General features: G+C 37.7%; 1 protein-coding gene across 1 annotated transcript; it reads right to left on the bottom strand.

Moving 5' to 3' along the window:
• Positions 1-26,970: 26,970 nt before the first annotated feature.
• Positions 26,971-60,141, bottom strand: LOC128857524 (uncharacterized). Its single transcript, XM_054093275.1, has 6 exons — positions 60,090-60,141; positions 45,262-46,397; positions 44,953-45,186; positions 34,846-35,683; positions 31,592-32,205; positions 26,971-31,524 (listed from the first exon to the last, which is right to left on the bottom strand). Exons 1-6 carry the CDS (start codon positions 60,139-60,141, stop codon positions 29,299-29,301), a joined length of 5,100 nt encoding a protein of 1,699 aa, XP_053949250.1. The 3' UTR covers positions 26,971-29,298.
• Positions 60,142-72,089: the final 11,948 nt, after the last annotated feature.

The raw sequence follows: 72,089 nt of genomic DNA, 5'->3' as shown, positions 1-72,089 counted from the left end.
GAGGCCCAATTTTCGACCACTTTTTGCAGCAATTGGGGCCGTATGTAAGCAATAACGCGCCGAATATTCTCTTCCAAGACGTCAATCGTCTCGGGCTTATCTGCGTAGACAAGCGACTTCACATAGCCCCACAAGAAATAGTCCAGCGGTGTTATATCGCACGATCTTGGAGGCCACGCCACAGGTCCACGGCGCGAGATAATGTGCTCACCAAAAGTTTCCTTCAATAAATCGATTGTTGCGTTGGCTGTATGGCATGTAGCGCCGTCTTGTTGGAACCAAAGGTCGTCCACATCAACATCGTCCAATTCAGACACGAAAAAGTCATTAATCATGGCTCTATAGCGCTCTCCATTGACTGTAACATTATGGCCGGCTTCATTTTTAAAGAAATATGGACCAATGATTCCCTCTGCCCATAGAGCACACCAAACAGTGACTTTTTGAGGATGTAACGGCGTCTCAGCAATAGCTTGTGGATTATGTTCACTCCAAATGCGACAATTTTGCTTATTGACATACCCATTCAACCAAAAGTGAGCTTCATCGCTGAACAAAATTTTCTTGTGAAAATCGGGATCGGTGGCCATCTCGTTTGGGTAATAAATTTGCACGATTTGCAAACGTTGTTCAGGTGTAAGTCTATTCATTATGAAATGGCAAACCAAACTGAGCATAAATCAAGTGACAGCTGTCAAAAAGACCATCTACGAAAAAAGAGGTGCCAACTTGAAAACATGACCTCTAAAAAAACACCCTAGTTACACTTCGAGTGCGGACCCTGTAAATAATTCAGTGTCCACTATATCAGCCGCTCACTATTTCCAGACACGACTGCACCTCTAAAAATCTCATTATTTTGATTCTGTTGATGAATTGTTTTACAATTTTTATGCAGGCCTTTTAAGCAGCTTAAACTCGTTTACCACCTGAGCTGATTTTTTGAAAAAAAAAAATACAATATTTCAAAACATTAATTTTATTAAAATAAAATTTTATTAAAATGAAATAAATTTTTAGAAGTATTTTCAAATCGGTTTAGCTCAAGTAAGTCTTAAGAGTTTTTCGAAATATTTTGACGCAAGTCTTAAAATATAATACATTTTGGAACTCCCTGCGAAATCTTTTAGTTAGGCACCCTAATGGACGCAAGTAAATATTTATATGTATGATCTCGTTGAAATAACCGTAAGCAAAACAAGAGAAAAGAACGAAAAACGGCCAGAGTACGAGAAAAAGCCTTGACTTGGTTCGTTTTTATAGCGGTAATTTTTGCAAGCAATTTTCCACTTGATATTTCATTAATAGCTGCTGCTGTATTAAATCTCGCATACATTGTATGTAGGAAAACCTTAAATCTTAATGAAAATAGGGTAGAGCATATGTACATATATATGTATGTATGTATTTGGTAGACCACCGAATTAGCTTCCGAAACCACCTGGAGTACACTAGCAAGAATAAGTAGCCTTGGCCAGTATAATGGCGAATATCGGAGGGCCATGACAGCAGGCAAGACATGTCCTGGCTGCTCTGCCTTCAGAACTGTCTCAGAAAGTGCGACGCTCGTCATAGCTGGGCTATGCTCACTCAACCTGATAGCAGAGAGGTATGAAGTAAGAACGATTAAGTATAATCGCGCCCAAAGTGATCAGTTGGCACTCAGGCAGTGGACCCACCGCCTCATCTCCAAAGTTAAAACTTGGCTCCAGAGAAAACATGGAGAAGTAGACTAATTTTACCTTACACAAATCTTAAGTGGATATGGCTGTGGGCATGTAGAGACTCCATGCTGTGTGCAGTGCACACCAGCAGTTGACGAAGGTGCGGAAATTGGGTTTTTTGTGTGTATCTGCTTCAGAAGTACATTGCTAAATTGGAAGATAGCCTCGGTTGCAGCGTTACACCCGAACTTCTAGTGCCACTTATGCTGATGAGTCACATGGAACAAAGTACAGCTCATGGCTGGTATGATACAGGCAAGGCGGCAGTGAGATAGGCAAGGAGACGCGAACGGAACGCCAAAAAAGTGAATAAACCAGGACACCTACTCAGAGGTGAAAAGGCAGGTAAACTGACAAAGGCATAGTGGGTGGGGCCGTACAGATCCGTACAGATTGGGTGGTAGATGCAACCTCCGACGTATTGCTTCACGAAAGTAACTGACATTGAGTGTAACACCCAAACCACCTCCCGTCAAAATACTTGACGGTAATATCGGAAGGCGGCCGCCGTAGCCGAATGGGTTGTTGCGTGACTACCATTCGGAATTCACACAGAGAACGTGGGTTCGATTCTCGGTGAAACACCAAAATTAAGAAAACCATTTTTCTAATAGCGGTCGCCCCTCGGCAGGCAATGGCAAACCTCCGAGTGTATTTTGGCCATGAAAAACCTCCTCACAAAAATATCTGCCGTTCGGAGTCGGCTTAAAACTGTAGGTCCCTCCATTTGTGGAACGACATCAAGACGCACGCCACAAATATGAGGAGGATCTCGGTCAAACAGCCAAAAAGGGTGTACGCGCCAATTATATATAATACATATATATATAATATCGGAAGGGGGTCGGTACTGTGACGGTATCAAGTTTATTTCGGGTTAAAGACCCATACCAAAAAAAATCATATTTACATGCATACATACATACATACAACTTACCTAAAGCCTAGCTTTCTTTCTTCCTTAATTTCCTAAAATTTTGATATTACTTTTCCGTAGTAAGCATTGAACTCAGAATCTTCGAATAGGATCTGCGCGCATCTAGCTTTTTTAGTATTGCTTAATCGCTCCGAATTTGCTTTGAGTTTGTAGTGAAAACCGAATTCAGGATCTACTGCCACACTCTTTCGGGCGCAGTGACCTTCTTCGCATAAATGACCTTTGATAGTGAGGGGATTTGTATTTTAACTGAAATTTTTTTCTACATCTCATTGTGCAACATTTTACCACTTAAACTTACTTAAATATGTAGATATTAGAAAAACGTTTGATTTTCCTACATGCCACCAGCACCAGCACCAGCAGCGCTAGCGATTACTTGCCAAGTCACCTCATAATTCGGACAAACGCTGCTATCATTGCCCGTAATTGCATTTGGTTACGTTGTAATTTTCTGTAATTTACCAAATATAGCATTGCAAGTTGGCGTTGTTGTTGTTGTTGTTGAACGATTGCCTCAGTATGTTGAGATTGCAGTGGCAGGTTTGCCAAATTACTGCTGTTGCCGAGCGCTTAATTTTGCAATATTTTCTACCTTCAATGGTTGATTGATTTCTAGAAAGATCAGTTGGATGAAAACTTGTTATTACGAGTATGTGCATGATTGTTGTTGTTGTTGCTGTGAATACGGTTCTGATACATCGTATTAAGAAAAGTCGAATGCGAGCCTGAGTGTGCCGTGAGAAAACTGTAATTAAATACTCGTACCATAAAAAATACGAATTGATTTGCATTTATTTTAATTATTATTCGAAATTTCTTAATTCTTTTGCTCAACATATGAACATACATATTATACATGCCCAATAATAGTAGCGCGACGAACTAAAAACCACGGAATACTGGAATGGCATAGATGGCCTCAATCATTTCAAAAAGTTCCTGATACCAACAGAGCTAAATCTGCTCGAACCTTAGACAAGAAGGACTTGAGATAACTTTGTGAAGCACTTACAGGTCACTTTGACTGCCATAAACATTTCAATACAGTAGGAATATCTAGCACTAGCTTATGCACGTTCTGTTCTGATGAAAAGGAGTCGATGGAGAACTTTATCACCAAGCATCAGGTCCCTGGACTCGTACCTACTAGAGGATAAAGACTTAAAAATGTTTCCTCCTAAGGAGCTGGTTCGATTCGATCTCGCAATACTAAATAATTAAAATTAAGCACTTAGTGAGGCACAATAGATCAATCTGGTTGCAGTGTTTAAAGGCCTTAGGAGGACCCGTGCAACCATTACCAACATCATTAGAAGCTTGAAAAAGACTTTCTGTCACTCATCTGTAGATTTTCTGCTTTGCTCATAAGTTTTTACTCATTGATCGGATATGTCAACTCCCCCATGCTCTGATTATACAAAGCTAAGGCTTCAGTATATAACTGAATTCATAATTAAAAAGCGACAATAATTAATTTTTATTCAGTTAATTTTGCATTTAAAATATGTCCGTAGGCACAGCAGATAATTTAAAGTTGATTTCTTCTACTTTTGACCTGAACTCTGTGCGCGCAAAGCCTGCTCATAAAAAACATCTCAATGCTTGTCCGTTGAACTGCCGAAGGATAGTTATAAGCCATTTGAAGATAATGGTCCTATCTCCACCATTAAAAATATTTTAACTTCTTTTATCAGCGCGGCGGATGAATCTTCGCTTTATCGATTTAAAGTAGTTTAGGTACAATCATTTAATAAATTATGCAACTTTTTCTTAGAAAGGAATATTTTTTTTTAAAGACTCAGGCTGTAATTTTAGAAGTACAGTTTCAAGCTCTTTCTTAATTACAGCTAACGTTGGTATTTTATTGTACAAAAATCATACTTTAGCTCATACGACAATACAGTATTGACCAAAACTACAGGGTGGGCCATATACCGTTTGCTTTTTGAACCACCTATTTTTTTGAGAATGGTAACATAAATGACATGTCAAATGTGTTCATAATTTACTTAAAGGTTTGACATTTACGAAATGGGACGCTATACGCTTGAACAAAATTGGGAAATATTGAAAACCTATTTCCAAAGTGGTGAGTCTTCTTCTTCTTCCGCGGTTACAGTAAATGGCGAGCGTTACCGTGACATGCTCAGCGAGTTTTTGTTTTCAAAATTGAAGGGGATGACATGGACGACATTTGGTTTCAACAGGACGGTGCAACTTGTCACACTGCCAAAGTTACACTCGAACTTTTGGCTACCGTTTTTGAATTCCGATATCAATTGGCCGCCTCGGAGCCCGTTGGACTATTTTTTGTGGGGAGCCGTTAAGGACAAATGCTATGCGAACCATCCAGAGGCGATTGAATGTTTAAAACACGAAATCGAAGTTGCCATTCATGAAATTGGAGCCCATACAATCGAAAATGTGCTTAAAAATTGGGTTGACCGAATGGCCTAATGTAAAGCCAGTCGTGGCAGTCATTTGAACGATATTATTTTTCATTCATAAATGATAATGTTCAGTCTTCAAAATAAAAAAGAATATTTTGAAAAAATATTTATTAGTTTTTTTTTATAGCCGATTCAAAAAGCAAATTTTACAAGGCCCACCCTATATCAGACGCCCTAGCGTATTTTTTGCGATTGCTGATTTTCTCAATGCAATGAAATCAAAAATAAAATTTTTTTGGATTTTATTTTTATTTGTATACTCACTTCTAATAGAATGCAGAACTATGACATTCATCAATTTTTTTATTTCTAAAGTTTAACATAAAATAGTTCGCAGTTCAAAACTAAGGCACCCCGTTTATTGGTGTAAACAAATACGTTCTTGTTCTAATATTTTGTAGAAGATCCCTTATTTCGGATGACTGCAGCGCATCTTTTGGGCATTGCAGAAATTAAGTTATAAATAACATTTTGTGATATGCCTTTCCGCACTCTTTTTATAGCTTCGAAAAGGATCCCATAGTTTTCCCTATTGATTTTCATATTAACAATCTTCCATAAGTTCTCAATGGCATTGAGTGGGCCACTTTAAAACGTCAATGCCATTACGTCGAAACCAAGTTTTACAATGGTTAGATGTGTGCTTAGGACTGTTATCCTGGCATTTCCATTATTGGATCCAGTGAGGGAGAGCGTTGCCTAGGAGCCAACAGTGTCGCATCGTCGTCGCGCTCAGCATTTTGGTGTCAGTGAAGCCACAATGCGGCGCATTTTAAATGATGATTTAAATTTGTTTCCGCATAAAGTGCAATTGACACAAAGAATATTGCCAACAGATCATTCACGTCGCTTGGAATACAGCCAAACATTCGCTCGAATGGTTCCGTCTCACCCAATTTTCGGAAGCAAATTTTAATGACTGACGAGGCACATTTTAACTTCTCTGGCAGCGTGAGTAAACAAAATTGCCGCATTTGGGGAACTGAGAATCCCCACGAGACCCAAGAAACGCCATTGCATGACCGGAAAAAACTTTTTGGGCCGGCATTTGCGCCAAACCCATCATTGGGCTATATTATTACCGAGAAAACGAAACGGTCGATGGAAACGGATATCGATGGATGTTGGCTCATTATGTCTGCCCGCAAATGCGTGAGAAAGGTGCGCCATGCCACACTGCGAATGCAACAATTGAATTTCTGCAACGGAAATTCCCGGAGCGTTTAGTGTCAAAAAGAGGCGCCATCGACTGGCCCCCTAATCACCTGACTTAACCCCCCCGGAATTATTTTTGTGTGGTTATCTGAAAACTAAGTTTTACGCCAACAAGCCGCAGACTATTAACCAGCTTAAGGCAAACATTCGTGCCGAAATCGACGCTATAAAACCCAAAATGCTTGACAAGGTGATGATAAACGCAGAAAAAAGATCGCAGTTTGTGATTGCTAATAAAGGTGGCCACTTGATTGATATTGTATTCAAAAAATAGTTTTAATAAATTGTAAATAATCAAACCAAATAAAAATACCTCACTTATACAAATTAGTTGTTCTTTTTTTCAAAATTATTCAATGTATATATATGCATATGTGTCTAAGAACTAAGAATATATATATATATATGTATACAGGGTTTAATTGAAAAGTAATGAGCCTTCCCGCGCGGAGCGTTTGCCAAGCGATCAACCGAATCGGCTGGTGGGGCAAAATGATCGTTGGACCTTCCCCTTCCACTTGAAACCGGTCCCAGTTCGCTGGCAACACCGGTGCAGTCAACATCGCTCCGCGCGTGAAAGCTGTTTTAAAAGTGTGTTAGGATTTTGCAGTGGCGAAAATGCAGCTGATCATCTTTTTCGACCCTCGAGGCATCGTCCACAAGGAGTTTGTACCTCCAGGAAGCACTATAATCGCGGCATTTTACAAAGAAATGCTTCTTCGGCTCAAAAACCAGTCGCCCGGGTTCGGCCCGACCTCGACAACAATTGGACCCTTCATCACAACAATGTGCCGGCGCACACCGCCTTCCTCTGCACCTCTGCATTGGCCAAGATGGGGGTTCCGGTGCTTCTCCACCCTCCCTGCAGCTCAGACCCTTCCCCTCCGGACTTCTTCTTGCTCCCGCGCCTGAAAAGAAAGCTGAATGGGAGGCGTTTTGACTCCATCGAGGCGATCCAAAAAACTGTGACAGTCGAATTGAATGCGATTCCGGCGGATGAGTTTAAAAAATGTTTCCTGCAGTGGAAGGTCCGCTACCAGCGGTGTATTGACGTTCAAGGGTCCTATTTTGAAGAATATTAGTTGTATAAGCCAAAAGGTTTAATAAAACTGCTTAAAAAAAAGGCCCTGTATAATCGGCGCGTACATCCAAGATGATGATCTTGATGTCGTTCCACAAATGGAGGGACCTACAGTTTCAAGCCGATTCCGAACGGCAGATATTTTTTATGAGGAGCTTTAATCTAGTACGGGTCATAGCTATAGTCATACTGATTAATAATGTTTTTGGTTTTTGTTTTTCAGATAAATAGAAGAGCCAAAATAGACAACACCGTCCAGGTTCAGCGGCATTTTAAAAATTATTAAATGTAAAAAAAAATTGTTTCAGTTTTGTATGTAAAAGGAGTTAAAAAAAAGCCTAAAAAATGTAAATATCGTTTTTTATTTTTTTATTGCAAAAAAGATTCCTGAAGACACCCTAAATTTTCGAGCTTTAGACCACCGGGACCGCTTAACGAGTCAGGAGTGCATTGATCAATTTACTTTGAATTTTTGCGTTGAAGCACTACAGTTACCCACTTAGCTACTAGGTAGCGCTAGAGCAACGAGCTCCAACTTGTCCGTCGATGCTTGCACAATGAATTTCGGGAAGGCCGCTCTAAAGCGGTTGTTGTGGCAGAAACAACCGATGCTCAGCGTCAACTGATAATGCAAGATCGTCATTTGACATACGAATATCATGAGATAGGGAAATCCGTGGGCATTAGTGTGACCAGCATTCTTTCAATATTTACGAACAAAGAAAGAAGATTAGTATTCGTTGGATACCGCATGATTTTACAATTGCTCAAAAAAGTCAAAAAAGACTCGAATTGGTATAAACAAAAGCTGAGAAATTTTAGGCGCGGTGGCTCAAAGTACGTCTATGATATTGTAACAGACGATTTATCTTGGATCTATGTATATGGGGTAGAAACAAAGCAGCAATCGACAGTAAGGATGTTCCAATATGAGCTTAATCCAACAAAATTTGCACGTGCGAGCAACACCTCAAAGCAAAAGGTTACCTGTTTTTTCGGGAAATCTATTCAATTCGCAACTGCTCCACTAGAGAAACTTAAAACAGTAAATTATGAGTGGCGCACAATCATTTGTTTGGCAGAAGTTTTCTTAGAATAAATGAAAATCAACTGCTGAAACCAACAAACGAGTCATCCTTCACCAACACCATGCGAGCTTTTACATATCGGCTCATTCAAGAGAGTTTTTGAGCACTCAGAAGATCGAATTAATAGGACATCCTTACAGCCCATATTTGCTACCTAACGATTCTTGTTCCCAAACAGAAAAAATAAAATGCGAGGTCAACGTTTTTCAACGCGTGGAGAAGCTGTTGAAGCCTTTAAACAGCTCGCTTTGGAGGCATCCACTTCTGAATGGCAAAAGTGCTTTGAAAATTGGTTCAAGCGAATGCGAAAGTATATTCACTTCCAAGGAGTATATTTTGAAAACCATTAAAACCATTCTCATTATTATTTTGCTGTGTTTTCCTCATTGATCGCAAAATATAAAAGGCAATCCTCGTACGTAGATAAAAACCGAAAAAATGGGCGGCGAACACATTCAGCAAATTAAGTCCACAATACATGTGTGATGACTGTGCAATACTCGTATTTGTCTTCATTTAAGCAGTTGTGTAAACATAAGAAAATATTTGGTGTAGATACTAAAAATCGTACGAGCCCACTTTGGCGCAAATAAAATGGTAAAAACAAGTTATTGTCATACATACATAAATGCCTATATGCAGTAGTATATGTGCGAATAGGCCCCTCGTGAAATACCCTACACCCATGGGCTAATAAATATGAGTTTAACATGAGAAAGGTAATATATTTTAAAAGGATTTTTAGTTAACCAAGCCTGCGATATCTATGTATTTCAGATAAGTTTTGGATATATGTACTAGGATTTGCATAAGAAAGGGTTCATAGTTTTATCAGTTTCGCAATATTGAATATCAGATTTTTGCCAGAAATATCCGTGTAGAATATCCTCAAAAAACAGCGAAACAAATATGTAAAGGGGTTTTCAATTGGCGCGGGTCGATTTTGGCGCCCTGTGGCAGCCATTTTGTTTTGGTGATATCTGTCAAATCTTTTGTTTATTATTCAGTTGTTTATGCTAAATCATCATGGCAAGTTACATGATTGAACAGCACGTTGAAATGATAAAACTTTATTATCAAAATTAGTGTTCATTAACGCAAACGTTGCGCGCATTGCGCCCATTTTTTAGTAGACGTGGTTGCCCTTCAAAGTCGACTCTTCAACGTTTGGTGGCCAAATTTGAGGCGACCGGGTCAGTAAACAATCCGTCTATTCCTCGCCATGCACATGAACGTGGCCTTTTGCAGACTTCAACTTGGCGAATTTTGCGTCGGGACTTGGGCCTTCACCCGTACAAGATCCAACTGACCCAGGAGCTCAAAGTTGATGACCGTAGACAACGCCGTTTGTTCGCTGACTGGGCTTCAAATCGTTTGGAAGAGAACCCCAGTTTTGGGCGAAAAATCATCTTTAGTGATGAGGCGCATTTTTGCATGAATGGCTGTGTTAACAAACAAAATTGTCGTATATGGGACGACACCAATCCTCACGAGGTTCACCAGGTGATAATGCATCTTCAAAAAGTTACCGTTTGGTGTGGATTTAGGGCCGACGGCGTCATTGGTCCGCACTTTTTTGAAAACGTCGTTGGTGAGGCGGTCACCGTCAACAGCGAGCGCTACACAACGATGATCACCAATTTCTTATGGCCCATATTGAACCATATGGACCTAGACGACATGTGATTCCAGCAGGATGGCGCTACGTGCCACACAGCAAACGCCACGATTGACATTCTGCATGAACGATTTGAGGGGAAGGTTATCTCTCGCAGGGGTGATGTGAATTGGCCACCAAGGTCATGCGATTTGACCCCGCTAGACTTTTTCCTGTGGGGTTTCTTGAAGTCTGAGGTCTATGCAAATAAACCACAATCGACCGATGCTCTAAAGGTGAACATAACACAGGCCATCGCTCAAATTCAGCCGGATCTATGCGGAAGAGTCATTGAAAATTGGACCACTCGGATCCGTTCCACCGTAAGAAGCCGAGGCGGCCATTTGAATGATGTCATATTCCACACTTAATGGCATATATGCGCCTTTCAAATAAAAAAATAATTTTGTCAATAACTCACACACAGTTTGTTTTATTCCATTTCAACATCTACCCGCCCTAATTGAAAAACATTTTATAAGTACATATCGTCACATAAAATCAAAAAAGCCCTAAGTTACATTTTAAAAATTTTACAGGAGAAGCAAAAAACCTTTTAAAATGAAAATGTTTTATTCCCCGCCACCGTCACCGGCTTTTCGAATTTTGTTTATACCAACGTCATTATTGGTTGTTGGATTATAAAATTTTAAAGGAACATGTATAATGATACGGTGCATAATAATCAACTAAAAAGTCGATTTTGAATTTTTTGTAACTTAGGGCTTTTTTGAATTCATATGACGATATGTAAATGTCTATCAGATCACACAAGCCTTGTAGTTAGCCACCTTTTTGTCTCCGAAGTTGGAAGAGTTTGTGTGCAGCATAAGTGAGCGATACCATGCTAACTAGTCTTGTTAGAACATGCGTCACTACCATTCGGAAAGGCATAGGCTTGAAACTCTGGGCATGAAACGTTAAAATGATAGAAAAAGTTTTTCTAATAGCGGTCGCCCCTCGGCAGGCAATGGCAAACCTCCGAGAGTATTTGTGCCATGAAAAAGTTCCTCATAAAAAATATCTGCCGTTCGGAGTGGGCTTGAAACTGTAGGTCCCTCCATTTGTGGAACAACATCAAGATGCAGACCACAAATAGGAGGAGAAGCTCAGCCAAACACCCAAAACGTATATACAGATATATATACAAATATATATAAATCATTGAATGACCTAGGGTGATGCTTTTCGCTCATATTAACCTTCGAAAAGCAATCTTATTTTTTGGCGTGGGAAACAGAGATGATTTTGTTTTTGAAAGTGTAAATGAATTCAAATAGTTAGGATTCGTTCTATCAGCGAGTAAAGACACATCACTTGCAATAGATGAAAGAATTAAATCTGCTCCCCCAGCGAATTCCCCTTGAAGGCCTCTATCGACTCAAAGCGGCGTCCGCGGAGTAGCAATTTAAGTTTTGGGAAAAGAAAAACCTCACGGGGGGCTAAATCCGGTGGTTATTCGATGATATTTGCCGAGTTTTTGGTCAAAAAAGTGTTCACAATATGAGCCTTGTGAGACGGTGCGTTGGATCATGAGTTTTCTTTCAACAAATTGGGCCGTTTGCTACGCTCATTCTTGCTCAAACGTTGTATAACTTTCAAATAATATTCTTTGTTTACCGCAGAACCATTTGGAATGAATTTCGAGTGCACAACACCATGATATAATCAAGGAAAACGGGTAGCATGACTTTCACTTTTGACCGACTTTGACGTGGTTTTTTGGGTTTCGGCTCAAGTGGATAGCGCCATTCAGCCTCCTGTTGACTGGTTTACATGTCAAACTCATATACCCACTTCTTATCACCTGTTATGATGCGCTGGATAAACGTTGGGTCCGAATTCACTGACTAAAGCATGTCTTCAGCCACCTTCTTCCGATGAATTTTATGAAAGAAACTCAACTCTCTTGGAACGAGCGAGCATGGTGTAATGGTGTAAAATTTTGCGACTTTATGCGCGAGACCCGCCAAGGTCACGAGGTACCTTCCTCAAACTTAAGTGTTGGTTTTCCAGTACCATTTCCTTGACTTTGTCGACGTTTTCCGTTGAAGACATTGACGATGAAGACGTTGATGTTGAAGACGTTGATAGGCGACCAGATCGGGGCAAATCTTCCTCGAATTCTCGGCCCTTTGCAAAAGCCTTATACCACTCGTAGATCCGTGTTTTTGATAACGCACACTCGCCAAAGGCTTTCTGCAACATTTTCAATGATTCGGCACACGAAATCCCGTTCAAATCACAAAATGTAAGACAAGTTCTTGGTTCGATATTTTTATCCATAGAGAAGATCGCAGAGCACACCAGCGGTTGACTGATATAATTAAATGCCAAAAACGAGCTAATTGACAGATCACGCTCAAACTCGGCGACACTATAGAGGACAGTTGCACCAACATTTCAGCACACAAAAAAAATGTAGACTTATGTGTAACGCGCGCTTTTTAAATGAATTATTCCCGATATTTTTTTGACAGAATGTACAAACAGACAAACAATGTAGCGCATAAAGGTCAGAATACAGATTTTCACCATTCAAAATAATCTTTTTTTTATTTAGTAAAAAAGTTATTCAAAAACAAAATTGGATGATTAATTTTGCGCCATATGAATATATCTAATATATATTCAAATCATTTCGGGCATGCGCAAGAGTATCGTACTTGCCGTATTGCTAGAGTAGTAAACTTAAAATTTATTCAAGGCATTCGCAAGGGTACCGCGTAGGTGATATTATGAATTTTCACATAGTCAAAAAATAGTTGGTTATGATTTCAAGTCCTCTAAACATTTATTTAACCGTTCAAAACCTTTACGCGCGAAGACAATGCGAGACTTGCGACACTTTGTGAGTCGTCCCCACGATAGTCAGTTCTACAAGGTGGCGCAAAAGTAACCTTGCGATGTTTTTTGGCTGTAATTAAAAAAAAAAAAAGAAAAACTTTGATTCTTCTTGTGGATTATTTTTATTTGGTCTTTTAATTTTTTTTACATCAAGTCGAGAATATGATGTCATGTAAATGGCCGCCGCCACAGTTGATTGCCATTTGAGCCCTTTTTATGGCATTTTCCATCACTTTGGCCAAAACTTCCGGCGATAGGTTCTCACATTCTTGGCGGATGTTGTCTTTAAGAGCTGCAAGAGTCTGAGGCTTGTTGACATAAACCCGCGACTTCACAAAGCCCCACAAAAAGAAGTCTGGAGCGGTCAAATCAGGCGATCTTGCTGGCCAGTGCAAATCGCCAAAACGCGAAATTAGGCGCCCGGGAAATGCATCCTTCAGCATATCGGTTGTGGCACGTGCAGTGTGTGCCGTTGCACCGTCCTGTTGGAACCACATGTTTTACAATCCCAATTCATCAAGTTGGGGCAAAAAGAACTCGTTGATCATTGCGCTCTTGCGCTCACCATTCACAGTAACCATTTGGCCCGCGATGTCTTCGAAGAAAAAAGGTCCGATGACTCCTCCAGCGAAAACAGCACACCATACAGTGACTTTGAGCGGGTGTAATGGCTCTTCGTGGGTTACACGCGGATTTTCAATGCCCCAGAAGCGTAAATTTTGCTTATTTACGTACCCGCTAAGATGGAAATGGGCGTCATCACTCATGATTATTTTTAATGAAAAATCATCTTCCTCTTGGTGGTGATTAAGGATAGCTCGAGCGTATGTTAGACGCGATTGGCGGTCAGCAGCTAACAGCTGATGCACCGTCTGGACTTTGGACGGAAACATCTTCAAATCTTGTACCAAAATTCGCTGTAAAGACCGTCGACTGATACCCATTTGCGTGGCACGTCGTCTGGTCGATGTCGACGGCGCTGCCATGACATCCTCGGCTACAGTAGCAATATTCTCTGCAGAACGGCTACTCCAGGGTCTGCCACGCCTGGCAGCATCTCGTGTTGTGCCAGTCTCTTCGAGGCGAGCGGCTAAACGTCGCAGTGTTTCACCAGTAGGCGTTGGACGGCGAGGAAATCTGCGACGAAATTCACGTTGTGCCAAAGTCCGATTATTGGTCAAATAAATAGTCAGCAGTATTCCGCGTTCTGGAGCAGTGTAGCGTAACATTGTTTATTAACGTGTATTTCGCATGTGTTTACTACACAAATGTCAAAACAGAACTGACATTAGGGGTCAATCGCAAAATTTATAGCATTTTCTGATAGGAGGATTACTTTAGCGCCACCTGTTATGTTACCATAACGACCTGGATTTATAATCGGTCAAGGATTGTCACTCCCGCAGCAGTAACTTTATGAGCATGGGGAATGTTTATGCTGTTCCAACAGCAACACCTTGTAAACTACCTATTTAATAGTGTGTAGGGTATACATACATAACTATGAGAGTAAACAAGCCTCCAAGAAAGCAAAACAACATGACGAATATTTTGTATCTTTTTTGATGAGTGCGCGACTGTGAAGCGCTTTATTGAATATAACTACAGGCATACATACATATGTATGGATGTAAGTATTACTTCTGTTTTTTTATCACTGCAAACTGTGTCAGCTGATACATAACATATACATACATACCTGTATATGTATATAAATTCATATTTTTTAACTTGACAACTTGACAACTGGAAGAAACTTGTAGATTCAATGTTTTTTTCAGTCGGAGGCTCGCTTCACATTTTGTATTTTATGTATCTATATATGTATATATGTATGTATGTATATATGTATGTATGTATATATGTATATATGTATGTGTGTATATATGTATGTATGTATATCTATGTATGTGCCTTGTTATTTAAAAACTTGAAGAAACTCGTAGTTTCGATTGCCTTTTTTTTTCTCAGTTGGAGGCTCGCCAGCAGTATTTATGTTAAGCACATATTCAATGCGTCGCAGTTTTGGGGGCCTGGCAGCGGTGAAAAGAAAATTACGTATAATAACTTAAAAGCAAATAACAAATGTACATCTATGTACGTATATATATGTACATATATACCATAATCCCCTACATCTATGAGTGTAGGAAAAACGCATTTGTTTTGGTATGTTTTTCCAATTCAGCTTCTGCGTTCGTACGAGTAGGTAGAAATATGTACATATGTATGTATTATTCATATACTCGTTTGATGTATTCATGCGAAGTATAGAAATTTGTTTATTTGTTTAGGAAAAAATCTGTAAACAAGTTGTAAGTATCGAATGCACATCAAAATAAAAGTTCAATGTTCCGGCAAGAGTTCACCGACGTCATTAATGAATTTGTTCTTAATTGTTGGTTCATTCTTGAACTCTATATAATATTTTTACATTTCATATATGTACATATGTAAGTAAAGGGTCTTTTAAAAAACGCGATTAGATGTTGTTTTAAAATAAAACTTGTAAAAATTTAGATTCATTCAGGTTTCACTATTTTCTATTCATAAAACTGTTCTTACTGATCTTATGGTATGGTGGTAATGACATCAGGATTGTGTCTTAATGCGATCAGTGGGATCATTCAAAGTTTGAACCCACGTAAAACAGAACTCATGCCTTTTACCACTACAGGGTCCGGCACTCGAAGTGTAACCAACTTTAGACCGCTCGCGCAGCTGATGCATTGAGTTAGCTAATTGACAGTCCAGAGTATTGTTTAAAAGTGCGCGGAAGCATTTTCCGAGAGTAAACGCGAAAAAAGAAATTCAGTAATGGATTTCAAACGTAAAAGTGTGATTGCATATATTTGGCTAGAAAATCACAAACAGCGATTGTTCGTGAGCCCGAGCACCTTAAAGTAAATAAAGCTTTTATTTATCGCACTATTACTCGTTACAATGATATTAGTAGCAACGCGAAACGTCTTGGAGGTGGTCATCAAAAGACTGCAACGTCACGTGAAATGGTTCAAAAAGTAAAGAAGCGATTTGAGAGAAATCCCTGACGAAGTGCCAATCAAACGGCGAAAGAACTGAAAATATCTGACCGTAGCATCCGCCACATACTGAAAAATGATTTCAAAGTGAAGCCTTACAAGATCCAAAAGGCGCGTGATCTCACACCAAAGCTGCAACAAGCCAGACTTGAGAGAGCGAAGGTGTTGCTTCGCTTGACCGAAAGCGGTAAATTTCCGAACATTGTATTTTCTGACGAGTGAATTTTTCAAATTAAGCAATTCATACGAGAATTTGAGTCATCGATTGGTCACCAGAAGGCAGCACCCGCCACAGGTAATGGGTTGGGGCCGCTGTAACCGCAGATGAGAGCTCTCCAATCGTTTTAATCGAGTCTGGCGTCAAGGTAAAGGCGCTGAAAAAAGCTATTGTGCGGCAAAAGGTGGTCACATAGAGCTAAAGTAAATTGATTCTTAATTTTGTATTGTTTTCACACATTTTTTACTTTGAAGTAAATAAAAGTAATTTTCCAAACTAAATTTATGGCCTGTATAATTGGTTACACTTCGAGTGCCGGACCCGTAGATACAAGGTACCCAATTTTAGCCTATCACTAATTAATGGACAAACTCTCCCAATTTCATCCAGCGCAAAGTAAAGAGTTTTCCAATAACAGGTGTTATTTTTTATGCCCGAAAGTGGATGGTACTGATCTGGGCAACGTTTATTTCCAATAAGACGGCGCTACGTGCCACACAAGCAACGAAACCATTGATCTTTTACGGGAAAAGTTTCCGGACCGTGTTATCTCTCGAAGAGGTGATCACAATTGGCCACCGAGATCTTGTGATTTAACACCAAGAGCTCAGAGATGGAATTCGTGAGGACATAGGGCAACCACTTTGCGATTCGCTTATGGAAAACTTCATAAAAGGATATTGTCCTGTACGCGTGGTCGTGGTGGTCATTTTCCTGATGTTATTTTCCTCTAGTAACGGCATACCGCCCTCTTTATAATGAATTAAACATCCGATCATTTATATTAAAAAATAGCATTTTTCTTTGAATATCAAAATAACACTTCTTATTGCAACACCCTTTATTTAGGAGGTATTTTGGACTCCAAACTTAGTTGGAAACTGAATATTGAAGAACGGATAAGGAAAGCAGAAATTGTTCTGTATACCTGCAAACGTATGCTTGGAAAACGATGGGGTCTTCAATCTAACTATACCTTCTGGGTGTATAAGGCGTTTATACGACCAATTTTAACATACGGATCAATATGTTAGGTTGAAAGCTTTTGGATGAGATGACAATATTAAGCAGAGTACAAAGTTCAGCCTTTGCATTTACGGTCGGTATATCTAGATCATGTCGTAGGGAGGCTCTTAATGCAGTAACACACGTAATTCCGGTAGATCTTCATATCAAGAAGATGGTTACCAGGAGATTATTTAGGTTAAATGGTTAAATGAAGTGGGTCGCTGGGGGGAAACAACTTATGGACATGCCAGTCTAACTTACATATTACATCATCCTAACTGTGATATTCAACTAGAATTTTGCCATCTACTTTCCATCTCGGGAGGAATGGAGTAGGGGAGTTTTACTAAACAACTTCGACACTACAGTCTACACAGATGGCCCATAGGCTTGGCTTAGAATTTAAAAACCTGTACGTCTTCCCAATACATTCAGTGTCTTCTAGGCTCAAGTACTGGCAATAGGGGAAGCTTATGGGTTACTAATTGCAGATTCCTCTTTTAATAGCAATATTGCTATTCTTTGGGAGAGCTAAGCTGCAATCCGAGCACTGGGTTCGGCTACAAGAACTTCTCAACTGTTGGAACAAAAGAGAGAATAGCCTTACCACTTCGGGTGAAAACTACAACGTTACCTTAACCTGGGTCCCGACACATCGTAATATTGAAGGAAACGAAAAAGTGAACAACCTGACAAGAGGGGGCTCTGCCATAAATAACTTTTTGCAGAATCGGCATTCACACCACTGGGTGCAATCAAAAATGCAATTTCCTTAAAATATCTACAAATCGCGGGATGCAGATGGAGAGATCGGACAACATGCAAAGTTAGCAGAACGTTATGGCCTATCCACAACCACAAACAAACGTCAATACTGACAAATATGAGACGAAGGAATGCCTGCAGACTCACGATGGTGTTAACAGGATTCTGGTCTATCGGGAAAAAAGCAGTCAAAATGGGTATCCCTCACAACACACACTGTCACAGTGGTAAACGACCAAAGAAAAAGGAAACGATTTTCCATTTTCTCTATGAATGCCTTGCCTTATGGAAGGAGTGAATGCCAACCATGGGCAAAGCAGTGTTCAAGAGTCGCAAACAGCTGTCAGGCTTAGACGTCCACAACCAAGTAAGGTTCTTAAATCGCACAGATTGGATATAGTCATGCGGTAAATAATCGCTGAACCAGTTGGTAGCGAGGATGTGGCAAACAAAAAGGCGCGGAAGCGCTCGTTGGATTCTGGATGAATCTCCACTTTAACCTACCAACTAACTGCTCTTAACAATTATGTATGTATGTGAAAGATGGCATCATTTAAATTTCCATCATTAGTACGTCTACAGGTAAAATCCACCAAACCGTCGTTTAGTTAATGATTAGTTAAATAATGATAAAAATTGTCCAACCTCCAAACTGGCAGTGCACAAATTAAGCAAGTAAAATTATGAATATGTATTTACTCCGCTAGTTTGATGAGTTCCAAAATTTTAAAGGGGTCGAACTTCATAGTTATGAATAAATGATCCTCTCCATATTACGAAATATATACAGTTTCGCTCCGTTTAACCGATTGGGTTGGTGCGTGACGACCAACGTAGAATCTGATAAGGCTTGACTTTGAGTATACGGCGGCTACGGCCAGATATTTTCAGCTCTTTCGCGATGTGATTGACGTTGCAGTCTTTGGATGACCCCTTCCAAGACGTTGCGCGATGCTACCAGTATCATCGGTAACGAGTAATGGCACGATAAACAAAAACTTTGTTTACTCTAAGGTGTTCAAGCTAACGAACATTCCCTGGTTGTGATTTTCCAGCCAAATATAATGAAATCACACTATTACATTTTAAATCCATTACTGATTTTCCTTTTCCGCGTTTACTCTCAGCAAAATGCTTCCGCGCGCTTGCACACAATACTCTAGAGCGGTTTGAAGTTGATTACACTTCGAGTGCCGGATCCAGTAATAAAAAAATTGGTTGCTATTCAACTTATAGAAGCTGTGGACTAGCTGTAGTTCGAATTTCCGTGAAAGACCAAAATGATAGAAAAAGTTTTTTCTAATAGCGGTCGTCCATCGGCAGACAATGGCAACCCTCCGCCTGTATTACTGCCATGAAATACCTCCACATAAAAAACCATTTGCCGTTCGGAATCGACTTAAAACTGCAGGTCCCTCCCTTCGTGGAACAACATCAAGGCGAGCACCCCAAATAGCAAGAAGAGCTCGTCCAAACACCCAGTAAAGGGAGTAAGCGCCAGTTATATATTGATATATATCCCATTAAATTTCGTCCTATCAAGGTTTCACTGTATTTCTCTTGTGCAACGTAATAAAAATCATACTCCAGAAGGATATGGATGTGTGCAATATTTAGCAGTAGAGTTTTGTATTAATTCTAGAACACGCGGCAGTCCTATTGAATGTTGTCAGATATTCAAGCCTAAAAATATGCTACTATTTATTTTGGTTTGCAATGCACTTCAGCCGTGGCATGGATTGGCAGTGTTGCATTTTTGTGTACATTTCTGAAAGGTTTCCATTCTTGTTTAGAGCAGCTAAAGAAGTTGTGTGTGTGTGAAATATTTCAACTAATGATAGTCCAGTTGTGAAATGAAATGATCACAAAAATATCTAATAACATACAAAAAGCTTTTATTTGCAATAAGTTCTTTGGCGTCATTTTCAGCAGCACATACACATACACATGCACATGCACAACGTATTTTAGTTCATGTTCACATATCTAAACTCGGCTGTGTCTGTGTGTGATGGATATGATGGCAGTGTATAGATATGTATTTACCCCCCGTTGGTCACTTTTTTTAAAACCTTCGGTTAGTCATCCGGCTCAGGCCTTTTTAGACCTGTTCGAAGATCCTTTTTAAATGGTTAGCTTAAGTCGTTAGCTATAATAGAAATAAGTATGCTACTGTGCAAAACGAGACACAGAATTCATACAAATTAGACGAATATATTCGATAAACCTGAAAACCGTTAAAATCGATCTGAAGAAGACAACGAAAATATTGTTTCATTACAATCGTGTAAAATTAGTTAAGGAATAATTCAATTTATTTTTGAAAATTAAAACGAAAACATTAATTAACAATATTCCTTTCAAACAAAAACAATAAAAAATATATAAAGAAAAAATGGCACTTTGGTCTGAATCTGTGCAATTATTCCTTGTATAGCCTTAAAAAATTGAAGGCACTGCTATTTCAATGTTGCACTGAAGAATGTAATGTAATGTAACGCTAATAAAAACCGTTTTTTAAGTATTTGCTAGATTTATTGAGATAAACTCTACCAAACTGAAATCCGTTAAGGGGTTAAGGGTAGTCAGAGGCCCTAAAAAGTGATGATTTTCAATATATAGTATATATATTTTTTTTTGCTCGTCAATTACTTTATTTTACAAAAATAAAAACATAGCATCATTGTATTATGTTTCGACTTGACTGTAGGAAAATTAAAAAAAAAAACAAAGATTTATAATTATAAAAGTTATCGCTGTTTCTGTGAAGCCCGTTTCTCCAGAATCCCGTGCGGTGATCATCACAAGTCCTTGGACACTCATCTAAAATCAATCGGACAAGAGAAATTAGTTTTATTAATAGATAATCTTGTGCCTGATCGAAGCTTTTTTTCAAATTTAACAATATGGCGGCCTCAGGAAATATTTTCCAGATTTTCGAGAAAAAAACTGACAATTAATTGTTTAAAAAAAATCGAAATTGAAAAAAAAAATCTTCCTTTCAAAAGCAGTATAAATTTTATTGCTATATCTACCAAGCGGTTTTTAAGTTACAGTGATCACCAGTTCAAAAAACATTTAAAGTTTTGCTATCGATTTATGAGCGCCAGAGCGCCTTTGGTTAATTATTGAATAACACAAAAAGTATTTAGCGGATTCACTTCAAATTTGCACACAATATTTTTAAGATATTATACTTTAAGCAAATGCAAAAAATTCCGTTTTTTTTTTGAAAATTCTGACTATCCCTAACCACTTAACTCTTTTGTAGATGTTTGGTGTTGAAATTTTCTTTTATATTATTTATAGAAAAAAAATACTTCAAAATAATTGTTTAAGGTTACTTCTATTTTCAATTTCAAAGTTGTATACTTATACAAAGGGTGTTCAATTTAGAGGTATCAGATATTAAATTGAAATAAAATAACAAAATTCACATCGATTGGGAAATCTTTATTATTTTTGTGTAGAATCATACATGGCATTTTTTTTTAAGATATTCCCTTTAAAATCTTGGCTGCGACTGCGCCGTAATTCGGCCATCCGCAAGCACCAATTTTGAATGACTCGCTGGAGGACTTTACGTGAATAACTTTAGTAATGTTGTCTTCCAATACCTGAATCGAAGCTGGTTCACTCACGAAGCATTTAGATTTTACACTCCCCCACAAATAAAAGTCCAAAGGTGTGATGTCACAAGATCTCGGTGGTCAATCCACTGGTACGAGGCGAAAGATAAATGGGTCATCGAAACGACGACGCAATAAATCCATTATTTCTATGGAAAGTAGTGCCGTTTTCTTGGAACCAAATGTTGTGGAGATCGCGCGCTTTAATTTTCAGCATTAAAAATTTGTTTATCATGGCGCGATAGGGTTCGCCGTTCACTATTACTTTGGCGCCAGCCGCGTCTTTGCAGAAATATAGGCCGATGATTCTTCCTCAATGAATGTAATGTCTGTTCTTGGATGGCTTCGGGTTGCTCTTCAGCTTAAATACGGCCATTTTGCGTATTGACATAATCATTAAGTAAAAAATGGGTCTCATCGCTGTACACCATAAGTTGGGCTGAGTATATAGTATAATAAAAGGTGGTAAAATTTCAAGGGCCGATGTTGAATGTGAACCACACCTAAACGTCAAGTTTTTTTCTGCATTCCATTTGACACTTTCCTATTTCAGACCTGCTCAATTTGAACTATGGAAAGATATACAATCAAGCAACGCGTCAAAGTTATTCAGGCTTATTATGAAAACGGGCGTTCAAATCAAAATGCATATCAAAGAAAATCATCTTCAGTGATGAGGCACATTTTCACCTCAGTGGGTTCGTCAATAAGCAGAATTGCCGCATTTGGGTGAATGATAATCCAAGAGTGATTGTCGAAAAACCAATGCACCCACAAAGAGGGACTGATTGGTGCGGCTTATGGGCCGGCGGCATCATTGGGCCGTATTTTTTCCAAAATGAGGACGGTCTGGCAGTTACTGTGAATAGTGTACGCTATCGTGAGATGATAACGAACTTTTTATGGCCCGAATTGGAAGATATGGATGTGGACGATATGTGGTTTCAACAGGACGGTGCCACTTGTCACACAGCTAACGAAACAATGGCTCTTTTGCGCGAACAATTTGATGGCCGAATAATCTCACGTCACGGCGATGTCAATTTGCGGACAAGATCATGTGATTTGACACCGTTGGACTTCTTTCTTTGGGGTTATTTGAAAGAAAAGGTGTACGTCGATAATCCAAAAACAATTTAAGAGCTAAAGGATGAGATAATTCGGCACATTAGCGGCACTGAGATTCTATCTCAATTATGCCTTAGCGTCATCGAAAATTTGGACCATCGGATGGAGGTATGCCGCCGAGTTCGCGGCTGCCATTTGACCGATATTTTGTTCCATACGTAATTGAACAATACCAATATTATCATAGTAAAGAGTAATGACAATAATTTCCTGAAAAAATAGTATTTTATTCAAAATCCACACCGGTCCTTAAAACTTAATCACCCTTTAGAATGGCTGCGATGAGTTAGGGGTTGACCGTTGTAAAGTTCATACACAAAATTTTGCATTCTTCATTTGCTTGTATTTTATTGCCGAATTCGCGAAACGTAATTGCCCCACCTCGCACGTATAGTACAATAAAACAACAACAGTATTTATTTGTTTTTTATACACATATGAATTTTTTTATTTGATAATAATTTTCTCAATAATGCATCAATATACTCATATATAATACATAATATATAATTTATAATATATATGTATGTATGTATGTATGTATATTTTTTTAAATTTAAGTGGATACCTACTGTCCATATACACTCACAAATGGTAATGCATATGTGTGTGTAATGCGTTATTTGATTCATTTTATTTATTTTGTTCTATTTGTTGTTGTGTTATTTCGTTTGCTTTTGTTTCTTAGTGTGATTGATTTGTATTGTTGTTGCTGTTACGAGTGTAAACTCCTTTAAGTGTATTATATTTATATTTGGATATTCTGAATTGTTGTAATCCACATAATTTTCATGTGTTTTTTACTGGCCTGTTTAAAAATTCATAAATTTTTCGTTTTGCTGCTTTTAACTCTATTTCTAACTTGCTTTGCACATTTAATTCACTTTTCAACTTGCCAATACTTCCATCAGCTTAGTTCACTTCTCAACTTAACACATATTCGTACTATAAACATATTCGATTTATTTCCACTAATTTTGTTTTGTTGTATTTTATATATATTTTTAATTGGATTATAGACATTCATGTTTATTTGTTTGTATGTATGTATGTATGTGGCATATTAACTAAATTTGCTTGCAATTAATATTTTCTTTCTATCTCTTTATAGTATATGTGTGTATGTGTGTGCATATTGATTGTTTTTCTTATTGCATATTAAACTATTACTCCTTTGTTGTTGTTATTTTCTGTGTATAAATGCACTGCCAAATGTTTCGCTCTGCAGTTCACACTTCGTTTTTATACTTCGGCTATTTGAATTTTCGTTCACTAAAAATCGTTTCTAAATTCTATTTGTATTTGCTGAGCTTAACAGCGCGTGAGAGTGAGAGCAGGGGATTAGCACACAAAAGTAAGTTGATTGCATATACGAATAAAACTAAAATTATATGTAAGTATGTATGTATGTGTGTTATATTATATTAGCAACTAGCAGTATCACTGTATCATATGCCTATATAATATATATATATATATATATGTGTGTGTATGTATGCAACATACATATAATATACATATATGTGTTGTATGACAGACATGCAGTTAAGTAATTATTACAAAAATGTAAATTAATATAGAAATAAAAATATTTATATTATAATATTTTTTAGTTTAATTTAAATATACCTAATACATGGTAAGAATTTTGTAAGCTAGCAAATGCAATAGAGCTTGTGCTTCGTTATTTCTTAGTTTTTTGTGTTGTTTGTGGTTTTTCATTATATTCATACTCGTATAATGTTTGATTTGATTTGATTCAGAACTCAGTTTTCGCTGGCAACACAAAATGGTCACTGCAGCGTGGCAGAGCAGCATTGAAACCATGAAACCATAGCAATTGAGCAGTACGTATGTACATTTATGTATGTACGTATGTACAGTATGTACATATTTCACACAAGTTTTCAACACCCTTAAAACATACTACAATTAAAGATGATTAAAGGCTTTTAGATTTGAATGAGAGTGGGTGAGAGTGAGTGAAAGAAAGCGAGAGAGCAAAAGATAATGCAGTTGCGCTTTTTAAAATAAAGTGCTAATATGAAAACTGGAGAAATAAGTACTCTCAAAAACAAAAAAACAAAAAAATACTAATATAAATAAATAATTAAGAGAACTACGTATTATTAATTCAAAATATGAAATATAGCATTCAAAAATTTCGTTTTACTTTAAATTTACAAAAATATATTACATCAAAATATTTTTTTTTTAGCTAATACCTGCTTAAGCTTAGCTTATCTGTACGCGCCTAAATTCATTAACAATTAACTTTTTAATATAGATTTTGCATTCTTAATATAACAAATGAATTATGCTCATATTTTTTCTTACCTATAATAATTACTTATTTGCGCATTTTTTTATGCCTTTTCGTATTAAATCGATTAATTGCTCAATATAAAAATACAAAAAGCCTGGAAAAGTGTGCCTCCACTACCAAATGTATAGTTTTATACATAGATTGTAAATATATATATTTATATGTAAATATTTGTATACACTGTATTGTATATTATGTACACACGCACATATGCGCATATGTAAGCACGAAAACAGATATGACATAATTAAACATTTGATTTTCGCTAATCTCCATTTTCAATTAAATATTTAATGCGTAATGTTCATATGATATACTACGTATGTACGCACATATATATTTGCATTTAATTCTAAACATTATATTTAATATTTTGTTCTCTAATTTAAGGCGTTAATGCAAGCATATTTAACATGCGCAACAAAGTATGTATACAAAAATAGTGCAAAAACTACAATAACAATATAAATAATTTGAGAAATTTCACTCTCATTTTCCGCCAAGCAGCAAAAAAACAAAAATTAACTTGTCATATATTCAAATATAAGTTAAAGTTTCGTTTGAACAAATACATGCTTAACATTGATAAATATTTACACAACATTTTTCTCATGGACACATCGGCAACTGGTAAACTGGCCTCGTTAAGAGCCCGAAAACATAATCGAAATCGCAGCTCAGCGATTTGAGAGACCAGCACACTACGTAGCGGTGGCACAACGTTAATCGCTAATCGTTAGTCGTTAATCGTGAATCGGGTAACTGTGTTCGTGTTCGTTCGCATTCGTTAAGTTGTCGTTAAATTATTGATAGTGGCAAGAAGCGTTTTCGCGGCTTGAGTGGCGCTTGAATTGTTTGAAAAAGCAATTCTTAGAAAAAAAAAAATATAAAAAAAATTAAAAAAAAAAAAAAAAATCAGAAAAAAAATAAAAAGAAAAAAGAAAAGAAAAAAAGAAAATAAATATAAAAAAACAAAAAAAAAAAATAAATATAAAAAAAATAAAATAAAAAATTACAAATTCAGAAAATAAATAAAAAAAAAAAATCAATTCCCCGCAAATAATGCAATAAAGCCTCATTTTCCTGGAAAAAGATTAAAAAAAAAAAATAACGCATTGGCGATTGTCCCAAATTCGTTATCAAAGAGTAATCCTAAGGTGGTACGCCATTGAAACGTACCGGTTTCAGCAGCGTACAAGCGCCGTCACTGCGCAAATAACTGCTTCAACAAAGCCAACTTTGTTGAAAAAGTCAATGCCGCCGCTATTATTGCAAGGTCAGCCAGCAATTTTTGTTTGCTGCTAAAAAATCAAAATTTCCAACGTAAATCTACTCTCTACCGATTGTCTTTGTATCTTGAGGGAGCAGTGGAAACTAAAAAAAATCAAAATTTGTTTAGTCAATACTTTTTTTTATAGATTTCCTATAACGATTTTTTGTATGAGTTTTTACCCATTTTAAAGTTGGCGAATGCTTCTTTTCTTGCTTTTTAATTTGCGCGCTTGTTTGGGAGACTTCTCAGTGCTCCAATAAGCGCTTCACTGGTTTCAAAGAAAAAAACAAATGAAGCAAGAAATTCGCATCAAAGCAACTTCGAACGCCTGTTTGTGACATTTTTTTGTGATAGTTTTTTTTTTAATTTAAAAAATTTTTAATTTTTTTTTAATTTTCAGTTGCCTGAAAAGTGTGTGTTTGTATCAAATTTAAATGCTTGTTTGGCACTAAGTGCCTGTTTTCAAATTATAAAATCCATTTTAAATATTTCAAAAAATATAAAGTGCATTTTGTTTTTTTTTTATAAAATGTTATCAGTTTACAAACATTTCTGTACAAAATCTAATTTATAATCGAATATTTTCAAAATAATCAAAAAGTTTATTTTAAATCTCATGTTTTTAATCAAATACATTTTTTTCATACAAATTAGCAAACATTTTATTTTTGGTGTGTGCGTTTTTGCGAAACAAATGAAATAAGTTGCCTGAGAAAAAACTAAAAAAACGAAAGCAAAAAAAAAAAATTAAATTGAAATGTGAAAGCTGTTTGACAGCGAAAGAGCTAAATTAATTAAATTACAATAATAAAGAATGATAGAAGCAAAATTTTAATAAAAGAAAAAAAACAGAAAAAAATTTAAAAATATATATAAGTATGTACATATATTTATATTGATTGTACATTCCATCATTTCATATAAAATAAAATATAGCTTCATGCAACATTCTAACTATTTGATAAAAAAATATTGGTATTCGAACAAAGTGCAAAAAACAGAGCTGCCTCGCTTTTATAAAGATTTGAAACAAACATTTGAAAATTACAGCTTTACTTTTAATTCAAAGAAACTCAAAAAAGTTGCTAATACATGACTTGTAAACACTGAAACAAATTTATAGACAGATTCAATAAGATTTAGACAATTTGGCGGCTTCAACTTTTCTTGTTTCTCTGTTTTAGTGAAATTTCTATACAAAAAAAAGTAATAAATAATTGGCGCGTACACTTCTTTTAGGTGTTTGGTCAAGCTCCCCCTAAGGGCTGAAGAAATTTTTAATTGAATTTATTTAAAATATCTGGATTTTTGTTTGAAGTCTAATTGACAGCAATTTTCGTGTATATTTCGCAGCGTCACGCAGCGCAATTAAATGAAATGTAAATTAGAAGTGAGAGCAATGAAAACCGAAAAGACGTATAAGAGAGCACACTAACAGGGATAAAAATATTTTAAGAAAATTTGAAGCCCATTTGATGGTATTCAGAGGACTTAAGATTTAATAAAAAAAATTAAATTTGAAAGCAAAAAACTATTTTCTACCGAGAAAAAGGTGATTAGCCAAATTTAATTTCAAAAGATTTTAATATATTATTATTTTTCAGCTGAAAGTGCCCAAAAGTGTTTAATAAAATTAAATTTCAGAAAACTTAAAAATTTTTTTTTTCAAATGAAAGTGACTAAAAGTGTCAAAAGCTTTAATAAAAAATGTTTATTCCAAAACGCAAATTTATTTTCTATCTTGAAAAAAGGCGATTAGCAATATTAAATTAAAAAAAAACTTTAAAATATTATTTTTCAACTAATAGTGCCCAAAAGTGTTTAAAATGAAAGGCCTTCTCTAATGCGCAGGCGGTGAGAATTGAAGATTTGGCGAGTATTTCGGCATTTTGCGTTTGTATAGTCTCAAAATAGGCTTAAAAATATTTTAAAAAATCTTGCAGCCCCGTTGAAAGTGTCTACAACACTAAAGACTTAATAAAAAATTTTAATTTAATTATTTCCTACCTGAAAAAAGGCGATTAGCGAAATAAAATTTAACAAAATTTTAACATATACATTTTTTTCTAACTAAGAGTGCGCAAAAGTGTATAAAATGAACGGCGAATGTTGATGAAAGCCAAATTGTTTTGCTAGTAATCAAAGCAGGCAAAAATCTCAGTTGTCTCGCAGAAACGCGTGCTTCAGCAATAAATATACTTTTGATTTATCCACATACAGCTCATTATAAATGATTTTTTTTTTCATAATATTCATTGTATTTTTCATATAAAATACGCGTAGAATCGCTTCAAAAAATGTATTCAGCAGTTTTTCTTGATTCAGTACTTTCTTCTTATGCTACGTATGCTGTTATGTACATATGAATCTGTGTATGTGTGTATGCGTGTGTTCAATCGTATGCTATTACAGTTTCCATTTTTTTGTATAATTTAGTTGTGCAGATTTTTTTTTAAATTTTTTTTTTGTGATTTGTATGTAACAACAACAAGTAAACATCAAATTCAATATAATTCAATTTCAGTTCAGCTTAAATCTCATTATAATTTTGGTACTTATACAAATTACATATGTTTGTATGTATGTGAAAATTTCATTATAGTTCATAAAAAAGTTCATTTAATCCTACAACTAACTACAATCGTTATACCTGGATTTTGACCCATTTAAAACTCCTTCAGACTGCCACCTCGTTTTAATTTCGCGAATCGCTTGAACCCCATGCCACTGCTACTCGCCGAAAAGCCACTCTCCTTACCACGCACACTGAGTGTGCTTGCACTGAGCACGCCCAGCCCGCTGGTGGACGTGTGTCCATTGCAACGCTCACGCGACATGTAACTGCCTCGGAAACGCACACGACCGCGACGCTCGATGCGTTGCAACGGGCGCCACTCGAACTCCTGCGATTATAACTTTTTCTCCCACACCACGATGTGCGCATCGTTGGAGTTCGCTATTAGCGGTGTTGAGGCACCGCTGCTAAGCGTGGCCGATTTGCTGCCACCGCTGCTCGGTGAGTGCGCGTTATTGTACCAGACGTGTCGCCAGTAGCCGCGTCCACCCATGAGCGTGATTATTGTGCGTGGTCCGTCAGCATTTTGCTGTTGTTGTTGTTTGTTTGTTTGCTTTTGTTTGCGCTTGAGCGTCGCTACAGCGGCGGCAGGTGGTGGTGTGCATGCGCCGGCGGCGTTTGTGCCAGTGTTCTTTGCTTGTTTGATTTCTAACAATTTGAGGCCATCCTCCGATTTGGGAGTGCTGTGATGTTGGTGTATTTCGGCGGTGGTCATCAGTCCGTTCTCGGATATGTTACCCAAATCACTGCCATTGCCTGAGGTTTTGTGACTAGCGCTGCTGCTGTTGCGTGATACTGAACGTCCGCCGAAGAGACGTATGCCCATGCTTTCTTCGCTGCCCGAGGAAGTGTACAGACTGGAAGATTTTGAGTCCACCGACCAGTTGGAGAGGTCGAGTGAACGTGGTCGTGACGCCTTCATGCGTAGGCGGCGATCGAGCGTGCTCACCTTGCCCGGTATGGCGGCCAGTTCGGGATCGGAGCGGCGCATGCCCTCGTACATCATATCCATGAGATTACCCTGTGTGCCCTCCTCGGCATCGTAGTCCTCTTTCACGAAAATCAGTTTACCATAAAGTCCGTAAACGTCGCAACAGCCATGCTCGCCGTGATTGAGTGTGCTGGTATTGGAGTGCATGCTCGTGTTGAAACCGCGTGGCAGCGTTTTGGCCATGCGTGCCGAGTCGGAGGAAAGGTCGCGGAAACGTTTGCGGTGGAAAGCGGGTGAGTTTACCAGTGAAACTCGTATTTTCGACAACGATTGATCAAACGAATTTTGTTTGTCCAATTTGGAGCAACGTGGCGAAGACGCATTTGAGTCGCCATCCACACTGAGCTCGCGCAACATCGAAGCTGACGGCGAAGCGGTGCCCGAGAGTGGCTCATCCTTTGGTAGGTCACGGCGTAGTATTACTGTCGACTCGTCGAGATCGGATTCGGTAAGCTTCTTGGGATCGGCATCTATTGCGGGCAATTGGAGATCGTCACCCATGCTAGGCACCGTAACAGTGGGCTCCGCACAAAAGGCGACAGGCAGCGTTTGGGTCGGTGGTTGTTTGTGACTTGGATAGACACGTGGTATCAGCGGAAGTAAGAAGGTGATCGGTCCAAAGTGTGCGTGGCACGACATATTGATGCCACCACTGATGATTGGCACACCTTCTAGACGCGGCAGCGGTATGGTCACTGCAATGCCCACATTTGTGCCCACCCATAGTAAGCCTTTACAGGCCATGAGCGCGGTCACATAGATGGAGCTATTGTTGACGGCGTGCTCCTTCTTGCCATCACTGCGTAGCACACTCGAAGCAATGTTGATATCCTGCAAATGCTTGAAGGTCTCCGTGTGATACAAACATAAAACAGTCGAATTCTTTAGGGAAATCCAAAGTCCAATACCGGAATGCGCCATCAAATTGACCTGTTGGTTGGCGCCGTGTTGCACTTCAAAACTCTTCTGTATCTCACCATTTAGCGCATTGAGTACATAGACACGATTCGCGCATGATGCGTAAATATTCATGTTGATTGGCAATAGACTTGGCACTGGCAGACCTGATTCGCCTAACTGCACCACCTGCGGATCCTTCAGCATCCACACGCCATCGTAGGATCGACGATAGATGAGCATTATGGCATTGGAGAGCGCAACGTAAACGACATCGAAGTGATAGAGTATTCGAGTGACGGCGCCAGGTACGGTGCTGCAGCCTAGCTGCTCCTCCTGCTCGGGGTTTTGTGCTGAGTAAATTAATATCTTACGGCTATCTGTGCCCATCCACACTAGATCGCCAAGCAGATTGCTATGCTCCTCGCGTTTCTTCCCGCTATCCAATCCCTTAACAAATTCCATGGCGTTCACCTGAGTCTCGACCAAGTCGAAAGAGCCAACATCACGCAGATTGCCGGCTTGTTGGTGATGCTGCGACAGCACTGCTATGTGAGAGGACGTACCATCGCTGGTGCATACCCACAGGTAATTCTGCTGTTTGTGACGCCGGCGTGCGTTGCCGCTAAGCTTCAAGTCATTGGCGATCGTATAGTAACATCCACAGCGCACCTACAAGTAAAAAGTATTGGAGAATAAAAATACGACTACCGATAATATTTTCGAGTTAGCTTCTCACCTCAGTTTGATGCTGTGATTTGTAGACTGGTATCGCCTTGACGAAGAGTGGCATTTTGGTTGATTGCCGTTGCATTACCTGTTGCTGTTGTTCGTAGTTGTGGCCAAATGATGTTGGCTCTGATGTGGTTGACGTTTCCCAGGCGGGCGAATTATTCGGATCTAATGCCAATTGTGCCAAACGTAGCTCTGTTATCCATTCCTTTTTCACATTCGGCGTCTGTGTTTGGAATGTGTAGGTCTCCTCTTTGCCAGACTTGTTGCGCGCTATCAATTGTAGGCAACATGAGTCCACCCAAGCCATTTCCTCATCTTTGCGTTGAATGGAGGCTTGTATGGTGTTCAGCACATTTCGGGTGGTATTCGTGTTGAGCTCTTTATATGTGCCTTTCAGTGTGCTAACGAGATCGTGTATGCGTGAGATTACTTCATAGTCGTACATTAGAGTGCTCATCTCAGAGCAGAGATTATCGGCGCCATTCGTGAGTTGTGCAGCTGGTGAGCTGTCGAGAGAGTGACCACCATGTGAGTAGGCAGAATTGATTGGTAGAGTATTTGAGTGACTGTTGTTGCAGGAGCTGCTGTTGGATTTGAGACTTCCGCCGCGATTGAGACCTGAAAGCGGGAAAGTTAATGAGAAATCACAAAATTTGTATCGATTGAAAGTATAATTCCTGAACGCAGACTTTTATGAAAAATTTTACAACAAAAAGCCTGCAAATTTGGTCTGGGTTGTATAGAGTTAAGGGTGGGGATGGAGTTATGGAAATTATAAAATTTGTATCGATTATTTTTGAAGCGCAGTATTTTATGAAAAAATGTAACTAGAAAAGCCTGGAAAGCTGGTCTTGGTTATATACTTCCGGGTGCGGATTGAGTTTGGGAAATTACAAAATTTGTATGGATTGAAAGTATAATTCTTGAGAGCAGTCTTTTATGAAAAATTTTAAATACCAAAAGCATGGGAAGCTGGTATTGGTTGTACTAATGTACAGTGAAATAATTGCAGTGCCAAGACTTGAATGCAGTTATCAAATTATTTCTCGATTTTATGTAAGCAAGTTGCGCTTTATATTTGTTCTGCCTGCTGTAGCCGAATAGGTTGAAGCGTGTGCATGAAACAGCAAAATGAAGAAAAAGTTTTTTCTAATAGCGATCGCACCTCGGCAGGGAATGGTAAGCCAAAGTTCACTTATTACTGCCATGAAAAAGTTTTTCATAAAAACCATTTGCCGTTCGGAGTCAGCTGTAGCTCCCTCCATTGTGGAACAACATCAAAACGCACATCACAAATAGGAGGAGGAGGTACGCGCTAATTATTTATCTACTTTATTTAAGTATGCAGAAAGATTCGCTCTTTCTTCAATATTTCAATTATCCAGCATATCTTTAGACCTCTCCTATATATATTTTTACTATAAGAGTGACCCTTTAGAGAGAGTCTTTCAAGCACCAATGCTCAATAAATTTTTGGAAGTTAACAGCATCACATTGATGTAGGCTAAAAGGCTCGTGAGCTATAGAATTCAAATAAATAAAACAAAGCACACGTTCACCTCGAAGTTCAACTAATTTTTCGGCTCTATTTATTCTTGATCCTTGCCCTTTAAAGATATACATAGGTTCTGTGACTGGTCTACACTCGAGAAACTCTTAAGACAGCTCACTTCATATGGCTCCCGTTTTCAAAATGCTATGTTTTGCTTTGCCTTCTCTTACAGGCAGTTGTAGATTTTGGGTTCGATCGAGAAGTTTTTTCTAATAGAGGTTGCACCAGGACATGAAGGAAAATGTGTACGGAAACTTATAAAGGGTGACCAGATTGGAAATACTTTTCCGTTAGGGGTATTTTGATAGATCACGCGTGACTACTGTCAAACTAAATACAAAATTTTTTGAGTATTCTATTCTCTATGAAAAGTGTTCATCGCGCGCTCAAATCAACTTATGGTGTTCAGCAATGAGGCCTATTTTTGGCTTAATGGTTAAGTCAGTGAGCAAAATTGCCATATTTGGGCTGAAGAGCATCCCGAAGCCATTCAAGAACAGTCATTATATCCATTGAAAACAAGAGTTTTGTCGGCCTATGGGCTGGAGGAGTCATCGCCCATATTTCTTCAAAGCCGAGGCTGGCGCCACTGTCTCAGTGAATGGTGAATGCTATCGCGTTGCAATAAACGACTTTTTGGCACCGGAAATTGAAGCCCGCGATCTCCACAATATTTGGTTCCAACAAGACGCTAGCAAGGCGCTACTTGCCATACAGCCCGTGAAACATCGATACGATGGATTTACTGCGTCGTTGTTTCGGTGAGTAATTCAACTTTCGTCTCGGACCAGTGGATTAGCACCCAAGATCGTGTAATATCACTCCTTTGGCCAATTATTTGTGGGGGTATGTAAAGTCTAAATGCTTTGTAGATAAACCAGCTTAGATTGTGGTACTGGAAGCCAACATTACTAAAGTTATTCACGATGTACCGACCGAAGTCCTCCAGAGAGCCATTCAAAATTGGAGTTTACGAATGGCGGAATTACGGCGCAGTTGCGGCCAACACTTCAAAGGAATTGTTTTTAAAAAATAAATAAAATGAATGGTTCTACACAAAAATAATAAAGATTGCTCAATAGATTTGAATTTTTGTTGTTTTATTTCAATTTAAAATCCAATACCATTTGCGGAACAACATCAAGACGCACATCACAAATAGGAGGAGGAGCTCGACCAAACACTCAAAAAGTGTTTACGCGCCAATGAAATATATATATAATCCAATACCTCTAAATAATCACCCTTTATTAAAATTTTACCAAAAAAAAAATTCGTCAATAAATACTAGAAAAATTAACCCTAAAACACATTTTCCGTTTTGACTTATTTCTGGCGTTTAAACTGAGTTTTGAGAGTCTGTCTTTTGGGAAACTTCAAGTAGAATTTTATGACAAATATTTTTTAATACATTTTAACCCGTTTCATGCCTCGGTTATATGTACTTCTTGCACTTTTTCGCAAAAGAGCCAAAAAAATCGTCATACTGAGGAGAGCAAGAGGATTGAAATGTTCCACAAAAATATTCCATGTTATTTTCTGCATAGAACTGCTGAACACATCGTATGCCTAAAATGTAAGAATCACCTAGTTTCCAATGCCGATTTACCATAAGAATGTGCAAAAGCGTGAAAATTTTCATCACCCTACCAAATTATTCAAATAATTTATATTTTATTTTTATCTTTTACAATTCTATCACTCACCAGCGGTTAAAATTCTCGACAGCGTCGCGGAAGTACTATTATCCACAATTTCCACATCGGCCACTGGATACATCCACTTGAAACTCAGCTTTTCCGTAGCGCCAAAATCATGAGATTGCTTCGGTGCGACCGAAACACAAATGACCTTATCGTTGAGCAACAATAAACGACGCTGTTTCGATTTCACAATAAGTCCAGCTTGATTGAACTCCACATGTGTGACATTATCTTCGCGTAATAGGTAACGTTGTCGATTGCCATCCGTTGAGGTGAGTGCGCGTGCATTGAAGGTGCCGGTGATGTGACCCAACATCTCCTTAAATCCCTGATATTGTTCCGCTTCACGTTTGCGTTCGTTCAACATTTCGGCGAGCAATTCCAGTTGGGTTAATGCCAATTGCAATGACATACGATCGTGATGCCCTTGTGGCGTATACTTGAGTATATCCTGTAGGAAGAGTATGAATTGTGGGAAACGTTGCACTGGTTTCACCATCAAACCGAAAAACGAGAGACGATCATGAGCGCTGATTTGTTTCACTTTGAAGAAGTCAGCAAGTGCAGATTTACGTTTCTCCTCCATTTTGGCGAGTTCCATGGCTGCTGAGAAATTATTTATAAAGCCTGAGTAGATTTCGAGTATGCGCGGCTTGCTGAAGGCATTCACGAAACAATCGCCCAAGCGTTCGTCACGATCCCAATTTCGTACACATTCGGCTAGTGAGATGCGGAATAGTTTGTGCGATTGTAGAATCTCAGGTAGGCGGTGAAAGAGTGTGGCTATTTTGGAGGCGCTCAACACAGGTGGGTTGCTCTCTTCGAGAGGTTTCTTATAATCCTAAATGGGCGGAGGTGTGTAGAAAGTGAGTTGTTAATTTACAAATTTGCAAAGAAGGTGAGTGACATTAAAAATAAAATAAAAAGGAGAGTTTTTATAACAAAAATAAATTTTGAAAAATGAACGAATGCCCGCACTTGGACTCGTATTTTCCTATTTCAATATGATAAAATTTTGAAAAATAATAGCGATCTTCACACAGAGCTTCGTTAATGGCATATGCGGCAAGCTTCGTCGTTTAGTTTGAGCTTTTGTTTGGCATCTACAAAACAAAGCCACCTTATACAACCTTTAAGGTACTAGGGCAATAAGGAGATCTCGGTGGGAAGATCGTGTATGCTTTGTTTCAAGTTATTGGAAAATAATTTTTTGCCAATTGCATCTATTTATATATGAAATATAGAAACTCTCTGATAATTGTATGTCTTATAAATGTTTTTTATTTTTTCGTAAATTTAAAAGATTTTTGGATTTGTACCTATTTATGCTAACAATTTGGTTTTGGTTATTAATTTGGTAACTACGAGTACGTTTTTGGATGGGTTGATTTACATATTTATTATTTCGTTATTTAATTAGTAGTAGTAGTAGTAGTAGTAGTTGTTAGTAATGGTGATGGTGATGCAAATTATTGCGTGACGTAGGATTTGGATGGCATGTAAAGAAATAAAATTCGTTTATGTAGTAAAATGGATGAAATACTTAATCAAATTGATTGTAGGCTAAAAATATGAGCTATGCACTCGTATATGAATAAAAAAACAAGTGAAAAATGCTGTGACAAATAGGCTCTTAAGGTGAATGTGCAATATGTGATATGATAATAGGTGAAAAAGTAAAAAAGATGCTGAGTGCAGGTGAAGAAATATATTAGATAAATGCTGTGCATGTACGAGGTGGAACTAATAACCCTTTGGCATCACCGCACGAAATGCGCGATGTAGTCAAAAAAACTTGTTTTAGATAATTTATTTTGAAAAGTTCATGTAAAGAACCCGGCAAACTTTATTTATACTCGCCTGGTTAACAAAAACATGTCTTTTTGAATTATATTTAAAGTCTAACCTGTCCACTGACGACGGAACAAGCAACGGAACCTGTCCCATTCACAGAAGAAGAACTTATGGATGCTGAAAAGCAATGAAATGCAATAAAGCTCCAGGACCTGATGGCATAGTTGCAGAAATATTGAAACTATTGGCAATCGAACGCCCTCTTTTGCTGCTAAACATGTACAACGCATGCCTAAAAGAAGGAATTTTTCCAGAAATATGGAAAAAACAAAAACTAGTACTAATCAGTAAGGGAAAGGGAGACCCAACATTAGCGTCCGCTTATAGACCGTTATGTATGCGGGATAGCGTAGGAAAACTCTTTGAGAAACTGATAAAGCATAGGCTTAGCGAAGCCGTAGAGAACAGTGTCGGCCTCTCTGACAGGCAGCATGGTTTTAGAAGTGGCAGATCTACCTTAGGAGCCATCCAAGATGTAATAGCTAGCGTAGAACATGCCCAGGCAGGTAGTCGATACTCCAAACGCTTAGTATTACTAGCCACACTGGATATTAGAAATGCTTTCAACAGTTTAAGTTGGGACGACGTAATTGAAGCCTTAAAGGTAAAATTCAAGATCCCGAATAATCAATTGAAGATTATTCGTAGCTATCTAAGCAATCGCGTGCTCTTATACGAAACGTGAGAAGGGTGTAAGACAAAACAAATAACAGCAGGTACGGCCCAAAGATCAATAATCGGACCTGAACTCTGGAATATAAGCTACGATGAAATCCTTCGAATAGAGATGCCTCAGGATGTGCATTTAGTGGGATACGCAGATGACATTACAGCTGTAATAATCGCCCGAAACACTGACGAAGCCAAAAGGAAGTTAAATCAGGTGATGATCCGAATGCAGACATGGCTAGAAGACCATGGATTAAAGCTGGCCACAGAGAAAACAGAGCTAATCCTTCTAACGAACAGACGTATCCCATTAGAAGTAGACACGATGCCACTTTATCGACAAAAAGAGTGGTCAGGTACAGAGTAAGCGGCATGTTAAGTAAGCTCATGGCAAACCTTGGAGGTCCAACGCAGAACAAACACGACGAACTCGATTCTCTTATACGGCGAAATATGGGAAGACTCGATAAGGGTGCAATGCCGGCGGAAAACTCTGCAATCTGTGCAACGCACCTGTGCTCTTAGAGTGGCTTCGTCATACAGAACAGTATCTGAAGCAGCGGTGTTAGTTATCAGCGGAACCATCCCTATAGATATTTTAGCACAAGAGCGCAAACGGCGATGGGAGGCAAAAAACACAGGAGTCCCAGTACCACGCTTCTTCGATATTAGAGTTCAAACGCTCACACTTTGGTAGGCAAGATGGAACTCTGAACGGTATGGTAGATGGACAGCGAGACTAATACCCGATCTAAAAAAGTGGGTAGAATGAAAGCACGGTGAGGTTAACTATTATCTCACACAGTTTTTGTCCGGACATAGGTCCTTTCGCAAGTATCTGTGGCGAATGGGAAAAGTGAGCCAACCAAACTGCATATGTGGAGATACTGAGTATGATTATGCGGAGCACACCTTCTTTAAATGCGAGAGGTGGAACGTAGAGAAAACAGGTCTGCAACGAGCTATTGGTGTATTTACACCTGAAGAAATTATCGAGAAAATGATGATAGACGAAGAAAAATGGAATGCCGTTGCAAATTTTGTGGAGGATATTATCCGAAAAAAGAGGCGCGAAATGGAAAGTTATGCCGAAGAGCATTGAGCATAGGTTTCTCAAAACAGGCGACCCTGGACGCAGGGTGAGTAAGTAAGTGTCCTTCTTAGGACGCCGTCAATGCGGAAGCAGTCCCGGGGTGGAGGGAAAAATCCAAGAAAAGAGGAGGAATATTTTTAGTGGAATCACCACAAACGTAGTAGCGATGGTTACTATATGGTGCGAAGGCATTTTTAACCCAACCTCACCACCGAAAAAGAAAAAAAACCTGCCCACTGAATAATTTTAAATTAATTTAATTAAAGACTGGTATGAACGGTTGGACGAAGTATAATTTATTTCAGAATTTTATAAGCTGAAATTTTATTAAAAGACGAGAAGACCCTATACATCTTTATAATTAATATTAACTGAATATTTCTGATTATTTTATTTTTTGAATATTAATTATTTTGTTGGGGTGTTGTTCAAATTTAATGAACTTTTAATTTTTTAAAATCATTAATTTATGAATTATTGATCCATTAATAACGATTATAAGATTAAGTTATTTTAGGGATAACAGCGCAATTTTTTTTTTGAGAGTTCATATCGGCAAAAAAGTTTGCAACCTCGATGTTGGGTTAATGTATAATTTTGGGTGTAGCGGCTCAAAAATTAAGTCTGTTCGACTTTTAAATCTTTACAAGATCTGAGTTCAGACTGGCGTAAGCCAGGTTGGTTTCTATCTATAATAAATTATAATATTTTAGTACTAACGGATCAAATATTAAAACAATTATATTTAAAAAAAAGAATATTATTAATATTAATTTTCTATTTTGGCAGATTAGTGCAATAAATTTAGAATTATTGATGTAATTATGTATATTACAAATAGTACTTGATTTTTATGGAAATAATTTTACCTTTTGTTGGTAGATTAATTGGTAATTTGTGTTTTAGTGAGAGTAGCTTTTTTGACTCTGAACGAATGAAATAGAATGTTACAGGATTACCAAAATTATTTATTTTCCTCAAACTGTAACAAAAAAAAAAAAAATTATTGCAAATTATTCTGTTCTTGGTGACAAGAAAGAGTTTTGGTTTGCGCGGACTACTTTACTCTTGGTGATAAGAAAGAGTTTAGTTTTGCGGATTATTCCGTTGAATGTTGCCAGAGGGTTAAATACCGAGACTGAGGCTTCTTTAGAAGTAACATGGATGTCTTGTGTATAGCCTTCTTTTACGAATGCAATAAAATCTCTTGCTTCTCTAAACAAAGCAGCAAATCAGAATAGTCACAGCCATCTAACACCCCTGGCTGGCACTGTGGGGCTTCCCGGACTGGTGGACTATGCACTCCCGCCTATACTTGCCATTACAGCGTTTACGACCCTCCTACCCTCAAGGGAAGAGTGGGTACGGGACGATGTAAGACAGGGCGAGACCATCCATGTATACACAGATGGCTCAAAGCACACTGGTGCAGTGTGATGCGATATCCGGAAATGATATCCACATTTTCACTGATAGCGAAGTGGCGACAAAATCCTTCACAAAACAGTCGACAACCTCCAAGTTAGCCATAAAATGCTACACATCTCTTAACGAGATGGTTGAGTAATTTCACCTAAAGGTAACATTGGATCCTAGCCATCGCGACATTGAGGGTAATTGTAGAGCCGATGAACTGGCGAGACTCGGCACAAAATTGACCGATGAAATGACATAGTGACATAGAAAATGACATATGGATACCCTTACAAACATATAAGCCACTCATCCTTGAAGAAATTGTAAGGAAAGCAAACGAAAGATGGCGTAATGAAACCACTTGGAGAATCGTCCGACAACGGTGGCCGACTCTAAATGATAAACACACAGAATCTTTGCTAAACCAAAATAAACACAGCACTGCCTAATAGGTAGACACGCTCAAAGGATGGGTGTGCAAACACATGACTTCTGTAGAAGTGGTCTAGATGAGGGCGAGGAGAGACAATCTCGCACCTACTGTGCCACTGTCATACTCTATCCAGACGCAGGTTTACTATTCTGGGAAAACAATTTTTCAATGAATTGGAAGATCTCAGTTCTGCAGAAATCAGATATACTCTAAAATTTTTGAAAAGCACACACTGGTTTTAGGAGAGATAGGGACAAGCTCCCTACGCGGCATCACAGTGCGATATGAGCCTGAGTGTGTCCCACAGGACAACTGCTTCAACCTAAACTAACCCAACACCCCTCTCCCTTTGATACAACCCCGTTCAAACAATCCTGGACCTACCTTTAGCTGAGGTTTACGACAACGTCAGATGGTAAATCTCAGCGCTCTAGGCAGATATACTTAGTCTTGCCATAAATTCTGTGATAAATTTTACAATGCATACTGCGAGAAAAAATTCGCAGAAAGAGTTCCGTCATTTTTGCTTTAATTTGTATGCATTGCCTACTCAGTTTCTTAGCCAACTTCGCTTGTTAAAAATGGAAGGGAGGCTAAGGAAAATCGCATTGCAGTGATTGCATAAAGTAAATGTGGCGAAAGTGCCAGAGAGATTTACAAATTTCTGAAAAAACTGAATATTTCGAGAATGTTAGTTTATCGCACGATCAGTCGTTTTTCCCAAACTCCTGAAGTGATAGGCAGGAAAAAAGTGGTCGCCCTCGCGTGGTTCGAGAAAGAATTCGCAGAAATCCCCTTAGAAAGCAAAAAATCATGTCCAGGGAAATGAATATATCCACCAGATCCATGTCAAGACTAATAAGCGATGATCTCCACATGAAAGCTTTCTGTCGCTCGACTGGTGATCTTTTGACAACGCGCTTGAAGCAGCAGCTTTTTCGGTGGCACGCGGTCAACGGCCATGAAAATATTATTTTCACAGATGAGAAAATTTTCACTGTTGAAGAAGTTTTTAATCAGCAAAACGACAAAAACTATGCTTGTAAACACGGAAAAAAATGTTGTTCCAAGGATTCAGAATGGCCAGCCTCCGTAATGGTGTGGCGAGGCGTGTCTAGTTGAAGCGTTATATATTTTAATTTCTGTCAGGGGGTTTAGACCGTGGTAAAAGTGTACCAGGAGGATGTCTTAGAAGGTGTGGTGAATCAGTTGAGCAGTACTCTATTCAAAGGAGAGCGTTGGATCTTCCAGCAAGATTCCGCTTCAGCCAATAATACAGAAAACCATTCAGCAGTGGCTAAAAAACAATATACCTGGGTTTATAGCCACAGAAGATGGGCCATCTGGAAGTCTAGATTTAAATCCATTGGACTACAGGTTGTGGCTTGAATTGGAGGACATGATTTGCCGAATATGCTCGTTGTCAAGGTGACATTTTACACTAAAAAAATTCTTTTGCTGTGTTTTGTTTGTTCCATTCAGTTGCGAGTTACGGGGTGCTAACAATGGAAGTGAACAAAGAGAAAATTCGGCACATTTTACAGTTTTTCTTTGATAAAAGCGAAAATGAAAGCCAGGCCGCTGAAATTGTGAAGGGTGTTTATGGTGCTGTGCCGATATCGTCTTCTTCTTCTTCAGATCCTTAATCCCTCTTGGGACATAGGGCCGATACTGCAATTTTGGCTTCGTCGATTCCGTTCAGACGTTTTTGATGTTAAAAAAATGTTGAAAATGTCGATAAAAATCACAAAATTTACACAAACATAATGAATTTCTTTTTCCCAAATTAATATTTAGAATATTTTTTATCGCTATCGACAGCTCGTTTTGTTAGGCGCTTTTGTAGGTAAATCGATGCAAAAAAAGTAGTCACCTTTAAATATCTGAGAGGAGCGACTTTCATCTTGGTGAATATTATTAGGTTGGGGAATAAGTTCATAGGGTTTTTATATTTTCTTTTATTTTACAACGATTTGTTTGCTGTTTGGCAAAGGGTAAGCATTCATTCGATAGAACTCTTTCTGCTCTACAAAACTGTGTTAAATGTATTTTTGAGTTATTTAATTTTTTATTAGTTGTGAGGCTTAGAAATGGAATGCTCAGGAGGCAAAAATCAACATTTTGCTCTTCATCGAGGTCAAAAAGCTACCGAAGCAGCTCGAGACATTTGTGACGTGTATGCAGAAGGTGTCATAGGTGAGTCTATAGCCCGGAAATGGTTTGCAAAGTTCAAAAATGGCGAATGACGACCTTGAAATCGACGACACGTCACAAAGCGGAAGACCTTCTGATTTCGATAAAGAAGTCTCAAATCACTTTTAAAGAAGAACGGTCGCCAAACCAGTCGTGAATTGGCGGAAAAAAATGAACTGCGATCATAAAATGATTCTCAATCACCTTCATCCCATGGGATTTACCGAAAAATTAGGAGCTCAACGGAGCCCCTCAGCATGTCGCCCGCCATCGAGCAACACGCGGTCGCTATTTATACCGAATCGTCACGGGAAATGAGAAAAGTGGGTGGTTCCAGGAGATACGCCAAAGCCGAAAGTCAAGCCGGTTCTTCATACAAAGAAGATCATGATATGGGTTTGGTACCAGGGTAGTGAGGGTATGGAATAGCTTCATTATTCGACTGAAAAGATCTGATTGACATGGTCAAACTATACTTCTTCACAACAAAGCCGTGCTTCAAGAGCTCGAATGGGATCCGAATTCTCCGGACCTTGCACTGACCGATGGCCATTTTTTCTGCTCCCTGTCAAACCATATGAAGAGCGTTACCTTCGGAACGGCATCAACAAATTGGTCGTGAGGTGGGAAGAGGTTGTAAACAGAAACGGCGAATATGTAATTGATTAAATTATTGATTAAATTATTGATATGATTATTGTTTTTTTTTGTTTAAATAAAGGTCTAAGTAAAAACTCTACGAACTTAGCAGTGGCAGTTTATAAGTTTTAGAAGTTTCTGGTTGTAATTTGTCCACATGAAATTTTTTAAATTAAATTTTCTAAGCTCAAAATGGGTACTATTTTAAGCACACACGCATATATGGGTAAGACCTTATTTTGTAATAAGAATATCTAATAATATAAGAAAAATTGAAATGCTTAAATATTAAATTTTATTATTAAAAAATAAAGCATTCCAGTATTAATACAGGGTTGGCCATCTGGAGTGTGGAATTCAATTTAATTCGGCAGTGAATATTTTTCTATACATTTTTATTCAAAACAGTAAACCTTATCGCTGAAACATAGTACACATTTTCACTTAAATGACTTTTCACACCTGGCTTTAGAGATTTTGAAATTTCTTTTCTCCCTTAAAAGTAAAAATACCTCTAATCAAATTTACTCTATTTCATTAAAAAATTCGATAAAAATAGCCTATTTCATTTCGAATATTTTCATTTTAATTTAATAGTTTCCGAGGCCCTGTGCTCCAATGGGGGATAGAGGAAATGATGAAGATGATTCTGTCAATTAAATTTTTTCGTATCCAAAAATTTATATCATGGCGTTAAAACGCAGCTTCTAGACATCCAAATGACATTACCGTTTCGATTGGTTACACAGTGCAACTGACATTTTGAGGGCGCCATATATTGAAATCCCCGAAAACGTTTTGAATTCTTAGGTAACATTTTTTTATATCTGAATTGTTTAAATTAAGTAGCTGAGCCTTTTTTTTTGAACAAATGGAAAAAGCGGATAAAATAACTAATCTGAGTGAAATAACTAGTTTGAACATGTATAGTAGAATTTTATCAAAAATATTTTTGTAGAATACTTTTAACCCATTAGCTCCCTCGAAATAGGCCCATTTTGACCCTTTTCCCAAGTAGTTTGTAAACAACGCATTTGCAAAGTCGCTAGAGGGTTAAAACTTTCTAGAGAAACATTCCTCGGAAAATTTCACTATAGGTCTTCTTAGACAAAAACTGCATAAAAAGAATGTGAATGTCTACAGACACTAAAAAATAGTAGGAAATAGTTCACTGGTTCCTTAAGATATGCAACACTTTTTATACTCTCTTTCATAGGCAGTTACGTAGCGAATGAAGAAGTAGCAGCACCTGTGGGGGCAATTGCTGTTTTTTAGTATCTTAGTAAAGGATTTGCTTGTTTCTTTGCTACTTGCCCAAAAATTCGAATAGTTACACTAAAATTGTTGTACAGTGTTTTTCGATTATAGAAGAAGATCGAATGTTTTTAATATTCTCCAATTTTGTTCAAGTAAAATGCAATTCATTTTGGAATAATTTGAACCGTAAACCAAAATGTTTACGCTCTCGGATGTTAGTTTGGCTGTTAATGCGAAAAAATGGGTAATTTTAAATCCAAATATTCCAAATACTAAACGGTCAACCCTGCATAACGCTAGTCATATAATACAATAACTAATTAATTTTTTATAATTATTACTTTTTACAACTTATGCTATAGTAAGACCACTAAAACTTGGCTTTGTCAAACATAAATACCGAAAAGTGTTTTCATGCTCAACGAAATCGAAAATTGTATATCAAAATTTCATAAGTAAATTTATCAAGCTTTAAAATCTACAGGCAACTACAGCTACATATTCATATGAAATTTTATCTATGTAGTAAAACGTTTGTACACTTATTTATACATACATTGACTAGACGTTGCAAAGTGGCCACGTACGAATTTTCGCTGTGCACAATTGCAGCCACGATGTGGCGCCTTTTCAGTTGCTGCTGCGATAGGCCTGGCGGTGCAGGTGGTAGCATAGGTGTGATGAGGCGGGTATGCGCATTATTCCCTGTGCCATTGGCGCGACTGCCCGGCGGCAACATTAGATCTAAATCGAAACGTGATGCCGTTAAAGCGGCCTCTTCGTCGTCATTCTGCGAAAAAAAATAGAAAAAAAAACTGAAATGCTTAATATCATTTCTCAAAAATGCTTCTTCTTTGCTTCTCACCTCTGGTACGCCAGGCATTTTGTTGGCGCTCAGCTTTTGTGGTGATGCATGCGCAGAATCGCCGCAAGCTGACAGCGCTGCCGCATCCGGTATATCAATGCTGGAGGCCGCCGACTGGCGACCATCTCGTCCACCCACATCGTACTGATGCGATGAACCGCGTCGTATAGAGAACCAGCGCGACAATCGGCCACCTGGCGTTTCACCAGGTGTGGTGAGGTCCTCGCGTGCGCTTTGATGTGCTGTGGGCATGGTGCAGGCGCTAGCACGACGTGTTTGCGTGCTACTGCCACTGCTATCAGCGGCGCCGTTGCTGCCCGCCGACGAGTTGGTTGCGCAATTCGTGGATGTGTTGTTGGCAGCGTTTCCACTGTTCGAGGAACTCGTGCGCCATTTGTCAAAAGACAGATGCTGCTTGGCCTTGTTGAGTGTGGAACGCAATTGTGAATTGCGTTGATTGGTTGCGCTCAACGACGTCACGCTGCTGCGTTCCCGTTCGTCCTCCGTAGCTGCTTCTTCGTCAGAAGCTGTTAGTGCGCTATTGGCGTTGGGTTCTTGATCTATCGATTGTTCTGAACACCAACTGTCCTCGGATTGAACGGAGCGTGTTGAGGCGTTATGTTCGAGACGCTTTTTTGATGCTGAATTTGTAGATGTATTTGTTTGACTGTTGTTTGCGGTATCTGTGGTTGCGGTTGCGGTGCTTACACCAACGGCCGCTGAGCCGCCGTTGGTGGTGAAACTTCCGCCGGCAATTGTGTTGTTTGTATTTGCAACTAAGGCGGTTGCGGTGTTTTCCGCCTCGTTTGTTGGTTTGCCGACGCTGCTCGGACTGCCACAGCTTTTACTCGGCTTTTGATGATGATGGTGCTGTTGTTGTTGTTGATATTGTTGCAGCGGTGCTGCAAGAGTGTTGGAACTCAATAGCGTATGTAAGCCGTTATATGACGTGAGCGATGTATTCAACGGGTCGTGACGACGCAATGATGTGCTAGTGGCGTTGTGATGTAATTGTGCCGTAGTTGTAGTCGTGGTGCTGCCGTTGTTGCTATCGCCGAGCGGTGATAGCTCAGTACTGTTAATATCAAGTGCAGGTAAAGAATCCTCCCAGGAGCCTGAATTCAATTTAGACTCATCTGTAAACAGATAGAAAATGTGAAGAGATTAGAACTGTTTCTAGAAATTTATGCGTTGTTTTATAAAAATTGAAATCTGTGGTATGTAAATAGGTAATACATGTTCTCAACAAACAAACTTCTGCGATCTTAATTTGCAGAGCATAAAACCTTAGATTAATACTTGTAAATGTAACGAAAAGTTAGCAGAGCTTAGAGTAGGCGGCTGATCTTAATAATAGGGATTCACTCTGTGCCTACAGACACCCATTGTGGGCATCAGGAAAGAGTTTTCTAGTTTCGTCTCAATATGCTCTTTAACCACAACGATCTTTACGCGAATTTGATTAGACTCTCCAACGAGAGAGTGGTTCCCTAAAAAGCAGGAAGTGACTATTGAATTCTACCTCTATCAGCGAGGCTTATACTGCTTCTTCAGTTTCTTCCTCAGACATTTTTCTCGTTCACTTGTGTGCTTTCATATTTCCCGAAGCCCCATTGTGTCTTGGGATCTAGTACAGAGAGAATACATTTTTAGTAAGCCAGCGATCATCATCATCATCAGAAGGTCCAACACCCAAAAGACCCGTTAAGATCTACACAGACGGATCTAAAATGGTTATTTTGCGAAGAGCTTTCTATTAATGAACCCTTTAAACTACCTGTAGTGTTTTTCAGTGGAAATAAACGCTATTTATGAAGCCCTAAAATGGCTAAAAATAAACAGAATATCATCAACGAATATCTGCATCCTATCAGACAACCAAGCTGCCCTACGAGCCCTGGATGCATTCCAAACAACATCAAGGAGTGCCTTACGTTGTCGCCAATCTCTTAATGAGATGGCCAAGCAATATCGTATCATCTTATGCTCAGTTCCAGGCCACAGAGATATACCAGGGAACTGTAGGGCTGATCAACATGCAAGAGAAGGTACCTGTATGCCAAACATAAGTAATTTTATGGGGGTACCTCTTGCAACTTGTAAGCTTCTCATTAAGGACGCACTAATCAATTCTGCAAATCAGAGATGGATTAGCGCTAACACCTGCGAAATTGCTAGGCAAACATGGCCAAGGCTAAATTTACATCTGTCCAATAGTATTATAAAAGTGAGGAGACTTCAAATCAGGACCTTAGTAGGAGCCCTCACAAGACATTGTCTCATAGGAAATTATGCAAGGAGTTTACATGTATGATTTCTGTCGTAGCTGCAGGAATGAGATGGAGTTGGAAACAGTGCAACACCTTTTCTACACTTACCCAGCTCTAGCCAGAAGCAGGAACCAATATTTAAGATCCTCCTTTATGAATATATATAATCTATGCACTTTAGGTATCAACAACCTTTTACGCTTTTTCAAAAGCTCAGGATGGTTCAATATAGAAATGGAAATGTGGCCCAGCCTCTGCGGCTCACAACGGACGTATCTGGTCTAAGTGGCATCGTTGTCTCTATGTGCGATGCGGCTACCAAACCTAACCTAACCTAAGCCAGCGATACATACGAGTATAAACATGTCAATCTTTGAAACCGTTCTGAATTGGGAATTGATGCATAAATTCAAACAATCTCGTTTCTCACGTTCAGTTCTTGAATCTGCGTAATTATGGACACATTGAAGTTATACTCAAAAACAAAATATTGTTTGCTTTTGTTTTAAAAGATCTAAGTGAGATCTAGGTAAACTATATGCAGATAAAAATACTCATAGTAAAACTGTACAACTCCAATGTATACCAGAGGAAATAATCTTCCTCCTAATACTAAAATAGGATGATACTAAAATACACGACATGACTGTAAATCACCTATTTCGCTCGAATCTGCTATCATTTATCTATCTGTTATCACAACAAATACACATACATACATATGTACATCTACACCCACTACACACAAATCTTTGAAAGTGAATATCTTCTCGCTTGACTTTTGTCAATGAATAAAACCAATCGGAAATATATTTCCAAATAAAAAACACCGACGCATTTAAGACATTAATTCGACATTTTCATTTATTTGCAATTATTTGCAAAACCATTAATGTCCATTAAATCAACCAGCAAGTAAGATGTTGGCAACCCAAACATAAGCAATAAATCGTAACAAAACAGACAACACGCACACAAACAAGTGCACGAATTGCTCTGCAGGGAAATCCACTTATGCCGGGCTGATGTGCTTCGAGTGAATTTATAAGTAGAGCCGCACGAAACGGTATGAAAGTGGTGAAATTTCCTACCAAGTTTTGTTAGAAAAAAAACTGGAATTGCTGCTTATTGATATTATACTTTTTTTGAGAATTAGGCCAACGGGGAGAAATTAAATATGAAATTATTTTTTATTTTCGCTTAATCGTCCTTCACACGAAATACCTTTTCTCAGATCTTTCATGAAGTCTATTTATACCATGACAAAGCAAGTCTTCTCTGAGTTTTCATAACATACAGAAATAGCCGACTTCATTTCTAATTAGCGGTAAATAGCTTTTCGCGAAATTATTTATTCATCTTTTCAAGTATGTGAATAATAATTTACAGAGACTAAAGAGAGTATGAGAATGTAAGTGCTTTGCGGTTGGAAGGACATGAAATCGAATCCCAAGCATTGTTAAAGTATCTTGGAGTCCACATCGATGAGAAGCGGACATTCAAGGAGTATCTAAAGATAACCAGGCAAGGCAATGCGAGTGAATAACGTATTCATGCGTATGCCAGCAAACATGGGAGGACCTCAAGGAGGTAGACGCAAGATGGTCACAGCTGTATCGTGGCCACCAGGGTGCATCAGTTATTTCTTACGTCATTGCATTAATATTAATAACAATTGTAATTTTTAATATTTTTTAATAAAAGTTTAGGTCACTATAGTTGAATATATGTTAAATAAATTATAATTTGTCCGATCCTCAAATAATCATCACTTATAAAAAAAAAAAAATTCATGAAAATCACTTCATTTTCACGCATTCACAGTGGTGTTCCCCCTTAAATAGCAGTAAATCTCGATGTGTTGAAGGCGTCCGTGGTAAATATTGCGAAAAAGAGTAGAGATAATGAAGTTTTGTCATTTCTTTGAAAAAGTGATAGAAAGAACTGCAGCGGAGTTTGTAAGATCGTAGAATCTTACAGAAAGTTAAGGAGAGACGGAATGCATTATTTCGAGTAGTTTGAGAAGAAATAAATTATTCTGATATCACGGTGTCATTGATCACGTCGTCGTTTGTACGAAAATGTAGTGATATGTAGGCGCCCAGCAAAAAAGCCAAAGTTGACTTCAACAAAGCGTGAAATGCGGGAACAGTTACATAAAAACTGCCTATAAAACTGTTGGAGCAAATTAATCTTTACGACGTTTGCTTTCTCTATGATATTTAGTTATATTCGCCACAAAGATATTTTTTTTATTTTTTTTATTGGCTAGATTGCATTTGGCAATGAATGCCGTTTTCTTTCGTACCTGAAGCAAAAACTTTGATTCATAGGACGCAGGGTGACCGGTATTCAGATGATGATGAAGCATTTTCTAGCCAATAAACGGGTAACCCCTTTAATTGTTTTCACTTACTAGTTTAAGTTTAATAAATGGTAGAATTCGTATTTAAAAATTTATTCATCGTTATAATTTGATGTTGAAGTAAGTAAGTTTCTGTGATATAAAAACAATTTTAAATTTATTAATTTGAATTCTAATTTAATTTATTTAGAAATTCAAATTGTATCAGAAATTGCAGACACCTTACGACTTCACAACTGTAATGAGCGAAAAGGGCGTTTTTCTGCCTTTATTTTTAATTTTTTGCGTTTACTTTGATGCCATTTTGAAAACATTAATCAACACCATTGGCTTGACTAGAGCAGAGTTCGAACCTCTCCTTATTGAACTTTATTGAAATCTCACTAGTTTTAAGTTCAAATTTTGTTTCATTATTATCAGGTTTTTCCTACTGGGTACAACGTGCGCAAATAAATTTATTTACAAACGAGCAACATTTGCTGACCACTTGTTTTGGTTGTTTGCGGTGCCATAAACGTTGGCGAATACTTGAAAATGTTCTTGAAAAGCGGCGCCCACGCACTGGTAGAGCGTCCATTCATGAGCTGGAGCGTCACTGCCGGTTGACTGCCACGTACATATACATATACATATACATACATACATATACATATGTAAGTGCGTACATTTTTCTCTACTGCAAATTTAGTTTTCAGCAAACCTTCCTTTTGGCGTATATTTGGATTGGCCTACAGACACACCTGAACCCATGTACGCATATCTACGGATTAGAATTGTGCTCTGGTGTACGTTTTCATGCTCATACACACACAGTTACATATACTCGTTTGTTATTGCTGCGAATAGCCGTTTGGGCCGTTTAGTTTTAAAGCGTTGCTTTTATGAGCAATGGCTGAAGGCATTAAGCTTTATGAGTTTTTAAATCAATCAAATGGGCAATGAATGCTTCACTTTCAAATTTGTCACGCGCCTCGTTCTATTCAACTTGCGGGCAAACCAAATGCGATTTTAAGTAATAGGTGTACTAAATAAAAAAAAAACAAAAAAAAAAAATGCAAATTCTCAACTTCGAACAGTAGTTGGAAAATTATGCTTACTCATAGTGCCCATGTGAATATGTGGGTATTTGTGCATTAGGGTGGGTTAATTTGCACGGGAATATAGAAAATTATCATATAGCAAAAAATTATTATAAATAATAATGTTGAGAATTATTACAAATAATAATAACTAATAAAATCAATTACATTATTAATAATAATTTTTTAGTATACAATATATAATAATTTTAGCAAAGAATATGGAAGAAATGACGGGGTTTCGTTTTTTTTATTGAAATTAAAATACATTTTTTAGACCTCTGATGCGATTCCTTCTCAAGTGATTAAAGTATTTTGGTCATTGTCGTAAATTTTTTGAAAATTGTGTCTTTGTAGGCTTGAGTATAAAAATAAGTAGACTGAAAAACTTTAATATCAAATATTACTTATATATAAAATAATCAAAAGTGCGATTTATTTATTGTTGAAAAATTAATAATAGAAATTGTTTTATTTTAAATTTTAGTTTCTAATGTTTTAGGGTAAAATATACTTCTTAAATAATTCGTTTGTAATTTTTCTATTTTTGGTTTAAAATTTTTGAGAAAAGAATTTTTTTTGACATTTTCAAAAAAAAAACATATTAAATGCAAAAAATTTTTTGCGCATTTTTTTATTATTTTGTTAAAAACTTTTGAGGAAAGTTTGTTTTGACATTTTCCAAAAAATTATTTAGATTTAAAAAATATTTTTGGGATTTTTTGTTTTGTTTTTTTTTTTATGAAAAATTTTTGAGAAAATAATTTTTTTTGTAATTTTTTAAATAATAATTTTCATTAAATTGATATCACAAGGATCGTTTTATTTATTTTTGCATATATGTTCATTCGGGTACACAAAAAATTAACACAAATTAATATCGGTTTTTAAAAAATGAGGTGAAGGAACTAAATCCTATTAAAAAAAACAAAACAAAAAAAAAAGCAAAAAATCAAAAAGACAAATAATGGCAGCGAGAAGAATTTATAAATAATAAGGGAACTTAACAACTTGAAAACTTTTCGAAAAAAATTTAATTTATTTGTTAAATATTTTTTTTTATATTAATATGTTTTTTTTTTTAATATTTTTGTCATTAAAAAAATTCAATTAAATCGATGAGATATCGATATTAATGTCTATATAATTATCAAATGTGTACAAAATTATTCTATAAAGGTACAAGGTAAAGGGTACTCTATGAGGTACAAAAAAAGCCAAAAAACACAATTAATCAATCGCTGTTAGAAGAGATTGAAAAGAGTAAGAGAACTTAAAAACTTTAAAGTTTTAAAATAATCGGCACGGCGGTGATGAAAACAAAAACACTATTCAACCGAATCACTTGAAATTTGGATATGTTGTTCATCGTTATATGTTGTTGTATCGTTATCGTCGGAACTAGAATCATAATTTTATTTAAATAATTTCCAATTTTTTAAATTTAAAAACTAGTGAAAAAGACCCGGTTTTACGAACTTTTTTTTCAAAAGTGCGTCATTTTGTCAATTTTTCGATTTGTTCTAGTTCCGACCATAACTGCACCCTTTCTGATTAAGAATCTTCTTGAATTTTGTGTTTCAGATGAGCAGAAGTCTCGAAATCATCTACGCCGTCCGGGTTCGATTTTTCGAGAGGGTCATCTTCAGCGGCATTTTCATAATAATAAATATTGTTTCGAAAGTAAAAAAAAATTTTTTTGTATGCTCAATAAACGTACTAATAAGCCCAAAAAGTTGAAACATCGTTTTTTAAATTTTTAATGGCAAAAAAAAAATCGTGAAAATTTTGCACTTTTTCGAGCAGTAAAGGTGAAATAAAAATTTTACAATATTACTTATTAACAAAATCCGGTTTCATAGGCATACAGCTATCATGCATGCACAAACAATTATATGAGTTAAGGATTGCCTAATACCACATAAAAAATCAAGTACGCCCTACTATGTAAGCATAACTCACAAAGTTTTCAAATTATAGCGAAACAAAGAAAGCCAGTTAATTAATTTTGCTTACTGTAATTGCCACAGAAAAAAGCAATATTATGTGCACTAATTTCTTTAACTTGGCCATTTTGCCATTTTATAGCCAAAACCAGTTTGTCACCAAGTGTAGAATTTGAACTTCCTGCTCACATACTGATCTAATTTCCATTTATGTAGGAGCATCCACAGCCTTCTGAGTCAGCGTTTCATTCAGCATTTCAATTGCCCTTTTGCAAGCCTATGCAAATATTTACATTTGCATGTAAATCCAATTCATTCATCCATATCTAAACCAACAACTTTTCAACGCCCACCTTCGCGTCATGCAGGCAGTGTTGGCTGGCCAAGAAGAAGAAAAACATGTACAGAAATCGAAAAAAAAAACAGAAACAGAAAACAGAAAGAGGAAAAAAGGTAAGGAAAACAAGTGTTTGCACTTTTTCTTTTTGGCGCATGTTGTGCTGAACTTGAAGATAGGCGATTTGACGCAACATGTTGCATGTGCCTTCGTAGAATTGTGGGGAAAATGAAATGGATACCTTTAAATTTATATAACCACACATAAGTATCACCAAACATTCATACATTCTGTCACAAAAGTACTGAGAATAGGGTAATATAACACAAGTTAGCTATGCCTTAATCAGATTTATTTATTAGACTTGAAAGTAGGTCTCTCGCAAATATAATACAATTACGCCAACGAGGAACTCAATCATCAACATATTTTTCAAAATCATTTTCCATAATCGACTTCAGTTCTTGCCTCAGATTATAAAGGGTTTCTCAATAACAGGTGCTATTTTGAATAGCCCGCTATTTCGGTAGATGCTACTTTTGAAGCTGTCATTTTTTGGTATTTGACAAGTAGAAACTACACCATTAATAAAAATGGAACGATGCACGCTTAAGCAACGCATTGAAATGATTAAAATTCACTATAAAAATGGTGAAAATTTGGCAGAGACGGTTCGTAAAACTCGAACATTTTTGGGTCATCGTGAAGCACCATGCCGAACCGCAATACAGAAATAGGTAAAAAAATTCGAGCTGTTGGGGCGAGTTAGTGATGTGAAGAATAAAAGCCGCGCACGTCACTCAAGAATAGCCGAAATCATTGCTCTTGTAGGCGGAAGTGTTGAAGAAAACTCAGGTTTGTCCATTGTCCATTTGTCCAGAAATTAGGCATTACACAAACGTCATTACACCATATTTTGCATAAAGATTTGGGTCTTAAGGCTTATAAAGGCCAGTTAACACAAGAACTCAAGCCGGCCGATCATCAACAACGTCGTGTCTTTGCGGATTGGGTCGTTGAAATGCATGAAAATGATCCGGAATTCCATTGAAAAATCATCTTGAGTAATGAGGCGCATTTCCACCTCGGTGGCTTCGTCAACAAGCAAAATTATCAGATCTGGGGCTCAGAAAATCCAAGAATTATTGTCGAAAAGCCTCTCTATCCTCAACGTGTGACTGTTTGGTGCGGTTTATGGTCCGGCGGATTCATGGACCTTACTTTTTCGAAAATTAAGCTGGAGCAACAGTTACGGTGAATGGATTGCGCTAACGAGAGATGATTAGCGATTTTTTATAGCCGGAATTGGATGGTATTGATCTAGACAACGTATATTTTAAACAAGGCGGCGCTACGTGCCATACAAGTTAAGAAACCGTTGATCTTTTATGGGAAAAGTTTCCGGACCGTGTTATCTCTCGTAAGGGTGATCACAATTGGCCACCGAGATCTTGAGATTTTACACCTTGTTACTTTTTTCTTTGGGGCCACGTGAAAGATAAGGTCTACGCCAACAGCCCAGGGTCGATTCAAGACCTCAAAGATGGAGTTCGTGAGGCTATCGAAGACATAGGGCAGCCACTTTGCAATTCGGTTATGGAAAATTTCATGAAAAGGGTATTGTCCTGTACGCTTGGTCGTGGTGGTCATTTGCCTGATGTTATTTTGCACTTTTAACGGCATACCTTCCTCTTTATAATGAAATAAACATCCGATCATTTATATTAATTAAAAAATTGCAATTTCTTTGAATATCAAAATAACAGAGAAGAAGAAAGCCAGCCGGACCCAAATCAGGTGCATAAGAAGGTTGTTCGATATTTGAGAGATTGTGGCCAGAGATTCGTTTGCAACGATAGCCTTGCTAGATTAGATGGTGAATGGCATATAAATCCAATTTCCTTCACATCCGCATATAAATCCGATTTCCTCAAGTCTCAGCCGGATCTTGACATTTTCATAGGTGATGCGCATTAGACCGCACCTTACAAGGAAAAAGAAAAGAAAAATTTCGTCGTACACTCTTGAGTTAAGGTGGTTTTGCAGGGGAAATTTCGAAAAAGTACACGCACGCGGTTGTTGTTGTTGTAGCAGCATAAACATTCCCCATACTTACAAAGGAGAATGCTGCTGGAGTGACAGTTCTTGGCCGGATATAAACCCCGGTCGTTTCGGTAACGTTGAACCGACTGTCGTGGAAACCTACGCGGTAGTTGAGGTCAATGACAACAGTCTCCTCTAGACAAAAACATATGTAGATATATTCTATCCTACTTTGACACAGTAAATACCGAAGATATGGCGAAAAATGTAAAAACGCGATCACTATGTTTGGTCTAAACATTTTTTTATTCTCCTAGATTCTTTTGCTACTGAGTTTTCTTTGTCGAAAACTATGATAATTGCAATGTTGGGCGCTTAATTGTAAATAGGCTGTGAGAGAATATATTTTTCTTTTCTACATTTCAAATAAAAAAATAAAAAAAAAAATTGGAAAATATCCCACATGTTTGGCTCCATAAATCTGGCTTTTTTCGACACATTTTCTTTTTCGAACGTCATATAACCGCTTTCGCTATTATTTATTTACCAGCTACTCTTTAAATTTCGAATTTTTTCAATCCCTTAAACAGACTTTTTAGTTGCTCACTTCCCGGTAATTTTTTTGACAGAATGTGCGTACGTGTGGGTGACTACTAGGCCGGGTCGATTTGTGGGGTGGCAAAAAAATCGCCCATTGCTCTGTGAAAATCATATTCTAGGGATCAAAATAAGAAACTTTGCCGAAGGAACCATACCTCTAAAACGAATTCTGATGTCCCCCAATTTGGGTCGAACTTTTTAGTTTCTTTTCTCATGTAAAGGCCAGAAATGGTGATATTTTGGATTTGATTGTATGGGGAACCCCCCCGGGGAGTTTCAGTGGGTGTGCCACTGGCATGGGTGGATCGGCCGTCCAAAGTTAGTGGGGTTCGGTCATACATTTGGACTCGATTGGAGCACTCTAAATGGGTCAAAGAGGGATTTTTCGTTCGACCCAAATTGGGGGACATCAAAATTCGTTTTAGAGGTATGGTTCCATCCGCAAAGTTTCTTATTTTGATCCCTAGAATACGATTTTCACAGAGCAATGAGCGATTTTTAAATCGACCCGCCCTAGTGACTACAGACACCCGAAGTACACTTATTTGCTTGTCAAAGACGCTTTTGAATTAAATATTGGACGCAATTCGCTTGCTGAAGATATTTGTTAGTATAAAAAAATCTATTTTTATATTGCATTACCCACCGTGGGAGATGTAAATGAGCCTCCTAGCGCTCCATTTCAGTTAACCTTTACTTTGAAATTGAAATAAAAATAAATACAAATTAAAAAAAGAAAAAAAATGTCAAGCAACAAACTCGTGTTGCCGGTGACATGCAGTGCGAAAAGACTCGTAGGTTGGCAAAAATAAATTGAATAAAGGAAAATAAGAGCAGCAAACAAGAACTGTAACTCACTTCTGGTTTATGAGCATTTGTGTGTTTGTACTCGTGCATTCATACATACATACATACATATACTTCTGCTATAATTTGATCAGTTGCTTTGACAGGGTTCTGTTTTTTGTTTTTGTTTTGTTTTTTTGCCTTTTCGACCCATATTTAATTCATTTTCGTTTTGCTGTGTGGCGCATAATGGTGTCTACGCAGTCTTCGATTTGTCGGCGTAATTGAGGCTTTTTCTTTATTTTGTGTTTTATGTTTGGAAATATTGCAAATGTACATAACTATCTGCAATGTTAGTTGCTCGTTGCAAAACGCAAAAAAGAAAGTGGTTACCAATAATGACGTCACTATATTCAGCTTGATCAACGCCTGAATATCATTCATGAAATATTTTCGTTTAGGTTGGGTTAAAGTGGCTGCTAATATTCAAGTTTTCGAAGGTGACTCGTTTAGGTCCAAAAGGGGCCTTTGTGGTCTCAGTTCTGGCCATTTTCTCACTTAAGATTGAACTAATTTGTATGTGGACAAATTGTTGCAACTCATATACTTATAGGTCCATCAGACATCCAGGGATGTGTTGAGAGAAGGGTGAAAAAAGGAATCGCAATGTTTTGGCATCACCATTGACCATTTTTCGGGAAACCAATTCTTGTAACTTGTTTTGATTTTACAAGACGTAGTAGGTTGCGTTTGGAAAAGATAAGTGACATAGATATAGCTCTATCTAACAAAGTCCAAATATGCTATGCTATCCTGCTTGCGAGTTTTTTAGGACATCGCCCCTAAGCCTGTTGGATAAACTAAACTCCAGATTCGTCGAAATATAGGGCCTACGGTTCTCGAAGCTGTATACCAGCGAGATGAATCTCTCACTACTTAATTCATTTGCAGCATAATTTCCAAACATATCACCATGGGCCGAAAGCATCAACACATATTTTGTATATTTCGCTTGATTTCAAATTTAAAGCTCACCTATATCATAAAACTCAAACCGCCTTACAACAGTCAATTGACCTTAAAATAAACAGATTTTCAAAATAATTTGTAAGTGAGTGGAAGCATTTGGATGAACTATGAATTCAAATTGGACTTAAATAAGATATATTTAAGGTTTGCACTTCGACCTCAAGGACTTTTGTGGCCTCTACTCATCACAGTTGGTCATCCAGACACTATTACTTTATTAAACTTAAGACAGCGCTGGGTTGGGCTGAGCGATCCCGCCTTTCTGCTGGCTGCAATTGTCCGAGATGTCTTAACGTTCTTCGCGCTATAGTACCACCTTCAAGGAGAAAGTGTATTGGAGTCTACAGGAATTGGTTGCCGAAACGTCAAGATTCAGTGGACCATATTTACGTATAGATGACTGCGCAGTCTGCAATGGTCTGTGAGTATTCCCGTGAGCATTCTCAGTTTATCCTTGAGGAGAATTATGAGTTCTTTAAACCTCTTTTGGTTGAGCTTCCTCCGTAAGGATTTCGTCCGGCGTAGGCCCATAGTTTGGTGCCAGCTAACCTCCCTTAGCCTTAGCTCTTCATTCCTAAGGTTCTCCTTGATGGTGTGCTGTTCTATAGAAAGGAAGGGTTCAGGTCCTATTAATAACGAGGTTGCGACCTCTCTTACCAGTGCGTCCGCTACTTCGTTCTTATTAATGCGTTAAGTAGAAATTTAACAGATGAACGGCATATGAAACATAGTATCATAGAATTAACCGACTCCGATGATTTCGGCAAATATTTTCCCATAACAATTATAAATTTACTTCCGAAAAAATTCATTCAGCTAGGTCGATGCTTCACTAGGTACCATAATCGCGGACAGCAAACGGTCACTCAGAAAATGTCCAGTTTCGATAGGGTCGTACCAGAGGGAGAGCAGTGTCAGATGGTTGGGTTTGAGCGAGCATGCGAAGAGGTGCGCCATAGCGTGCGAAGCTGCTTCACATAATGTCCATATCTTTGGGATATCGATTTCTATTCCGGATAAGTAGAATTTTGATGCTAAAATATTCAGAACGTAATTGTGCTAGTATTACGCGAGTCTTGCGAGCCAACTCAAACTCTTCGTCTACTATAAAGAGTAGTTGGACTCCATTTCATGACATTCATGTGGGGGGAAAGCTTATGGGATTGCTAATGGTAGATATGCCCTGCGTTCCACACAAGAAAATAATTGTAGATAGTAGAAAGACCTTTGGGTTTAGTGAATATCGTGCGCTTTCGTTCTTTTTGTTCACGAAATTAGCAGGAAGTCTAGAAGAAGCTGTCTAAAATTTGTGGGGGAGAAGTCTACGATAAGAAGCCAACAGAAGCCATTAGCAGAGCATTGCACTTATGCTACTTGAAAGATAGCACAAGGGCATAAGGTTAGTGTTCGGCTGACATAAGAATTTACACCGTGTCTGGTGAGTCTTCTTAGGATTCGTCTACTGCAATCTATTCTGAATTTTGAGTGATGGAAATCTTTAGTTTGATTTTTGCGCGCTCTATTGTGATTGACTTGCGCCACCTTGTATATATGTTGCCACTAACTTTTCTTTTTTTGGCCCAAATGTTGTCGGTTATCGATTTGCGAACTTGCTGTGGTTCTGTGGGAGGGAGAGAAAATTGCCATTTATTGTCCCTAAATCCATTTTCAGGTTATCAACAGCCGCTATTGTCGGTTTGTCATCTGCCTGTGTGTTATCAAATTACAGCTTGACCTGCTACGGCTAAGTTGTGAAGAAGGTTTGTCAGGGTAGAATCTAAAGCTTACGAGAGTCAACAAGCGAGAAAGTTGAGAGATGAGTCTATCTCGTTTCCTGCTAAAGTGAATATACCACTCATTCAGAAGAAATGAAAAACATAGAAAAAGAAAAGGAAGCTGCAAAAGGAGACCAGCTACAGCCTACTGTTTTGGCGACAACTTGAAAGCGTACAACTGCAAACATCGAAAAGATAGCAGCGCAACACATTAGTAGACAATTATTTGTTGCATACGCAACTCGATAATCTAGTTTTACTTTTACGATGACATATCTGTAGAGGCATTTGTAAACATGGGCGCGAAATACGACACTTGCAACATAAGCTACACATCTTCGCAGCATCTCACCGGTATACTGCCCCCGTCTTTGGCGTCTTTAATAGAGCATACTTTGTCGGCCATTCAGTAGTTAGCTAGTAGCTATTAAGCATACAAATAACTACACATACACTTACATACATACATACATATGTACATATGTTCGTACGCATATCCTGAAATGCGTTGTTGTATTCGTATTTGTGCTATTGGTGCCACTGTTTGACCAATTTCCCATTTGTTTATTTGTTTGTCTTCGCAACGCCACCAACTAACCTGTTGTACCCGGCATTAGGCGTTGATATCTGTGCGCTTTGTGCAGATTCATATCTCACACCGGTTTTCATATAGCCTCAGCTAGCAAATGTGGATAAATGTATGTATGTATGTATGCTGTTAGTTGTGCGTTTGGCCGTCAGTTGACATGATTAATCGATTTGTTCCTGTGGTAATATTACACATCGTTAGATGCGTGTTGTCACCACTTGGCTTTATTGGCACTTAAGTTGCCAGCTAAGTGGGAATGCAACGTGTCGCCATGTATCTGATACCCACATTCATCCATATACATACAAATGCGCATATTTCGCCAATACGCGTCAAAGTAACGCATCAATGTTAGATCTCGTTTTTGGCGTCACTTTCGTAGTAAATCAACACGTCCGACTATAAATAAAATGTTAAAGCCAATAAAAAGTTTGGATTTACGGTTTCGATTTCAATGTATCTTTTTTTGAACTTTAATCGCATTTATTTTAGATGGGGATAGTGGCGAGCGGTTATAGCGAATGATGACTCTTGATGGTTGTATTAACCGCTTCACACTACTGATGAAGATGATGAGAGTCAAAATGGCTGAATCTTAGTTCTCTTTAAAAAGGAACCCATAGTGTAAGGAAATATTGCTTGCAGTGGTATCACAGGGATCTGCGATAGGTTTAAGTATGTCATTACGACAACCAACCTACCTACCTACCTACCTAGCCCCATGAAAGAGAACATGAAATATGCAGAAAAGCTGCTCTTTACTACAAAATTTCATTGACTTTTGACATTTTTTTGCTGAAGCATCCCGACTTTTCTTCCATACAAAGTACCTACTCGATTTTTTTTATATGGAAGAAAAGGCCTAGTAGCGCCAGCAAAAAACAAAAAATTGACAAAAATCAACGGTTTTTTTGTAGTCACTTGAAACTCTCCATTTGCTATACTAAAATTCGATGAGTTATAAAACTGCGTACCCAGAAAAATTCAAAAATTCTGTAAAATTTTTTTTTTATTTTAAATTTTGTTGAAATTTTGAAAAATTTTGTACAAAGTTTGGAACTTTGTGTAAAACTCGTATGATTTTTGTTTTATAGTGAACTGGTTAGGTTAGGTTAGCCAGTTTGCTTGTCTAGGACAAGACGCTCGGCGACCCTAAGGCCCATTGTGATACCTGCATTTGATTTTTATCCTCTCACTAAGTTGCTTAAAACACTTGGATCTTTTTAAGAAGGTAGCTAGTCCCTCCAGTAAGACATTTTGCAAAGAAATAATCGCCGAGATATTTGGCACGGCTTCCTTGTATTGCCGTGCATTCACAGTGGAGGTGTTGTACAAACTCAAATTTTTCTTCATCTCCACAACTCCTGTAAAAGTCATTTTGAGGTACGCCAATTCTACTGACTAGGGTGCAAATAGTACAGAAAGCCGTTGTAAAACCTGTGAGGACGCTTGTCCTTTTAAAGTTCAGTTTAAGTCAGAGCGTTTTAGACACCCTGCAGTTAGTAGTCAGAGAACCCCTTCTATTCGTTTCCGCGATTACGCTCAAGTCAATTGCAGTGTACAGTTCGTTTAAAGGAATGTTTATGATCTCTACCACGCGCCCACGGGAAAGCTCAGAGTCTTTCATTGCACACTCATTCGCTCTTCCATTTCCTTCCACTCTAGAGAGGCCGTGGATCCAACAAAGTGTAGTGTTGTATTGTTGGATGAGCGAGAGCGATATCCTGCATTCTTTAACTCCGCTTGAGAAGAAGCGCGCTGACGCTTGACTATTAACAAAAATGGTAAGATTTGCCAAAGGTGAGTCTTATCGTGTTTGCTGTAAATAGTACCTACATAATAAATCTACATATAGATTAAGTTGCAGTTTGCTGTAAAATATTTTATTTGCCCATCTCAATAAAATAAATATTCAGCGTTGCAGTAACCAAATTCCTACTACCAAGTAAAAATAAAAAGAAAAATTACCTCACACACTGCAAAAGCGAGTGTGCATTGATTACTATTCCAACGAAAAGTTTTACTCATTTCTTATTCATGAAACTTAGTTGCTTTTGCTTTGATCGGGTGATTCGTCATCGGCAGCTGTGTAATATTTCATTGCATTGGCTATTACATAGATTTAGTTCTCTCTTCCGTGTTTTTGGTTCGTTCTTTGACCCGACCATGACTTTATCTGTTTATATATACAGGGTGGTTGGAAAGTATTGAAAGCGACAACTTTTAGTTAGTAGAGGAATCAAAATGTATACGACATTTTAATACTGCATTGAACAAAAAAAGAATTGTGCTTCGATCTGCTTATTCATTCTTTGTTTATAACCCATTTTTTACAATGGAAATCATCGAATATCGCGCGATAGAACTCCTTAGTTTGGAAGGTTGAAACGTAGTAAAAGTTCATACAAAAATGGTAAAAGTGTAAGAAAAATTATGGATTTGAGTTGGTGCTGCTCTTTTTTTGCTATTTTTTTCTATATTCATAAAAAACATGATTCTGATTCTAGGAGAAAAATCTGTTACTTCACTCCCATTTATATCAACGAGTTTTGGAGTTTAAGAGGGGTCGAACAAGCGTTAAGAAGCCAAGTATTGAGCCATGTTGTGAACGTCCAAACACAACAGAAATCATTCAGTAAGTGTTCGAGATTGTTTGTGAAGATCTATGATTGAGCAAGCGTAAGTTCGCTGATGCTATAAGGTCACACGTTGAGAAAACCAGCAGATAGCATCACGAGAATGGCACAGAATTGAAACCCGCAAGGGAGCAGTCCAAAAAACACTTTGGAGAAGGTCGTTGCTGCACGAACTAGCAGATGCCTACATCTCATGGGACGGTGTACAAACAACAGCATAGAACCGTGTACGACGGAAGAGTCTTGTCGAGGTTCTATGCTCCCAAGAGGAGTGAACAAGGAGAAAAAAAATAAGTTTCCAGCATGGGCATCCATATTTTATATGAAGAGTTACATAGTGGAAAAGGTGATAGGAAAGTTAGTGCTGAGACAGAGTATTTTGCAGAGCGTCCGGAAAACGGTTTTGTAACAGAAAAGTGTATGGAAGTTGGGGTAGATTCTATTGTATCATCATCATCATGTAGCGGTTATAGCTCAGCGTAAACTTGAACTTCGTCCACAATCCTCTTCCAATCTACACCGTTCATAGCAATAGACTTCCCCCTTCTTACTCGTAGCTGTTTCTGGTCGGCTATGACTTGTTCAAGCCAGGCTAGGGGGTGCTAGGACTCGGGTCGTTGGGGAGTTTGTTATTAAAAAGGCTTTTTGAGGCTGTATTCTATGCGCACAGCGTATCCTAATCAACGAAGCCTTTCGGATTTAATGTGCTTAGTGACATCAAGTTACCTCTCTTCCATCGGACGCGTCTCTAGGTGGCGGATAGGGGAATGCTCGGCATACGTGCAGGGTAGGTGGGAAATTAAATACCAACCGTGGACCAAAACAGGCAAGGCGGGCGTTTGTATTGTGGCAAGCAGCTCGTTATAGAAATGTGACATTTTTGGTGCAGTGCCCATTGCCTTAAAAACGGGATTAGTCATTGGGTTAACAATCTCCACTTACAGAAACTTAATTATATTACGAAAAGTTCACAGTCTTGGGTTGTATTGAAGAGAAAACTTAATTTCTTATAACCACAGAGTAGTCGCGTCCTCTCACGAGACATGAGTAACCACGCGGGAAGCATTTTGCTGCCTTTATTATAAACGATTTTTGCTTTTTACAATTTTAAATTGCTTTAGAAGGGCATAATGAATCATACACCATGCGGAAAAGTGATATTTGCTTAACTTATGAAGTTTTAAGCAAAAAAAAACAAATTGATTAACGAAAACTCAAGTAAACATTTCGCACTTTTCAAAAAAATTCTTGTGTGCGGCAAATGTTCTTAACGGAAGCACTCTGGTTCAAGAATTTGAATTTCTTTAGCTTCACTTTCTTACTTTTCAACCAGCCTGTATATAAGTAAGTCTTCCGCCATTACCTTCCTGTGATGGTTCACTGTTCCATTCTCTGCATTTTCCAGCTTCCCAAATTTGTATACATTTTTCTTTTCTTAACTTTCGTGAATAACCAAATCCCTAACATTACTAAAAAGGAAGACAACTAACGGTTTGCAAGAGGATTATATGTGGTTTAGGATAATACAGGGTGGCTGATGAATTTTGCTACATTAAGAAACTCAAATAACTTTTTTTTTAGTGTATGGAATTCATTTTTTTTTTTCAAGTTGAAGTTGCTCGTTGACACAAGTGCGGCATCTTAGTAAAAAGTTGTTCATTGCTGTTTTGAGAGTTGCGACAGGAATAGCCGCAATTGTTGCCCGAATGGATTGTTTTAGTTCATCCAAATTTGTTGGCTTTGTTTTATAAACTTCTTGTTTACATAAACCCCACAAGAAAAAGTCAGGTGCAGTAAGGTCAGGCGACCTGGGGGGCCAACGAAATTCGGAGTTTCTTGAAATCAGTTTATTGGGAAATTTTCGTCGCAACTCTGTCATAACAGTCTGGGCTATGTGAGACGTTGCCCCATCTTGTTGAAACCACACAGAGTTGAAAGGAATTCTCTTTCGGCGTAGTTCTGGATAGAAAAATTCTTTCAGCATTTTCAAATAACGGTCTCCAGTAACCGTAACGGTGTGACAATTTTCTTCAAAAAAATAAGGCCCGACAATACAGCGTGAAGAAACCGCACACCACACTGTCACGCGAAGAGGATGCAATTCCGTCTCGTGGAGTATCTGTGGGCTAGAAGTACTCCATATTCGGCAATTTTGTTTGTTCACATTGCCGTTTAAATCGAAAAGGGGCTCATCAGATATGAAAAGGCAGTTTAACATGTTTTGGTCTTCTTCCACCATTTGCAGGATCTTCTGGCAAAATTCCAAGCGTATCGGCAAGTCTGCTGCATTCAGTTTGTTAACCATTTGAATTTTGTAGGGAAATAAGTCTAAATCTTTGTGCATTATTGTTTGCAAAGACTGTCGGCTGACACCAAGTTGAGCAGATAAGCCTCTTGTTGAAACCCTTGGATTGCTTTGTATAGCTGCAGCTACAGCAGCGATCGTTTCCTCCGTCCGAACTGGTGGGTTTCGATGATAAGGCCTTCTTGCGACTGTTCCTTGCTCAGCAAAATTATTCACCAGTCTCATTATGGTCCATCTGCTCGGGGGATCGCCGCCAAACATCCGCCTGTACTCTCTCTTAACCAAAACTACGGACTCCAGTGCGTGATAGCGGCGGACTATCCAAATTCTTGTTTGCGTGTCCCGGTTATCCATTTTAATAAATTTTAAAGATCAATCTGCAAATTAAAACAAAAATGGAACAGATAACTTAAAAAGAAAAAAAGTTATTAAATTTTTTTTTGGTAGCGGCTTTCATCAGCCACCCTGTAGAAAGCACTACATAAATTCAATGATTAACTGAACAGTTCAATCAATTTTCTACTGAGGGTGAATACCTGAAAATTTACCTACCAATTTTTATATACTCGTTCACATGAATACATGAATGAATGATTACAAGTATATACATATATCAATATGCAATGCATACCTACATACACATCTACAAGCCTTTACAAGCGCACACAGAAAAACTTTACAATTGATTAAATTTCGGTCCTACCAACCAACACAACAGGATACTATACTATAGGGTATACATTTTGATCTCTGAAACTTTGCATCAAAGCTGCTGAGCACAAATACACATGTGCAACTATATAATTATCTATTTATCGGCATATACAGCTGTGAACATGAAAATAGCAGTACATTTAAACATTTCTTTGAAGTGATTTCTTTTGTTTCCCATAAATCATACACAAAAGAAAGTCAACACCAAACATCTACAAAAGGTTAAGGGATTTCAGTAGTGTAGAGTTTATCTGAATAAATCTAGCAACTACTTAAATAACGGTTCTTTATTGGCGTGCGACATTGAAATATCGGTGCCTTCAATTTGTATGGTAATAAACGAATCTTAATTATATTTTACACAGACTTAGACGAAAGTACGTTTTTTTATTTTTTATTTATTATTATTTTTTTTTTCGTGGAATGTCACTCATATATTTCTTATGTTTTACCTATAATGGCTCGCGCGGAACATTGCACCAACGAACATAGAAAGCTGATTCTGAAATTGAGAGCAGATGGCAGATCTTACACAGAAATACAAAATATTCTTTCATGTTTAGCAACAATTTATTTCAAATGCAATCAAATTTGTGGAAAAGCCGGAAAAAAGAGGAAGACAATGAACAAATTTCCTGCAAGCGATTACAGAATTGTAAGGCGTAAGAGGTGAACTTAAATGTTGCTGACAAGGTTGCACGTAAGAGACTACGGGAAACTGGACTGCAGCCCACGAAAAAGCAACGCATGACACCAAAAAATAAGGCACAACATTCGGAATTTGCAATAAAACATGACAGTTGGACAGCTCAGGTGTAACGCAATATTTTATGGGCTGATGAATCTAAAATAGGTTGTTATGGCGGCACCATTTGTTAGACGTCCTCTTGTCAACGAAAACCAACCACAATATACTCAAAAATGCATTAAAAATGGAGGCTCAAAAATAGTGGTATGGAAATGTTTGTCATTTTACGGCGCAGGCCCCATACACAAAACTGAAAGCATAATGGGCATCATGGGCGCATCTGTGGAAATAATATAGAATGTTATGCTGCCGTACTGCAGGGAGGAAATTCTAATAAAATGGGTATATGTATCAGCGAAATAGTGATCCTAGGCCAACGAGTCTGAAGGCAAAGGATTGGTTTCGCGCAATTAAAATTGAGGTTATGGAACGGCCAGTTCAGCCCTGACCTCATTCCAATAAAAAATCTGTTGGGGGACTTAAAAAGAGGTGTACGCAATGTCAACGAATCGACAACTTTGGGATATTGTTAAAGAGGCGTGGTTGAAGATTCCGAAGCAGTAATGTTAGCAATTTGTGGACTCAATGCTCCGCCGTTGTGCTGCCGTAATAAAAAATTTGTATCTGTAAATTTTGTGCATGCAGTTTTTCTTTAATTTTTTTTAATAAACTTGATCAGAATGCGTTACTTATATGTAGAGCCAGGTTTACTTGATTGCAGACAATCATTTTTAAGGATGAAAATGATTAATAAAGCAACAGTATTTGATCTAGTAATCCAAGGGTTTCTGATAATTCAAATGAAGCCTGTACTTAAAAAAAAAAATGCATCAAAATATTGTATTTCGAAGCAGCAAAACTTCAGCAGTTGCAATACTGCGCTTGATTTATTGGTTCATTTGAATAGACGCGCTCAGTTCTTCTTCTTCTTAATTGGCGCTATAACCGCTTACGCGCTCAGTTAGCCTGCATTATTTGCGCATTAAAGCTGTGAAAAGGGATTGTTGTTTTGAGCATTCAATGTGTTTGGTCGAAAACTTCTTAATTCTAATAAAATGGGAATGTGAAAGGTTTAACAGATCGCGAAAGAGGCCAAATCGATTTCTTGACCTCAAAGCGACTTTCGGATTGCCAAATGGCCAAAAAGTTTGATCGAAGTCCAAATATTGTAGATCTTTACGTGAAGAAAGGGGCCTCCTATGGTATGAATTACAAGGGAGGCAGAACTGCGATGGTCTTAACACCGAAGGAAACTCGCAAAACCCTTTTGTTATAAAAAGTTTTGTTTTGCGTTATTGAATTTATTTTAACACATACAGTTAAATAATTGAATAATATGTGAAAATAATAATAAAAACTGTATGTGATTATAAATAAACTTTTATGAACATAAATAGAATACATTTTTTTTTGTTTTAATTTTAAATTTTTTTGGTACTGCTGTTTTCGTGTGCGCAACTGTACATACCCTGTAGTCAAATTTGTTAGTTGTATAGTATGGGTTGCAGACCCCACTAGTCAGACAACGGTATTTTTTACAAGGCCATGCTCTAAGATTTGTCTATTGGCTGATTTCGATCAGAAATGAACTAGTCTCAAACTAGTTCAAAACAGACAAAAAAAAGGCTAGTCCAATTACCACTAGTGTGAGGTTAAAAAGGGGTAATTAAAAATAAAATAAATTCATGATTACACAATAAAAGCCTTCTTTTTAAGTATAATTTAAAATATTACACAATTTTTTCGGCAGCCTTAGATTTGCTAACTATGTATATTGGGATTGTGTTTGCTGAGTATTTATAGAAAGGAAAAATAAATATTGGGTTGTTTGGAAAGTAATTTCGTTTTTTTGGTGGATATATTGAGCTTCGAGGCCTTTCTGGTGGTCATAAACAGCTGAATTCCATCAATTTAACCTCTCACCGATCTCACGTGGTTTTATTCGGCGGTTTGCATCAACTTATGCCTTTATCGCATCTTTATCAGCTTCGCCGGCCTTCCAGAACATGGTGCATCTTCGACCTCAAAATTGCCAGATCGAAATTTTGCAAACCAGTTCGGGCACTGGCGTATTGTCAACACATCTTCTCCATACACATCGCTTAATTTCTTTCTGGCTTGAACAGCATTTTTATCTCTTTTATAGTAAAAAAGTGAAATATTACGAAAATGCTGCTTATTGCTCCATATTTAAAAGGGCACCGACCAAAAACTACTGCGTAAAATCAATTGAACTTATTCACACTCAAGCCTTGCTATATCAGCTGCCAAAGCATATAATGGCATTGCGACTTAAGTGTGAAGTTGGCTGTGAAAAAATACAATTAAATCCTCTGTCGGGAAAAAACGAATTTACTTTCCGAACAACCCAATACATAACATATTTTAAAATTATCATCATTCCAAAGATTAAATAAAAAAATTTTTCGTTATATCATATTTTATCAAAAGTATAAGATTTCAAGTACTCTAATCATTACTTTTTTATCTTTCTGAATAATCTTAAATGCTTGTTTATTGGCGAAGCGTCGATATATCCAATTGTATATGTATTCGTTTTAATGGTTTTTAACACAGCCAAATAGAAGAGAATTTAAAAGTTTTAGTCAAATAAAAGAGGCCTGAATAAATCGTTTTGAAATAGGCACAAATTTGGTCTTTTTCGGACTAGCTCGTTCTCAATCAGGAAATTCGAGTTGTAAGCTAGTATTTTTTCTAATAACTAATCAGTGCTTCACTGCAGGGTATGTACATACATATGTTCTATGTGTGTGGTAGCAATGGCTAAAAGCCGGAATTAATTAAATACCAAATAAGTGACCCCCTTTCATCATTGGACTGTCGTCCATTGTGTGGTTATTGTTGATGTAATCGTTGTTTTTGCAGGTGCGGAAGTAGGTGTATGATATCAAAGTAAACATTGTGTTTGGTCATCACATTAATTAATTAATTTATTCTACAAAGTCATCCTGGAGCGTATCCGTTTCATAGTCATGGCTACTGATGATTAAATATTTACAATTTTCTGAAGAAATGCGTGATTTATGTACGCGCGTGTGATGGCTTTATTTAACTTTAATCGCCAGTTAGTTGGCTACTTGGCTTTATTACTGTTAAGCTTAATTATTTAAGAGAGAAACATTTAAAAAGCCTCCATTAATTGAATTCATTAGGCGGCTTTTGAAATTTAGTGAGAATGTATAATTTTGTGTGTGTTTAAGTAAGAATTGTTTACTTAGTTGAAATATTTCACTACAAGGTGGCACAAAATTAATCACCCAAATTTGTTTTTGAAATACTATTTTATTAAATAAAAAAAAATATATATGCATTTTGAGTGATCGACTCTTATGGGCTATTGAAAGTTTCACACCTTTAAAATCACCGAGTCCAGTAGCACCGGGTGGTAGTACACTTTCTACTAGCAATCTTCAAAGGTTGCTTTCTTTACGGTCATATAGTATACCTCTTAAGTGGAAACAAGTCAAAATTGTTTTCATTCCAAAAGCGTGAGTTTCTGCCTCACATACCCATCCAAAAGACTTAAGGCCGATATCTCTTTCTTCTTTCCTATTGAACACTTTGGAGAGGTTGATAGAATTTCACTTAAGCCTAACTATAGATATAAATCTTATCTCTACGTCACAACATGCCTACACGAAAGGGAAATCGGTAGAGATAGCTCTACATAATCTTATTTACACGGCACAGAGTTCACTGCACAAACAGGAATTTGCTTTAGCCGCTTTTCTTGATATTGAAGGGGCCTTTAACAATGTTGAAGGGGTGGCAATTACTGCAGCCCTCACTGATCTTCGGGTAGAACCGGGCTTGGTTGGCAAAATGCTAAATAGCAGAACCATTGAAGCGAAACTAGGAGAATCGGGGCTCAGCAGATTGGTAAGTAGAGGTACACCGCAAGGTGGAGTCCTCTCACCGTTTTTATGGAACGCAGTTGTAAATAAACTTCTGTTAATACTGGAATCGGTGGGCTGTAAGGTGATAGCTTACGCCGATGATGTTGTTATTACTGTCTCTCAAAAATTTGTATCTAGATTAAGAGACCTAATACAAAATGCTCTAGATATACATATATAGTATTCCCAGAAATACAACAGAAAATTCATATACTGTCACGAGTGTCTTCACAGGGCATTGATTAATAGGAAAGATCCTGCAGAGGCGGCAGGAATGCCGAGCTGCATGAAATAATTTCATATCTTTCTAGCAAACCGAACTGTGGTATGGGCCTATAACTTCGGCCTAAATGAATCGTAATATGCGGTGGCACACACTGTAATGCTAGTTAACCATACACTTTTAAGTTTGCTTTAATATAAATAAACTCTTTTGAGGCATGTGAAAAGGGTTTGAAATATTTTGCTGTAGTTTTGCGATAAATTTTAGCGATTTAGAAATTATTTATGATATGAATGTTAGTGATACAAATGGTGACCATAATTGGGTGCTTGACGATTTTCTAATATTTACAACGTTTTTCATTTTGGAAATGTTTCATTATTTTTTTAATATTTTCCATTCTTTAACCAAAATCAAATAAATCCAACTTTCCTATATTAAAAATTGAATACATTTTTATATGAGGTGTGAACTCTTTAACCTAAATTTCAAGAAAATCTTTGGGGATGCCGTAACAGGGCGCATAAAATGGTAGTAAAGCAAGGTTGAGCTTTAAGTGGGTCAAAAACCGCCTCAGTTTCCTTAGTTTTAAGATTTTGTTTTTTTGGTGACGTCTTTTGCGGCTTTATTTTTCTGGAGTTGATTTTTTTCATTTGCTTTGCAAACGTTCTTACTAATTTACTTCTACCAGAAATTAATTTTGATGGTTATATTTATATTCTATTTTAAGGATAATTAACTTAAACTTTGTTTGTCGCTGTATTCATGAAACCGTTGGTAAGCCCCACATTTATGGGAGGGCAAAATAAGTTTCGAACTGTGTTTGTTTTTTCGTTATTTTCTATGATTTTTTTGACAAAAACCGTATTCACGCAACCTGTGTACATAAGTAAATGAGATTACTCTTTTGAGGTATTTCCTGGAAATATTGAAATCAGGAAAATATTTGAAGACATTAGCTGCCACCCATATTGAACGCAGCTGTTTGTATGAACTCTGGGGAACAAAGCCTCCTTCTGATAGTAATAGGATGTTATATTTACTCTAAGAACATGTCTTTCACTTGCATAACCACACTTCTCCCAAAGAAGAATTTAAGGTTAGAATTTGTGGAGTATATTTTGAATAATTGTTTGCTATAATTTTCGCTATAAATTGTATATATAAGAACATCAGTTAAAATGAAACTCTAATATTTGAATAATTCATCTACACTTCTATGCCGCCTCCGAACGGCAGATGACTTTTTATGAGGAGCTTTTTCATGGCAGAAATGCGCTCGGAGGTTTGCCGTTGCCTTTCGCGAGGCGACTGTTATAAGAAACAACTTTTTCTACTGTAGGTACTCACCAGACCTGTCAGCTACTGTGGACGCCTTATTAATGCAGCGCTTTCAATTTTAAATTTGCTTTATTGGGATTAAAATGTAATTTAAAGGAACAACTTTTTGTGGTAACCTATTTTCT

This window comes from Anastrepha ludens, chromosome 3 (assembly GCF_028408465.1).
Source record: "Anastrepha ludens isolate Willacy chromosome 3, idAnaLude1.1, whole genome shotgun sequence".
NCBI classification, from domain to species: Eukaryota; Metazoa; Arthropoda; class Insecta; order Diptera; family Tephritidae; genus Anastrepha; species Anastrepha ludens.
The sequence above is the reverse complement of the archived record's forward strand: the minus strand, read 5'-3'. Positions and strand labels throughout refer to the sequence as shown.

Excerpts from the sequence above, each read along its gene's own strand:
- LOC128857524 (XM_054093275.1), bottom strand. The coding sequence starts at position 60,141 with ATGAATCTGCACAAAGCGCACAGATATCAACGCCTAATGCCGGGTACA. Across the intron at positions 35,684-44,952 it reads CTTTGCAACGTCTAGTCAAT|GATTATAAGAAACCTCTCGA; the intron begins GTATGTATAAAT and ends CCGCCCATTTAG. Across the intron at positions 31,525-31,591 it reads AATCACAGCATCAAACTGAG|GTGCGCTGTGGATGTTACTA; the intron begins GTGAGAAGCTAA and ends TTTTACTTGTAG.